General features: G+C 36.7%; 3 protein-coding genes, 1 long non-coding RNA gene and 1 pseudogene across 5 annotated transcripts; 3 read left to right on the top strand and 2 right to left on the bottom strand.

Annotated features, from left to right (window-relative positions):
* Positions 1 to 1,379: 1,379 nt before the first annotated feature.
* On the bottom strand, positions 1,380 to 5,085 carry LOC137726916 (uncharacterized). The gene is made up of 2 exons (XM_068465868.2): positions 2,119 to 5,085; positions 1,380 to 2,024 (listed from the first exon to the last, which is right to left on the bottom strand). Exons 1-2 carry the CDS (start codon positions 4,961 to 4,963, stop codon positions 1,570 to 1,572), a joined length of 3,300 nt encoding a protein of 1,099 aa, XP_068321969.2. The 5' UTR covers positions 4,964 to 5,085; the 3' UTR covers positions 1,380 to 1,569.
* Positions 5,086 to 7,546: 2,461 nt separating this feature from the next.
* Positions 7,547 to 8,872, top strand: LOC148697206 (uncharacterized; annotated as a pseudogene).
* Positions 8,873 to 10,562: 1,690 nt separating this feature from the next.
* Positions 10,563 to 13,893, top strand: LOC148697205 (uncharacterized). Of its 2 annotated transcripts, XR_015962107.1 has the most exons (4): positions 10,563 to 10,979; positions 12,488 to 12,550; positions 12,968 to 13,030; positions 13,703 to 13,893. It is a non-coding gene; the product is annotated as an uncharacterized LOC148697205 (long non-coding RNA). The 2 variants fall into 2 exon arrangements; XR_015962106.1 differs by having other exon boundaries at positions 10,564 to 10,979; positions 12,968 to 13,893.
* A 12,944-nt stretch (positions 13,894 to 26,837) lies between these two features.
* On the bottom strand, positions 26,838 to 28,057 carry LOC137727100 (Dof-type zinc finger DNA-binding family protein). The gene has a single exon (XM_068466032.2). The coding sequence runs from the start codon at positions 27,929 to 27,931 to the stop codon at positions 27,020 to 27,022; it is 912 nt and encodes a 303-aa protein (XP_068322133.2). The 5' UTR covers positions 27,932 to 28,057; the 3' UTR covers positions 26,838 to 27,019.
* Positions 28,058 to 49,785: 21,728 nt separating this feature from the next.
* On the top strand, positions 49,786 to 51,321 carry LOC137722125 (protein MKS1-like). Its single transcript, XM_068461104.2, has one exon. It carries the CDS (start codon positions 50,248 to 50,250, stop codon positions 50,905 to 50,907), a length of 660 nt encoding a protein of 219 aa, XP_068317205.1. The 5' UTR covers positions 49,786 to 50,247; the 3' UTR covers positions 50,908 to 51,321.
* Positions 51,322 to 60,948: the final 9,627 nt, after the last annotated feature.

The raw sequence follows: 60,948 nt of genomic DNA, 5'->3' as shown, positions 1-60,948 counted from the left end.
TTGAGCATGCCGGGAATGGGAAAATTTGATAAAAGGGTGGATGCCGATTGAAGCACTGTGCTGATTGATGCCCCTAGCAGTTGAAACAATAGCATGCTGATCGATGCCGACCAATAGGTGTTGCGTCCATTCCTTAGAAGTCTGGCATGGAGAATTTCTGCATATAAATCATTATTCATTTTTTTTTTGAATTACAAAAGACGTTTTGTACTAATCTAAACTAAGGAGGAGGGGGGAGGGTTTAAACCTTGGACGCAGTGGGTTGAAGAGGAAGTCCCTATTCACCGGTGCAATCAACTATTGCATCATTATTCATTCTTGATCATCTATATAGTTTTTTATGAGAAGATTTAGAAGAATGATTAGTTGATGGTTGCTTGCAGTCCTAGCCATTAGAATGTGATAATCTTAGCTACGATATAAAATCAGTGGGCCTGAGATGGTCCAGTACCACATGTCAAAGGACATGGAAACATGAAATTTCTTTTTCTTTTCTTAAATAATTGTTGTGGGGAGAGGAAAAAGCTTGAGAAGGATATATGGTGGTCCAAAATTGCTTCTTCTTCTTCTCAAAATTTCATGTTTTTATCTGGCTTTTGCTAAACAAGATTGTCACCACCATTGCTTTTTGGTCAGACCCCACACACATGACACAGTTTGAATAAGCCTTGGAATCTATGCCTACTGCTTTTGGTCCCCAAATTCTTTTTTGTATTACGTACTACAAACTTGCATTGCCATTGGAAGCAGGTTATTGTTGTGTTGTTGGGACAACGTGGTGGAGTTTTGGCTTAAATGATGAAGTATCAAAGTTATTTTTGGTTGTAAATTTTAGACGCTAAGCGTCAGTTTAATAATCTTTTCAGTTTTTAGTTTTTGCCTTTCTTGCTAGAGATAGAGAGAAAATAGATAGAACGATGGAGGAATCGAGAATGTGGAGGGAATGTGGTAGGAGGGAGGAGGAAGAACTGTACATAAAGTGGTGTACAGAATGAAAACAAAAAACTAGAGATTTTTAGTTTTTTGTTTTCATGTAGCATTCCATGTGCATTTCTTCCACATTCTTCCTACTGCCCTCTCCGATATTCTTATTCATCTCTCATTCCTTGTATTTCCTCTTTAAGTCAAATCAAAAAGTGAAAACTAAAAATTAAAAAACGAGATGGTTATCAAACGGGCTCTTAATGCGACAGAACATACAATAGTATCTTAGTTGTTACAGATAAGTGTGATTTAGAGTGAGATCAAAAGAGAACAAATAGACATTGTCACAAAAGTTGTATCTGAATTTTGAAATGTGAGGGACTTGGGATTCTGCTTACGCTGTTTCTCTTTTAATCTCTTAGCTTAGAATTGTCAAACATAGATTATGCTCCAGATTGTACTGAACTACTAGCTCGGGAGATTTTACTTTTACTTCACTACTGTGTGCACCTGAGTCGGTGAAACACCATAAACATGTCTTATTGCTACTACAAAACATTAACTATACAAATTGTACTTAAAAAAAAAAAATCTGAACAAGAAGTTAAACTCAAATCAATGAACAGGAACGATAACTTCAGGAGTTTATGGAGAACAAGAAGGTGATCCAATTAGAGGTTCAGATGACCTGGAGAAACTAGAACTGTGAACTGTAGCGTTTCGGTTTGTAGCAACTCCTTTGCCAAGAAAATCTGGTTTTTCACAATCCTCGTTCTCATGTCGAATCTCCTTGAGCATTGCTGTTACATCTTTCATAGTTGGCCTTTCCTCCGGGCAAGGATTCACACAGAGAAGAGCCACCCCAAGCACTTGAAGCATCTCTTGGGTTTGTGTCCCTGATAGCAAAATTAGCTGCTGGTCTAGAACTGATGTGAAATCTCTTTTCCTTACTCTAAGTTCCGTATTCACCCAAGTGACAATATGGGCACCTTCCGGGATCTTGTTATCCATTGGTTCCTTCCCGGTCAGGACCTCCAGGAGGACCACTCCATAGCTATACACATCGCTCTTCTCTGTGATCCTCAAACTGTATCCATATTCTGCAATAATGTGTTAACCATCATGTTCAATTAATCGACAACCTTAATAAACATATGAACGGATTATGAAAGAATCCGAGTGATTTACACTTACCTGGAGCAATGTAGCCATAAGAACCTGCAACTGTGTTGGAGGCTTTGCAGCATTCTGGAGAATTCAAAAGCTTTGCAATGCCAAAATCTGCTATAAAAGATTCATACTGTGGTCCAACCAAGATGTTGTTAGCCTTGATATCTCGATGAACTATTGGAGGTATACAATCGTGATGGAGATAAGCTAAACCCTGAGCTGCTCCCAGTACAATCTTGTACCTCGCATCCCAATCCAAGAACAGCCTCTTCTCGTGTAGCAAGCTGGCCAAACTCCCATTCGCGATGTAATCGAACAAAAGAAGTCTGGTTTTTCCATTGTTACAACACCCCAGAAGCCTCACTATGTTTTTATGCCTAATTGATCCAAGAGTATGGACTTCTGTCGTAAACAAGTCCCTCTCTGGGAGCTCGCCATTATTTACCGGCCATAACTTCTTCACTGCAATGACCTGCTTCGTTGGAGTCTCCACACGATAAACCATTCCCGAGCAACCCTTTCCCACAACGTTTGATTCTGATAGCCCAGTCACAATATCATTAACAGAAAAATTAAGCTTTTGAAATGGGGTGAAAGCCCACACCAGATCATTTTCTTGTTCACTGTGCATCCCAAATGTGATTCCACAAATTCTGACAAATAAAAATATTCCAGTGAGCATGACCATGATGGTTGCAGTCACGCTAAGAAGAACGCAAACAAGTAGATATCTGATTGATTTCTTGTCGTGCAGGTTGTCATTCAATTGGCACTGATTTCTGTTGATACACAGCTTCGGGTTACCAGCAAATGCAGTTGGTGGAATGTCTTTGAAGAAATTAGTATTGGGAAGTGGACCTGAGAAGTCATTGTGTGAGACATTTAGGGACACGAGGTTGTCAAGACTACCCAGTACTCTGAGGCTTCCTGTCAAAAAATTATGGGAGAGGTCCATATTGGCGAGTTTTGAGAGATTTGAGAAGCTTTCTGGAATGGGGCCTCTCAGAGAATTCCAACTCAGATTCAAGAGAATATCTAGCTCTTGCAAGCGTCCGATCTCATCTGGGATGGTGCCAGTGATATTGTTGCTGCTCATATCTAACAACTGCAAATCCTTGCATAGGCCCAATGATTTAGGAATGGAACCTGTGATGCGATTTCCATTGATGACCAGTTTGTTTAGGGATGTTAGCTTGCCCAACTCTTCAGGAATCGTGCCTTCTATCTGGTTCATGGAAAGGTCTAAAACATTAAGACCAGTAAGGAATTGCAAAGACGAAGGAATCATGCCTTGCAGCTGATTTCCATGCAAGTCAACCATTTCTAACTGAGTGCAGTTTCCGATATCAGGAGGAATTTCCCCAGTAAATTGATTTTCTGACAATTCAAGGAAGCTCAATCTATGCAGGAGTCGAAGTTCTGATGGAATTTGGCCTGTGAAGTTGTTTGATCCCAGCCTTAAGCGGACCAAGCCGGTGCAGCTACCGATATTCCTTGGAACTTCTCCTAAAAATTGATTTGATATCAGCAACAATTGAGTTAAGTTCTTGAGGTCAAAGAGAGAACTTGGAACTGACCCAGTGAGGAGATTGTGTGAAAGATCCAGCGCTTGAAGTTTCTCACAATTGGCCAGCTCATTTGGTATGCTTCCATGGAGCTGATTATTCCAGGCATAGAACAGAGTAAGTTCTTTTAGCTGCCCAATGACAGGTGGAATCACGCCCACAAATCTGTTGTTGTCCAATTCAAGTTGCTTTAAGTTTGAAAAGTTTCCGAATAAAGGTGGTATGTTGCCTGATATCTGATTCTCAGACAGCAGAAACTCCTCCAGTGCCACAAAATTTGCAAAAGAGAGAGGAATTTCACCACTCAGATGATTAATTGAGAAATCGATGACTATCAAATCCAAACAGTTCCCTAGTGCACTCGGAATGCTTCCACTTAGATTGTTCTTCCATAGCAGAACTCTTTTAAGCCTTTTCAACAGACCAAGCTCACCAGGAATTTGACCAGAAAGCTGGTTGTCATACAGAAACAAATTTCGTAAGGCTGAACAATTACCAATTTCAGGAGGGATGTCACCTGTGAGGTTTGCAGTATAGACCGAAAGAGTTTGAAGATTCTTTAGTTCTCCAACACTGCTTGGAATCTTCCCTGTGATTCCGGTAGCTGCAAGGCCAAGAATAGTTAGACTCTTGCACTTTGATATTTGCATTGGAATTTCTCCATGAATTCCAGGATTCCCGCCTGCACGAAAAACTTCCAGAGCTAACAACTGGCCTATTTCTGCAGGAACCTTTCCGGATAGATGGTTGTCATACACTTCAAGCTGTTGAAGCTTTGAACAGTTTCCAATTTCTATGGGAATTGCACCATGCAATGAATTTGAATTGAGTGATAACAACTGCAGGTTGGATAACTTTCCTATCTCTTGTGGAATATCTCCTGTTAGAGCATTGAAGCTGAGATCAAGGGTGATAAGCGAAGACAAGTTTCCAATCGAGCGTGGGATTTCTCCAGTGAGGTTCCCATTTGAGAGTACAAGAGTGGTGAGATAGTTGAAGGAGAGGAGCTGGATTGGGAAGCTAGTAGGAATATGGATCGAGATGATTCTGATTTTGGAAACAAACCCATTACTGGAACATCTGATATAATCCCATTTGCATGGATCCTGATCAGCAGGAGTCCATGAAGAGAAGAAGGCGGCAGAGGAAGAAGAATTGAAGGTTGAAAGCCATGAAAGGAGGGAGATACCCTCTTGGTTCAGAGCAGAGATGGAAGGAAACAGAAAGATGCTGAGAAGCAAAAGAATGATAGTGATTGAATTGCTTGGCATGATGAGGTTGGCAGCAACACTGCTATTTTTCATTCTCTCTACATGTGATCCTTCAAAGAACTAAAGAGATGTACACATACAAATCTTTTAAGTTGGTTTTCCAATTGAGCGACATAGCATAGTTGCATTGATAGAATGGGAAATATATATATATATATATATATATATATATATATATATATATATATATATCAAGTCTATTTTGAGCATGAAGGGATGTAATTGCAGTTTGTATGATTGAGGTTATGAGAGGCTCGTCCCACTTTGTAAAATTGACAAGTTTATACTGTTCGCCTTCTTTTCTGTTGGGCATAGAAATTTTTGTTTTGCCTCTCTTAACATTTGGAAATTAGTTAAAACTAATGACATAATAAATATAAATTATGTGAGGCAGAATCACTACTAGACAGTATAAAGTAAATCGTCTAATATCCATTTCATGTATTGTGTTTTAGTTCTCATTTTCGTGTTAGAAATAGAGTGGAAATATATGGGAGCGATTAAGGATATAAAAGAGTGAATGAGTGATGGTGCGAGTGATGTAGAATAAATGCGTACGGAAAGTAAAAATTAAAAATCATAAACTAAAAATTATTTCTAGTAGTTTCACTTTCAAGATTTTGTTTTCATTTATTTCTTGGTTTCTTTCACGCTCTTCACCACATTTCTTCAGCCCACATTTACCCCATACACTTCGCCCTATCTCAAGCACAATAAGTGAAAACTAAACCCGAAATGCTTATCAAACAGTTCTTTTAAGTGGCCTAAGTGATAAAATAAACAAAAGCTACTTTCTACACAGATGCATGTTCCACTGCTTAGTCATTTACTTGACATCTGATGTGGTTTGCTATTGTTCTGCTGGGTTTCAAATTTTCAGTTATACTGTTTTTCTTTGTAAGTTTCTTCAAGTGTTTGATGGATTCACTGTAAATCCCTTTTCAAATAATGATTGCTCATCTTATCAGTTAATTGTATAACAATCCATACAGTGAAAATGACTAAGCAGCCCTCCTAACCCAAAAGAGGAAAGACCCAAAAAAAAAAAATGAAAAAGATAAAAAAGAGGTGACACTTCAACTTTCTATGTGATATGAGCATGGTGAGGACTCAAGATATCATGTTGTATTGATAAAGTAGTTCATCTCTCATGTAAGTGGTTTTGTGAAGGGACAACAACATAGGTCCATGCCTCTTCAAGGAAAAAAGACTCTTTTCCTTCCTCATGCATGAACCTCCCCAACACTGCTATCCCAATGCAAAAGCATCACAGATTTGGCCTTTTCATGCAGTCAATTAATTAAAGCTTTACATGCACCTCCCTGGCTTGCTTTTGTTTTTCCTTTTTCTATTATTGTGGATGCTCAAGTAGCGGAAGTAGCGGAAGCATAAATTGCTGAATTCAATGACTAGATGTTTTTAAAAGATCTTGCGCTAATTTCTTTTAAAGAATTCAATTGCTGAATTCATTGTAGCGGAAGCCACTAGAACTCTTGAAGAAGATGGAAAGTGAACATAGTTGGGTCTAGAGGCCTACAATATAGGGAATCTCTAGTCAGTGTGCCAATGAGGAGAATTTTGGGAATATAGGAAACATACAAACAGAAAAGAATAAGGAAAATGATGTATCATTAGGGTAGGGGTCTCATAAGGATGTCTCCTCAATGTGAAATGGAAACAAGTGGATATCTGTAAGGAGATAAGTAATGTATGGATGGTGGGGGCAAGTGATCCTCCAACTACATTTGGTAGCCCACTGAGAGTGATTTTAATTTGCAAAACTAATTCAATTTGCATTTGTGGTTTTGCTTGATATATACTGCTCCCATAACACTTTCCAGCTAATTAAGATGGTGAAGAAAAGGGAATTAAAAGAGGTCAGAAATTGCTATAAAAGTATAAACTAAATTGCATGAATAGTAAATGAACAATATTGGAGACACATGCGTACCAGAAAAAAATGCAAGAAGCTCAACATACCTCATAGATAAACAAAAAGGTCAGACATGCCATCACTTCTCAACTTAAATAACATTGACACTTCTATTGATGTTGTCACAATAGCACAAGAAATAATGTGAAACTTCTAGTGAATACTATTAATTACATCTAAACTAGAAGCCCTTTGTATATCAATTTAGCGGTAATTGTTTGTATTTGGTTGGAGAAAGTCTCTAGTTCTACTGACATGGATGCAAAGACAATATATATTTGTGATGAGTTTGTTATCTAGTTGTGTCCAGCAACATTGTATGGGCATGTATTTCTTAAATTCGATGTTTTTTGGCTCATTGTAAAATATTTTTATAAATATTGTATTGTTTGTCAACAACCAATGAAAACTGTAAGTCATCATGCACCCAACGATAAAAAACAAAACACAAAGGAAAATTTGTACAGAAATGAGTGCAGGAGGACCTTGGAGTCTTGCGAAGTTCTAAGCTGGATTATTTTTGAGGTGACATAGTTATTTTGAGTGGCTTTGATGCTCAATACAGCTCCAATCTTAATTATTTTTCAATGCAAGATCAGCCCACACTCTGAGAACAGCCCACTCAGGCTATTTCATGATCAATTATTTGGGCCAGAATTTTGTTTCCATCTTAGATACTGTATATGGAATGTCAATTCCTTGCCTCATTTGCAATTGGTTTATTTCTCATCACAGTTAATGAAGATGTCTAACAGTCTTCTCTCCTTCCTCTCAAACAATTTTTTTAGATTGTAATTCATGGCCTCTCAGCCATGGTCACATTATCCTGACCTCAAAGAAGAGCTTCAACTTCAACACATTATTGGGCCTTTTCCATCAGCACTCAATGCAGCAAGTCATATCAGCAACAACCAAGTAACTAACCAATTATCATTAAGCGGAAGATCGTGGCAGCCAAAATTAATTTCAAATGTTCAGAAGAATTGCAATAAAAAGGCTAAATGGAGAGTTTTCGGAAGTGACGATGGATCGTGTGGCATAGCGTCTATTCCACTTCCACCTTCTGTGTTGTCGCCTTGTCGGTTCAAGATTTCTACAAGGCCGTCAATGCCAAGGACAGAAACATAGAGCAACTCCTAGCTCATGTCTGCCAGTATCAGGACCTTGTATTTTATGTTCCCTTTGAAGGAAAACATATTTTTAATTCCTTGCCTTTTCTCTTTTCTCTCTATTAATCATGAATTTCTTCGTGAAATTGGAAGGTGCCACTCAACTTTATTGGTTGGGGAATAGTTTAGCTATAAATTCAGTATCAACTGAAAAACTAATCAGCAATGATGTTATAGGGTTACTGAACTCGTTCGTCAAGTTTAATTGGGAAAGATAGTGCCAATACATCTCAGTATCTTACTTGTCATAAAGAAATGAATTCGGAGACAAGGACAAATTAAGTTTGAATACATGGAAAACTGGCTCATCATTTGTTTAGTAGAATTTGGAATAAGTTTGCTGATTGTAGAAGTACTTATTAATTAGTGAAATGAGGTTTTTGGGAATGACTAGGTTATCATGCCATTTCTTAGCAAAGTGATAGATGCAATGGGGGCCAATGTGACTGAAGGTGGAAACTTGACTGCCAGTGTTATTTGGCACCTCTGTGGGTTTCACAATCTTAAACATCATCTGAAACATGCTTGAATGCGAATGCAATAGGTCAAGTGTGCCGTGCCGTGTTACCTATTTAATAATTAGTCACGTTTGAGTTGGTAATCTCGGACATGATGACTTATAATCGTGTTGTATTTGTTTTAATCTAATTAATTAGATACATAAAATTGGCACCCCAAACACAATGACCTAGTTAAGTCTTGGATTTGTGTTTGATGTTTTACAGAGTGAAAAGAGAGAGATAAGTTTCATTACTGTTGCATATTCTTTAATACAAAGAAGTTGAAGGAGAGCTCCTTCTTGTGTATTACTTCCAAGACTACTTGGTTGTGGAAACATGATTTTAGTTTAAAAAAATATTGGGGGAGGGAGCGTTGGTTTTGTTTAATTTAACAATATAAAAGGAATACGATTAGATTAGGGTACCTAAACTGTGTGACTGATGACAAGAAAACGTACACATGCAGGAAAGCAACCGTCACGCCCAACTGACTTAATTAACCCACATATGCTTCAAAACAATCGCAACTTCACATATTTATATCTGTATTTTTAAATTCCAATAGACACTAAAAAAATGTTAACAGTAACCCTCTAGTCACTAACTATATTGGCAAAAATGAGCCTCTTTAGCGAGAGAAACGTGTATGACAAAGGTATACTATTAAGGTGGTGTTTCGTGCCAATAATGGGAGAACATATGGAGAGAAACTAACATATGCCCTAGCATCATTGCCATGGATGCCACCATGGCTGTGTACCCGTACCATCACTAATAAAAAAATTCCTTGCATGATGAAATTTTGCATGACGAAACACACATCGTAATGCAAAGTCACATTAAGCAACGAAATTTTGAACTTTGTCGTGCAAAGTCTTGACGATGAAACAAACATCGTCACATAAAGTTACTTTGCGCGACAAAATTTTAAACTTCGTCGAGCAAAGTCTTTACAAAAATAAAAAAATTATTTTTTTAAACCTTTGTGCGACGAAATCCAAATATTTTGTCACCTAAACCAATTTATTTTCTTTTTTTATTTAATTTTATATTATAAATTTTAAAATATAGTTATTTTCATAATTTTTTTTATTATTTTTTAAAAACTTTGCACGATGAATATCAATATTTCTCGCTTAATGTAAAACCCTTTCCCAGATTTAGTTCATAATTTTACTTTTCCCCTAAAAGTATTTGAAGTTTTCAATTCAGTCCCCTTCCTTAACCAATCCAGACCCTCCTTTTTAGATTCTCTTCTCTCTCCGTTTGCCACGTGGCATCACCCCAACTCATCTTCTATCTCTCTTTTGCCTCGGGACTCACTTAGCTCACTCTTCTCTCTCACTCTCTCTCTCTCTCCCTCTCTCGCCTATCGAACCCGCACCTATGCACACCCTTAGAAGCACCCCGGTGATGGCACAGCAGCACCCCCACCCTTATAGACCTCCCATTCCTCTCCACCGTCTTTGTGAAGCCCCAGAGTCACTACTACAAAAGTGGCTTATTGTGTCACTGGTTAGTGTTGGTTTTATATAATATACTGGTGGATAAGACATTTCCGACACTCTTTACATGGTGTTGAAATTACTATCGGGTATAATCGACATAAAATGTCTATGTCGCTTATAACTGACATAAACTATTAATGTCGCTTATAACCGACATAGCTTTTAATCTTTTTAAATGGTGGTGTCGTATAAAAAGAAAATCGTGTCGCTTTAAACCGACATAAAGTTAGTGTCGGTTAAAAAAAGAATCATGTCGCTTGTACCCGACATTAATAATTATTTTTAAATATTGTAAAACCTGGTGTCGGTTGTAGTCGAAACTAATAATTGCATTGGGGATTTGAATGTTTTATTTGGGTTTTAAAACCCACTTTTGTTAGCATCTATCAGACATTTCCCCTTTTTAATACACTATCCTTCTCCTCCCATTACTTCACGTGACTCTCTCCCTCTTACACACACATCACATAATTTTTTCTTTCCTTCTTTGGCCGGTTCCCTTACATGGGTTTCTTTCTCTCTCTCTGACACACATGCCTTATTTCTCTCACTTCCTTTTTGTTTTTTTTGTTTTTTTTTCCTAACATGTTCTTCTTCACCCCCTCTATTTTCCGTCTCTCTCTGTACCCACCCATTCAACCTTCCTTCATCCCTCTATCTCTTTCGTATTCTCTCTCTTTTTCCTCGACTTCTCCATTTCCCATCCCTCCATCTTCTTCTCTTTTGAAAATCCACAAATCAAAACACTGCAAACATCTCCTTTTAGCCTACAAATCAAAACTAGCCAAGTTTTATCCCTTCCTCCATCTCTCCACTGCACATCTCCCCCTATCCCACCGACGCACTTCTCCGTTTCCACGCACAGAGCTTCTAGTTCTGCATAATGGGTTCCACCACTGTTGATCGCGTACCCCAACTAGTTCTCGAGCTCTCGACTTGGTAAGCCTCCAACTACTCCCTCTCATTTTAGTTTCCGTTTTCTAGCTTGGTTTCGAGCTTGCATGTAATCTTAGAATCCACACCGTGGTTGAAAAATGAATGTAGGTTTTGTTCATTTCGATGTGTTTTGGATGCGAAATCAGTGAGAAAATTAGTGTGATTTGGAGATCTGTGTGCTTAGATTGGAAAATGTAGGAAAACAAAAGTGACTTTTTGAATTTTGAGGGAATAACAATTTGTTTTCCCTCCTAAACTAATTGTTTTCATTTCCCCAAAAACTTGGAGAGAGGAAGAAGTCGGTGTCCAAGTCAGTTAAAGCCGGCCTCCAATTCCCCGTTGGCCGTATCACTCGTTTCCTCGAAAAGGGACGCTACGCCCAACGTACTGGTACCGGTGCTCCTATTTACCTCACCACCGAGGTGATTTCCCAATCCACATTTCTCAAATCTAAACATATTCCGTTTCTATATATTTTTAACTTTTGGTAATTATTATTAATAATTGAGACATATATATTTTTTATTATTATTAAAAGTTTGTGGTGTCGCTTATGGATGACATTATTTTAGTTATTATATTTTTCAAATTGTTAGATGGTGTCGGTTAGGACCAACACCAGTTTATTCCATCTGCCAGTCTTTGTCAGTACTTAATTTCGCTTGTAACCGACGTGAGCCTCGATGTCACTTTTAATTGATGCTACTTGGTGGCAGATTAAGGGGACTAACCAACATCAATACCTTTTTCGTGATGCTAGCAAAGGTGTCGGTTTTCTTATTCGACATTGCATGATTTGATGTCTGATTTTTACCAAAACTCCGATAGTAATTAGGTTTTTTGTTTGTTTTTACATTGCCAGTAATAGCCTATTTTCTAGTAGTGAGTACCCAGAGAACACCAAACCCAGGTCCAACGAACCATGGTTTTCAAGACAAAACCCAGCCACCTCCGGCTGTTTCACGAAAAATCGAAGGTACCAACTTCTTCCTCTCACCCCCACTTTCATTTTGGCACCTAGATTAGAGGCTAGGGTGACGTTTTGGCAATCGACTAGAGCAGGGGAAGCTCCAACGTTCTTTCCCCGTCGAGACCAGGCCATTGGGCTGGTTCATCCCAACCCAGTCAAACCAGGCCCCTTTGGGCCGTGTATAAGACTCAGGCCTTAGGCCCGTTTACACCCAAACCTTATTGGATCCAGGCCTTTGGGCCATGGATCTGGTCCACAAACCCTAGGCCCAACCCGAACCAAACCCAAGCCCATTGACACGGTTTGACCAGGACTCGGTTGATGAGCCTGGAACTGTTGACTTTGACTCGGTCAACGGTCAGATTTGACGTTGATTTTGACCGATCAACGGTCAATGTTGACTTTTTGATTTTTTTTTTTAACTTTCGTTTGGGACCTCTTATAAGCTAATTTCGACGTCCTGGATCAGTTTTTGATGTTCGTTTTCCCAAATAAAATCGTTTGAATAGAGTTTTATTAATTGGACTCTTTATGTGCTTAGGTGCATTTATTATGGTGATTTCCATCTTCGCTAGTTGCGTGGCTCTTCAACGGTGAAGTATCTGTGAGTGGACCCTTTTTAAATTGCATGTTTTAATAGTAGAAATGCATACATGAAAAATATGATTTATTGATTACGTTTTATGAAATGTTTTATTAGATATTATGCTTACTTAGAATATTTTGGAATACCATATTTTCTATCGAACCCATGTTCTTGTAGGGTATTTGATGGATGGCGATATACTATTTAGAACATGTTTTTACACACTTCTTTATAGTATAGATGATGGATGACTTTATACTTTGAAGATGATTTTGAGATATATGTAGCTATGTTTGGAAAGATTATGTTTAATGTTTTGTCATTTGGGACCCCTCATAGGCTAATTTCGACGTCCTGGATCAATTTTTTACTTTTATTTTCCCAAATTCAATTGTTTGAATACAGTTTTATTAATTGGACCCTTTATGTGCTTAGGTGCATTTATTATGGCGATTTTCGTCTTCGTTAGTTGTGTGGCTCTTCGATGGCGAAGTATCTGTGAGTGGACCCTTTTAAATTGCATGTTTTAATAGTAGAAATGCATACATGAAAAGCATGATTTATTGATTACGTTTTATGAAACGTTTTATTAGATATTATGCTTACTTAGAATATTTTGGAATACCATATTTCTATCTAACCATGTTCTTGTAGGGTATCTGATTAATGACGATATAGTATTTAGAACATGTTTTTACACACTTCTTTATAGTATAGATGATGGATGACTTTATACTTTGAAGATTATTTTGAGATATATGTACCTATGTTTGGAAAGATTATGTTTAATGTTTTGCGTGTATCTAGTGGTCACTATTCCGCCTAGGGCGAGGATTTAGTGTTGGTTGTGGGCCAGGAGAAATAATCCTTGGCTTCAGGCTGAGGGACATGGAGCTGGTAATGGGCCGGGAGAAAATAATCTTTGGCTTCGGGTCGAGAGACATGGTGCTGGTATTGGGCCAGGAGATATTATACTGATACCATTATTTAGCACACTATATACAATATATGCTTTATGAGATATTTTATCGCATTCTAGGGTTTTCAGAAAACTTACCACTTATTATGTTATTAGTTTTCATAAAGCTTTGGGGGTTAGTATGTTGATAACTGTTTTATTATATATGTATATCAACTTGGTCCATTCATGTTTGTTTTGCGCCCCCTCAGGATTTAGATTCGAGGTTTACGATCCCAGCGTCAAGGCACTTCCGTATCGGCATCTTCGAGCCCTCTCGGTGTAGGACCCATTCATTTATTCATTCAATTTTATATTATTTCTTTTAGTGTTCTAGTTAGTTGTATGCTTTGAACACGTTCCTCATTTGCATATTAATTATATTTAAATTTCTTTTATCTTATTCATATTTTAGTTCTCATATTTTCAATAAATGGCTTTTGTCACCCTTGGGTGTTGACCAATACATGATTATTCAAATGTCCCACGGACATCAGGTTCGGTAGGGGTGGGCACGGGCCAGGCCGGGCCCAAAATTGAAGGAACCAAACCGACCTGTTTGTAAAGAATACGGGGCGGGGTGGGGCGGGTTTTGGATTTTTCAAAATGAGATTCGGACCTAACCTGGCCCTTTTGAAACGGGTCGGTTCTACGGGTCCCCACAGGCCGAAAATCTCTGACTTTGATCCCTGTTGTCACCATCCTCATCTTTTCAACCCCCATAGCTGCCATAGCCAAAGCTCAAAACTCAAGCTCCTGCATACCCACATGCAAATCGGGAAAATCCACCAAAACAATTCGCTACCCATTTGGATTCTCACCCAGCTGCCAAATCCCATTGAACTGTTTTGAAAATAACGAGCTCGGTGGATTCAGAGTCCAAACGTGACCCAAATGCTGTCTTCATGAATCTCCCTGCAAATACCAACCGTCGGTTCAAATCCCTGATCGGACTCTTCAGCCCGACTTGGAATATGGAGTTGTCACTCTTGCTAGAGTTCAAAACGGTGAAGATGGGATGGTGGGTCGGGGGACTTTGTGACTGCAATCCGAATGCCACGTGTACTTAGGTAAAGCTCGGCGAGAGGACGGGGGGCGGGTATTGATGCAGATGCGTTGATGAGTTTGACGGCGACGACTTTTTTTAGTCTTTGTAAACTTTTAAACTCAAGCTTGAGAAGACCTAGGTCGAGTGACAGAGTCGAGCTCGGGGTGGTGGAGGAGAGGACGAGGCGAAACGACGAGAGAGAGTTGAGTCTGAGTTCGAGGACTAGTGACAAAGATGAGAGTCGAGCTCGAGAAGGAGACCTTCATAGGGTAAAACTAACGATTCATATTTGAAAGTAGGTTCCTCTTCAATCTCGTCAGTCCATTACAATTACAAACGGGTTGGTCCGGGTACCCGATTTTCTATACTTCTGGAACCGGCCCGAACCTAAAATTTCAAAGCCCCACCCTGCCCCGTTTCTCTTTTTAAAAATTAGGAATTGGCCCGTACCTGCCCCAAACCTTAATTACCCGCCCTGACCAGTGGTTCCTGTACTCGTTTGCCCGCCCCTAAGGTTCGGGGCGTGTCAGATTGGTATTAGAGCATACTTAAGATCTTCTGTTACTATAGTAGTGTATCGGTCATGACATCATTTGGATGTTACGACTTCCATATTTGTTATCATTCGGCATGGTTGTGCAACCCTCATACTGCATGAATAATCACATCTTGTGGAAAAAAAAGAAATTCGTGTCGGGATAGTGCCTCATTGGTGACAAAATGGATTGTTGAACGACTTTCAACAGTGGATCGATACTCTGCAACATGCATTCCTTGGGAATTGTAGGTGGAGTCGGATCTACATCGGAATGTTGGGAAATGGAAAAATCTTAGTGGTACAAGTTGGTTAAGACCAACTTCTTAACCAACTAGAAATTTGAAATGTTGATGTTACTTTACAACATGTGTTCCCTAGGAATGGCTAGCAGAGTCATATCTCTTTGGAAACTACTCGAAACATTTGAAATACGTGTTAGAGGAAGTGAGAAAGCACTAGTTGTTACGAAGTTTAGTAAGTGGCAATTAGTGGGATTGAACTAGTGTTCTCGGAATCGTTCCAGTTGAGGAAATGTGTGTGGATCCTTAGACCAATCCTAGGCGATTGGTCTATCGTTAACCTTTTTGCTTACTCCAACCACGAGGTCAAGTTCATTAAACATCAATTGTCAGCTTCACACCAAATTCTTCGAGCGTTGACTTCATTTAGATTAAATACTTCTTTAGGAGGACGCATTGTGTTCATTCATCTTGTGGCTTAAGCACATGTAGAATTTACCTTTATCTCGAAAGGTGTGTGCTCTCATGGGTTTTTAGGTTGATCATTTGCGAGTTTTTCTTCTTTCCACCAACATTGACCTTATTTGACCAGAAATCTGCTACTAAGCAAAAATGGAGAGGTGGTTTGAGCACTACAATGACTCTCAAGAGATACTGCTTATCGGGGAAGGTGACTTCTTGTTTTCTGCTTGCTTGGCTCGAGCTTTTGGGTCTACTATTAACATGGTAGCCATTTCTCTTGAATCCTAAGGTACATCTTTCAAATGGGTTCTTTGTTGGCATCTAAATATTTTTTCTCAAGAGACTCTTTGGTAGTAGACGTTATTCTCATTAATTCCTAAAAAGGATTGCATCGTTGGAAATTGAAAATCTTCACAAAGTATCGTGAAACTGCTAAGTATCCTTAGTCTTGTACTCTAGTTTTGATGGACTTATTTTGACCCTCAAATTCTTGAGTGTTCTTTTAGCCTTCTCGACATGGTTTCTCTCTCAATCAGTGACAAATTCACAATCGATCGTTTCGATGGAGTGTGAGCCCAGTTCTTATCGATTCGGACATGAACGTTAGGAGCATAACCTTTCCACAGGTTTACCAGACTTACCAGGAAGAGGTCCATGTAAGTGTGAGGTTAAGCTGTCTTTTAGCAAAGATTGGTGAAGATTATAGTGCAGGTGATCAGCAGATTGCATCACTATCTTCACGCAGGATTGAATAATTACCACTCATTATCTTGCTACAATTAATAAACATCATATCGTACTCTAGTAGTTCTTTTCCAATGATATGTGTGCGCCTTAATGCATCTTTCCACTACTTCGCTTCAGGACCTTATTGATTGTGAGTACGTGAATGTCAAAACACTTCTAGCATAGTTGTTTAGTGTGCTCTAGAATTGTACGACAACACGGTCGAGGTAAGAATCAGACGATCTTTGTACACTCTCACATTGTGGGGCAAAATGGTATTTGGAAGATCGAAATTATGATATACGAAATTGTGCATCCTTGGAAAATTACTGCTTGGTTATTGAGATAACTAATGTGCGGTCGATATCGTAGGCGGCTGATTATTGTATCGATAACTTATTCATTAGGTTCATTAAGCAAGTGGGCAGGTAGACCCGTCTACGGCAATTGTTACAGATTTGTAATTGTTGGGGCTCGATCCAAAGACACATTTGTTCTCAGAGTATGTGGCATTTCAAATGCTCAAGCGAGACCTTCATTTTCAATTTTGGTTTTCAGAATAAGTATTTTAAATTACCTTATTATAGCTATATATTGGTTTTCAGATGTTACAAATGTTTAGTCGAGTCATTTCCACTTTCCCTGTTAATTTTAGTACGAGTTTTCAACCTATATGTTAGTACATATCTATTTTGACATCATCGTATTATATGTACATACTTTTGACCCTATGCTATTATATGTATTTGACTTTATATTTTTATAAAGTATATTTTCTACTTTTACACTGACGGGGGAAGAAGGTATGAGCCTGGAGGCACGAAAGATGGAATCATTGCAACCCGATCATGACGGTGTGGCATTTTCCATTTTGTGCAACCGCTCTGACTTGAATTCTTCGTTATGTGTGTGTGTCTATATATATATATATATTCTTCGTATTTTCGAGTATTTTAGTGTAGCAAGTTATTTTAAATTTCGGGATGAAATTTTATTTAAGGGGGGTAGATTGTAAAACCCCTCCCCAAATTTAGTTCGTAATTTTATGGTCCCTTTATCCTTAACCAATCCGGACACTCCCTTTTAGATTCTTTTCTCTTTTCGTTTACCACCTGACATTAACCCAACTCATCCCCTCATCCCCTCATCCCCTATCTCTCTCTCTTACCACAAGACTCACTCAGCTCACTTTTCTCTCTCACTCTATCCCTCTTTCCCTCTCTCGCCTATTGAACCCGCACTCATGCACACCCTTAGAAGCACCCTTGTGACGGCGCAGCACCACCATCACCCTCGTAGACCTCCCCTTCCTTTCCACCGTCTTCGTGAGGCTACGGAGTACCCAGAGAATACCAAACCCAGGTCTGGCAAACAGTGGGTTTTGAGACAAAACCCGGCCACCTCCGGCCGTTTCACGACAAATCGAAGGTACCAACTTCTTCCTCTTACCTCCATTTTCATTTTGGCACCTAGATCGGAGGCTAGGGTGACGTTTTGGCCGTCGACTGTAGTTGGGCAAGCTTTGGCATTCTTTTCCCGTCAAGACCAGGCCATTGGGCTGGCTCGTCCCAACCTAGTTAAACCAGGCCCCTTTGGGCCGTGTATAGAACTCGGGCTTTAGGCTCGTTTACACCCAAACCTTATTGGATCCAGGCCTTTGGGCCATGGATTCGGTCCACTAACCCTAGGCCCAATCGGAACCAAACCCAAGCCTATTAACCCGGTTTGACCAGGATCGGTTGATCGACTCAAACTCGTTGACTTTGACTTTGACCAGTCAATGTTGACTTTTTGACTTTTTTTGGGCTTTCGTTCGGGACCCTTCTAGGCTAATTTTGATGTCTTGGACCCGTTTTTCCAAATTCAATCATTTGAATACATTTTTATTAATTGGACCCTTTATATGCTTAGGTGCATTTATTATGGCGATTTCCGTCTTCGCTAGTTTGCATGGCTCTTCGACGGCGAAGTATCTATGAGTGGACCCCTTTTAAATTGTATTTTTTAATAGTAGAAATGCATACATGAAAAACATGATTTATTGATTACGTTTCATGAAACGTTTTATGAGATATTATGCTTATTTAGAATATTTTGGAATACCATATTTTCTATCGAACCCATGTTCTTGTAGGGTATCTGATGGATGAAAATATACTATTTAGATCATTTTTTTACACACTTCTTTATAGTATAGATGATGGATGAATCAACATTTAGAACATATTTTTTATTTAATTTTATATTTATATAGTTAAACTATTTTCTTTGCGCGACGAATCAACATTTTGTCTCCTCAACCCTGTTTATTTTAATTTATTTATATTTTAAAATATTAAAATAAAGTTATTTTCTTTTTTATTATTTATAAAAATTATTTTTTAAATTTTGCTTGGCGAACCTATATTTGGGTGGGCACCAAAAATAGGACGTGGGAAATTGTTTTTTTTTTTTTGTTTTTTTTTTTAAGACTTTCCGTGACCAATATTTCGTCGCGCAAACTCGTATCCTTCGTTGTGCAAAGTGATACGGTTTTTAAAACTAAAATAAGTCCTCCACAATTTTCTCAATGTCTTTCTCTATTCTCTTACCTCTCATCTCTTTCCCTCCCCAAATGTGACCCTTTCTCTCACACTCACTCTCACTTAATCTCTCTTCTCTCTCCTCTCAATCTCTCACTCTCACTCACTATCTCATCTCTCTCTCACATTCACTCCTCTCTCTCATTCCCATTGACTTTCATTTTTGCCAAAAGGAATTTACTCCCCAAATTTTATTTTATTTTCAATAATATGTGTTTTTAGTGTTAATTAATTGGGTTTGGTGTGGGGTGGAGTTTGGGGTAGGATTTGGGGTATTGCCAATTTCAGGGGAGATTATGCCGATGTTTTGGTATTATTTTATGTTGTTTTTTGATTATTTGACCATGTTTGTTTTGTTCGCTGGGAATCATCGAGACTTTGACGACGAAAGGTGAGGATTAGGATGTTATTAGACCATATCCCCCGCCACTACCACCAATATAGACTTGTATTAGGATTTTATTATTGTACTTTGTTAATTTATGTGTACATTTTAAATATATTATATATATTGGATAATTTGATCACTATTTTTCATATGTAATTTTATTTTGAATATATCAATTTAAATTAAAGTAATTAAAAAATAAAGTCATATAATTAACTTAAATTAAAAAAGTAAAAATTTGAAAAATCTTGCGCTACCAAATATTTTGTCGCGCAAACAATTAATATAATTAAATTAAAATAAGAGAAATAATAAAACAAAAATTCAAAAACCTTGCACGACAAAATATTTCATAGCGCAAAATATTAAATTAAATTAATTTAATTAAAAAATTAAAAAATCTTTGCGTGACGAAGATTAATTTTCGTCGCACATACCTTATTGTCACGAGTTTTGTGCGAAGAACCATGCGCAAGAAAAATTTCGTCGCGCAAGGTTTTGAGCGACAAAATTATACTTTGTGCAACAAACTTATTTTGTCGCGCAAAGTGTTTTTTGTAGTAGTGCACACAAGCCATTCTCCTCTTTCAGCACAATTATGAATGAGCATTGTCAGAGAAATTTGTAACTTGTGAATTATGGTTAACGACGAGGGAAGAAAGATTGCTCCAAGGCACGTAGACGACTATGCTATCTTTCAGCCTTTGTTCGCCTTTTGGTATACAAAGATAATATATGAATAAATCATGTTGATACAATAAAGCCTAGTTAAACATTTGTATGTTAGTCAATGTTTAGTAGTCTAGTTATTCGACATGGTTAGTTATTCGAGAAGTGAAGCAACTGTTATTAGAGATCATGAGCTTAAACTAAACTCGTGGTATAATTCGGTAACCCTTCCTAAAATTTACCCCTTTTAATTTCCAAAATCCTAGTTTCGCGTTTGGTTGAGGCTGTTGAGCCATTGAAGTTTAATGAAAATGTGACCATGGTTGCAGCTTATTGGACGACCTATAATAAGATGTGCCAAACCCATGCGTCCAATCCGATTACATCACCATCACGCAGCTCCACAAAACGTGCAAAGTAATGACTACTTTAAGACAACATCGTCATGGACTCATGGAATAGACTTGTACCAACTCCCATTAAGAATAGGAATTTCAAATTTTTGTGGTACTGAACTCATCCTGCCCTAGCCTATTGCTTACCTATAAAAATTAACAAAGACTTCCAAAACCGTTCGGAGGGTGAATATATACGATGAATAACAAAATATCTTTTCCTAAATATAATTACAAATCCTACTTCACTAGCGAAAAAAAACCTACTTCAATGTTCAATTAATAATCTTGTCAAATTCTTGATCTATAAATTATTGATTAAACGAGAGAAATTCAATGTATAATATTTGTTACCGTTTTTTGAATATCTTTCTTCACATATGATGTATACATGAACATAAAAATTGAGAGAACATGCCTATCATATATATGGTGCACGCCGATTGTAGTTATTCCTATAATATCAGATTTAATTAGTTACATGCATGTTTCGACGTAAGACTGCATGACAAAGAAAAAAGAAAAAAGAAAAAAAAGAATACAACTTATGACACAAACAGACAGGTTTAAACACAAGTAAACAGCGGGTCTAGTTGTCTTGCTGCATACAATATTAGAAAATGCCATGAATTGATGACGACCAATGATCTTCAATCCATTTCATCGAGTTGTGAATTGGGATTGCATAGCTATGGTGGGGATTCAGGACCACATCTTCATGCAATTATCGGGCCCCTTCCTTACTCTAGCTAACATGTTTCTGCATTGTAGGCCGTATATATGTGTGCGTCGTCGCTGTTTTTGCCGTACCAGCTGGCTTTCGATTATTTAAATACAAAACATACATATCAGCCTGATTAATTTGTTAACTACTGAGATTTTGATCCAACATATATTTCTAAGTATTTATGTGTAACTTAAAATATCTTTCGTCTGATTTCTAAATTCAAAGAATAAAGGACTTGTACGCTATTAATATTTTGTGTAATTCCGTATGACTTTATAATTACAGTAGAATCATTTTCTTTTTCAAAATCTAATCACCATTTTGAAAGTTGAATTGTGTGCTGTAGTGCTTAAATAAAAAATCAGTCAAGCCTAATGTTTCACCAGAAGAAATCAAAAGTTAGAAGAAAAGTAGACAGAAGGAAATTAAATTGCTTAAAATGTTATACATCATTTTCAACGAATGTTATACATATATCTTATTCAAAACTGTTTAACGAATGAAATATTGTTGTTCCATTATTTTCATTATTCAGAAATGTTATACAGAAGGAAATATCTTCGTTCCATTATTTTCAAACACAAAGATGAGGATTCAAGTAAAGACAACAAGCACAAAGATGAGAATCCAAGTGAAGGGAATTCAAGGGTCTAGATGATGATTAGTGTCACAAGATCCAAAGGAAGTTACAAGGCTGTTAGAATCTGGTACTAAGGTTATTAGATTATTTGAATATTATCCACATCTTAGCTTGTGTTACAAGCCATGTAATTAGATACATACATATAGCTAAGGTGTAAGAAGATAACTTCACTCTCAAGAAATAAAAAGAAAACTTCTCTCAACTCTCATTCTTTCTCCTTCTCTCTCTCCATCTCTCTCTCTCTCTCTCTCTCTCTCTCTCTACAATTTGGTTTCTTTGATCATCTCCATTGAAGTTGCTGCTTCAGTCTTTACATGGTATCATCGCCAAGCATCGAATGGTGCTTTCGCATCTCAATCAAAGCTTTAATTTCTCTTCTTTACCCTCTGATTTGCAAATTGTTCTGCGATAAATGACAATCGGCTTCTTCGAATCTCCACAGAGCTTCAAGAAATTGCTATTCTTTTTCTTCTACTCATTAATTGTTGGTTACTACTGATCAGTTCAAGATTGTTTAGTCTTCGATCACCAGTTTTATCTCCACCATTTCTACATCAGTTACAGTCAAGCTTGTTGATTCTAACTACTTAACCTAGAGTTTTCAGATCAGACTACTCTTTCAAAGTCATGGAATTATGGGGTTTGTAGATGGATCAAGAAAATGTCCTCCAAGGTTTGATAATGATGCTACAACTGAAGGGATGGAAAATGATGATTATCTTGTCTAGATGATGCATGATTGTGCTCTTATACAATTACTCATTGCAACTTTGTCTACAACTGCAATGTCCTGCATAATTGGAAGTCAAAGTTCTCATGAAATATGGGTTAATCCTGCTGAGAGGTTTTCAACAGTTACAAAAGCTACAATTTTTTAGATGAAAACTGAGCTCCAGAACATCAAAAACGGGTTTGAATCTGTCTTTTGTATTTGCAAAAGATTAAAGATACAAGGGATCATCTTGCAGCTGCAGGAGTTATTTTCGATGATTGATGATATAATCATTATTGCCTTGAAAGGTCTTCTTACATAATTCAATACTTTCATATATGTTATAAGAGGCAAAGAGAATGGTATTTCACTAAAAGATTTCAGATCTCAATTGTTGGCAGAAGAGACAACAATTGGTCAATACTTTGAGTCCTCAACAGCTTTTGGTTCTGCAATGGTTGTTGGTATTGAAACCAATAAAGGGAGAGCTCTAGTTCTTGATCAAGACTCATCACATTCTGTTGAGTTTGATTCTAGCTCTAGAACCAATGATCAAAACTACAAGAGTTAATGGTGGTGGATCAAAGTCTACTAGTTATAATTCTCGTGGTCAAGACAATAACAATGGCAGTCAATACAACAACTATGGTGGTCATTATCAAGGTTCTTACCACTATGGGGCTTACAAGGGTAACAACTTCAAAGGAAAAGTAAGAGGCATATCATATCTTCCACCAAATGTAAGTCTTAGAATTCTTGGTGCTCCAAGGCCATTTCAAGCTCATTGCCCAAATCATCCATCTGAGATACCAACATGCCAAATTTGTAACCAAAGAAGACATGTTGCAGTTGATTGCTTCCAGAGACATAGTACACCAGTCACAAGTTCTAATTCTCCAATTCAATGCCAAATTTGTTGGGAATTTGGTCATTCAACTATTCAATACTATTAATTTTGCTTATCAAGGAAAGTCACCACCCCTAAATCTCTCTGCAATGCATGCTAATCATCAACCATTTGCACCTATAGAACAATTCTGGGTTGTAGACATTGGTGCAACTTCACATATGACCTCTGAGCTAGCTAACTTGGAATTGGCAAGTCCATATCAAGGCAATGACACAATAACCACAACAAGTTGTGCCTGTTTTCCTCTCTTGAAATCATATAACAATTTCAAATTACAACAAAAAACAACATGTTTCTTTCTAGGTTATGCAAGAAATTACAAAGGTTTTATATGTTTAGACATTGCTCAAAATAAACTGTACATATCCAGACATATGCTATTTGATGAATTGGTTTTTCCATACAAATTTTTTTCTGGTTATGTCAAAACATCAACCTCCACAGTCACAAATTCATCACTGCATCCTTGTACATCATTACCATGCATTACATTGACTAATCAAGTTATATCACCACTTCATACTCATGCATCGTCATCAAATATCACAAATTAATAACTACAAATGCATCTACTGCCCTAGATTCATTGGTTGCATCTAGTGTTTTAGATTATTTGCATGCATCTAGTGCCTCAGATGTCTTGGAAACACATGTATCTGTTACCCCAAATTTTATTCATTCATCACCAAGTCATAGTTCAAATCAATCTCCTAGTCTTGAAATATTAGGAAACACGCCTAACAGCATCCAATCCCTGTGGATCATGATTTCCAACATGAACAACTTCATGTTGTTCTTCCAATACTAATGAATGTGCATCCTATGTTAACAAGATCCAAGAATGGTATTACCAAAAGGAAAGCTTTCTCAGCCAGTATTGGTTCTCAGTCACTTGTCTCAAAGCCAAAAACATTTAAGGCTATTTCCAAAGTATCAAAATTGCAAAATGCAATGCATGAAGAGATAAATGCACTACATTCTTAATATACATGGTCTTTTGTTTCCACTTCCAATTGATAAAAACTTGGTTAGGTGTAAATGGGTGTACATAATACAAAACAAATGGCACTATGGCAAGGTATAAAGCAAGGCTTGTAGCAAAGGGCTATAGTCCAGATGAAGGTGTAGACTATGGAGAAACATTTATTCTTGTGGTTTAGCCTACAACCATTAGACTTATTCTTGCTTTAGCATCACAGTTCAAGTGGCAACTTAGGCAATTAGATGTGAAAAATGTCTTCTTACATGGCATTTTACAAGAAGAAATGTATATGGAGCAATCTCCAGGGTTTCAAAGCTCACAACATCCATCCAATTATGTCTGCAAGCTTAAAAAATCACTTTATGGGCTTAAATAGGCTCCAAGAACATGGAATGACAGGTTTACCAGTTTTTTAGCAGCATTGGGATTCAAGTCTTCACATGTTGATCCATCTTTATTTGTTCAACACTCTCAACAAGGCATTGTAGCGTTGATGCTTTATGTTGATGATGTAATTTTAACTGGTAGCTCATCTCAGTTGATATCTTAGGTGATCAAATAACTTACTACAAAGTTTGAGATGAAGATTTAGGCAATTTGCATTATTTTTTTGGGGCGGCAAATTAGTCACACAGAAGAAGACTTATTTATTTCATAGTCCTAATATATCAGTGAGTTAGTTGATAGAGTGGATTTGCAAGATTGTAAACCATTTGCTACCTTGTGCTTACCATATCACAGACTCTTAAAAAATAATGGAAAACCATATCATAGTCCTGATCAATATAGATGTGTAGTTAGAGCACTTCAATATTTCACATTTGCAAGGCCTAACATAGCCTTCTATGTGAATTAAGCATGTCAATTCATGCATAATCCTATCGAGTCACATGTAATTGCAGGTAAAAAGAAGTATCAGATATCTCAAGGGCACATCAAATTATGGGATTCATTTTAAACCAGGACCAATACATCTTCAATCCTATAGTGATGCAAACTGGGTCGGGGATCCAAATGATAGAAGATCCACCTCATGGTTTGTAATTTTTCTAGGATCTAATCCTATTTCTTGGGCATCAAAGAAGCAGCACACTGTGTCGAGGTCATCTACAAAAGCTGAGTATCAAGCTCTTGCTATCACAATTGTTGAAATAGCTTGGATAAGATAGTTATTTTGTGATTTATACATTCCTCTTTATCAAGCACCAATGATTCACTGTGATAACATCTCAGCTATAACTCTATCAACCAATCTTATGTTTCATTCCAAGTCCAAACACATCGAGATCGACTATCACTTTGTTCATGAAAGGGTCACAAAAGGAGATCTTCAAGTGCAGCATGTTTCCTCTTCTAAAAAATTTGCTGATATACTCACAAAGGGTTTATCTGCACCCTTGTTTCAACAACACTGGCAATCTCATGCTCAGTTCACTCGAGCATGAGATTGAGGGGGGGATGTAAAAGTGTAGACAAACACAATGATGAGGATTTAAGTAAAGACAACAAGCACAAAGATGAGAATCCAAGTTAAAGGAATTCAAGGGTCTAGATGATGACAAGTGTCACAAGATCCAAGGAAGTTACAAGGTTATTAGAATCTGGTGCTGTGGTTGTTAGATTGTGAGAATATTATCCATATCTTAGCTTGTGTTACAAGCCATGTAATTAGATAAATACATATAGCTAAGGTGTAAGAAGATAACTTCACTCTCAAGAAATACAAAGAAAACTTCTCTCAACTCTCAATCTCTCTCTCTCTCTCTCTCTCTCTCTCTCTCTCTTTCTCTCTACAATTTGGTTTCTTCGATCATCTCCATTGAAGCTGCTGCTTCAATCTTTACATTATTTAAAATTGTTTAACAATATTGTTTTCAATGCAGTAAAGTATAATTGATTTTTTTTATTTTTTTGGAGTATAACAATATATTTTACACTAAGGGGAGGGAGGATTCAGGCTAAGCTACACAATGGGCAATCTAATTTGGTAACAAAATCATCATCCATAAGATTCGCACTTAATACCTCTAACTTATAAGTATAATTGATTAAGTAGGAAATTTGAATGGGTAATCTAGTATAATATATACCATCCTCACATAACCAATAGTAGTTCGTGCAAGGTCGCAGCTAACTTGTTTCTTAATGATGGTCCAAAGCTGTTTAATATAATATAAGGTTCAGGAGATTGAGGGATGACATTTTAAGGACGTATGACAATAAAACTAACCTTAGAAGCCTCTTTGAATGTGTGTGTGTGTCTATATATATATAAGCTCAGCAGAAATTAACGCTAATATCAATTGATTACTCGCTTGACAACATATTATGAAAAAAGGTTTATTGTATTATATCATAGTATTTATGTATATGCCATGATATTTATTTTCCATGGCAATGTAACCGTACTAAACTTTCCAACTATATATATTGGAACAAAAATTGTAAATGAAATGAACTTAACACAACAAATAACTAATCAAATGCTTGTAAATTTGCATCCAATATTTAAGATCGTGAGAAAACTTCAAACCCTGAAAAATCAATGGAGCTCCAATTATCGCCACATAAATTGGTCGATATCTTCATTTGATCATCGTCTGATGGTAGTGAACAGTCCAACTCTTGCAAATGCACCATCGGTTGCCATGTAAAACTAGCAGTACTGCTTGGCAAAGACGACGTCGTTGCATCATCGGACCAAAACACATCTTGCACCACTTGGTCTTCGTCTCCTAGTAAACCCTGTAACTCAAATTCATGAATGTTCATATCATCATTGTGATTAATTCCCATAAACGTTTGAACATTTTCTTCCTGTGATTGTTGATGTCCTTCAAGTAAATAATGATCAACTGCTTCAACAAGATCATCAGCCTTGGAAGAATTTTGTGAGCCATCGTGATCGTTCAATGCTGATCTTGAAATTACCAAATTGGGGTCATGATAATGATCATCAGGGGTAGTGGAGTTGTGGTTTAAGAATTTGGCAAACACAACAGCCAAATCAATATCTGATGCATTAGATCCACCTGGCTGATTATTTCCGGACGGATCATCTTCAGTACCACTTGATGAGTTGTGATGCTGAAAGTAACTTAATGAAGCGCGGTCAGTCTGTGCGAGTTTGGCCGCTTTACCACGGCGGTTCTTGCGGCAGCCGCCACCAACTGGGACGTTGCGTAAGGAGCCTCCTTTTGTCCAATATCTCCTGCACCCTTTGCAAAAGTACCTTGGCTGTGAGAGGCTGTAGTTGTTGTAATAGCAAAATTTGGTGTTGGAAGAGGCACATCGAGGGCAGTTTGGGGCAACCTCAATATGGGATTTGTTCCATGGTCTCTTCATCTCCATCATCATGAATTGCCCTTGCCCAGATGGAGGGCACTGTAGCATTTGTTTAACAGTAGGATCTGTGAACATTTTGAAAATCAATTGTGATTAAAATTTGGAATTGGGGTTGTGAGAAAATAGAGTTTGGGGGTATATAATTATAAGAGGCTTTGGAATTTGGAGGGTATGTGTTGGAGTTAGTGCAAAGGCATGTGTGCGTGTGTGTGTGGGAGTGAAATTTGTATGTGAATCTCTTACTAATTTGTAAGGTGGGGTTGGCGATGAACGTGGGCGGTTGGGGAAGCGTCACGACCAAGGAAGGGTGTGAGACTGAGATTGTGATTGTGATTGTGATTATGATTTTGGAGAGATTTTTAGGTGTATTCGGAACATTTTCATATAATTATATGTTTTTTTTTAATATAGAAGGTATTTTACCATATAATAGATTAATTTCTCTTCTCATACAATCCTAATACTAAATAAGATGGTAACATACTTTTGATTCTCCAGGTCAAATAATACACCAAAGCAGAGCTAGTGACACCAAAGAATATACCTGTGTGAGTTTGAACTTGGGGTGGAGGTTTCAATTTTTTGCTCACTTTCTGCCAGATCAACCCTTTAGGGTTACACGGTTACTATTCTATTAAAACTATTATACTTTATTTATCTTGTTTTGATAACTTAAAAGTGAGATATATTAATTATATTACTAACACATTATAACACGTAAAATAAAACAAAAATTTATCATGATTTTGCTAATGTGAAGTGAGTTAATTATTTCATGTTTACATGCATGTTACGGCATGCTCTTTACTAGGCGGATTAGTCGTGGCCCTTCTCGAACTCATGTGGCATTTCTTCGTTGGGGAGTTCATATGACAGTGATTGGGGTTGACAAGTCAAAGATTTTTTTTATTTTTTATTTTTTATTTTTTAACAAAGTCAAAGCTTCTTATTAGTTGTCACACTTTCTGTGTTTCCAAATGACCAATATGGCCGGGCCGTGTCTCTATATATATATATATATATATATTATATGGTCCCTTGGGATCAGAGAACTTGCAACTAGGGCAATGAGTTTGAGGAATAAATGCTTAAGTAGAACTTAAGAGGGTGAAGGTTATTAGAAGCATGATTAATTAATGAGGAGCAACATTACAAATATACCTAATCTTGTACTCTAGCTAATTTATTTAGTTCGTAACTTGTAAGTCTCCAATCTCCATATAAACAAAGGAATTGAAGGCAGTGGAAGAAATTGGGCTGATCACTGGCTGAGTAATTTAACAGCTAGCGAAGAAATTTTAGCTTGATAGGTCAATTTCATGACAACCTAATTAGCTTTTTGTGGACATTCCCTGACGATAAGTTAATTAATTCGAAAGGATGAGGGTCATCAATAATAGCTTTAATGAAAGGAACAGAGTTACAAGTATACCTAATTTGGCAGTGTATTTTTGTTAGTATCATATGGACCATGACATAACACAGTAATTGAATTCAATGGAGGCCATATGATTATGGTTATTACGCTATAGCGATAGATCAGTACTTCCAAATTTTTACTAAGAGTTCTCTTCTAATTTTTTTTTCATTTTTTCATAGGTTTTTTTTTATTATTATGATGACTATTATGTATGAAACTTGGACTAAGGCTTTTCACAGTGAGCCGGTTGAGTTTGATTCCAATTTTATAAGAATTAAACTCTTAGACCTTCCATAGTAGTTTGAGTGAGTGTAATCCCTATATATAGGAATCATGGGGTTTGAGTTTGATATTTATAACACTATTAATAGTTTGATATTTATAACACTATTAATAGTGATATTTATAACACTATTAATAGTTTGAATCCAAATTTCCAGCCCATTGTATGAGTATAATTCTTATATGAGTCCAATATATTGGTATCACACTAATTTTTTTCGGCATATTACAGAAGACCTTATAATAGGCAGAAAATTTTGAGTTATATGAAAATGATTCTAATTATTGAATATAATATGTTGAAACTAATGAGTTTAATTACAATATTATGGTTGTCCCCTTTAAAAAAATTACAATATTACGTATTATAACTCCCAGAGAGAGAGAGAGAGAGCACAATATAGTAGAGTACAAAATAAAGAACAATACTTGGATACTCAAAGGATGAGTAGGAACTCCTACTCAAAATTGTTCGTTACCAATTTATAGAACTTTATGTTTATAATCGGAACCGTTCATATTATAAGTCACCCTAGAAAGATCATCTATGCAAAAAATGAATTAAAACTAAAGTTGTTTAGTCATTGAACTGTATAAAAACAAATGAACGGAATTGGTAAAAGCATTATGAACCGTCTATGTATTTGCTAGAACACATTGACTAAACGATCTTAGTTTTAATTCATTTTTTTTTACAAAAATGATCTTGACAGTGTGATTGATAATATGAATGGTTTTGATTATATGCACAAAACTCTGTGATTCAAATACTAAAAATTTTGAGTAAGAGTTCCTACTCATCTTTAAGTAGCTAAGTAATTTTCCAAAATAAATATATCTCCATAATTGGTAGGCGGAACTCGTTTTTATCAAATTCACACAATTATAGAAATTGAGCCGCAAAAATTAAATTCAAATTTTCTGATTTTTATATTTGTATATCAAACTCACTGTTAAAGACCTCCTTCAACATTGTATAAATAGGGTGACCCTAAACTAAATAGTCATGAACTTTTTTTTCATTTGTATTTCTTTCCTATGAGTATGAATATAAATAATCTAAATAGTACATATGAATCTTAATTACATGCATACTTAAATGTAAGATAAAGTTGCAAGTAGTGAAATGCCTATTAAGGTCATTCTCTTTCAAAATACTACGATTTAGGTTCATAATATTCTCCATCCCCCTGTTAAATTAGTGAATAATATTCCTTGTACTTGACAGACAAATTGTAATAAAAAGTCTGAAAATTAAAGTAAAAATATTTATTAAAGAATATCTTGATTAATCATAGAATGTCAACAAATTAGTTGTCGGCATGCAAGTGCATATATGGACTACACACAGTGTACGTTGCTTCTCGGGATTAACGATGAATAAGTGCAACTATGCAAGGAAGATTTCCCTTTCATATTAATCAATCATAAGCATCTTGCTGCATGTACTTGCATTTCACATCCCAAAACCCACATGCCCCACTGTTACGTGGCACCATTTCATTCGTCTCAATTTTTTAATTTTAACGTTAATTTATACGGAGACTGGAATTGAATACTTGATCTCAACTTACGGACTGTGTTAGTCCACAGCTCACACTCCAATTATTAAATTATGTATGATTAATCTCTTTAATTTCATAATTCTTAATTAATCACAGTCAACGTATCTGTTGCTCTTTATGCCATTCATTCATGCATCTCCTTTAGTATGCTGGCTATTTGCTACCGACGTTCGAGTAAACATATTATATGAAGGGAAACTGATGATTTTTGCCAGTTAATAATGCAAGGAAAGAGAGGAATTGAATTTGGTATGTTTTTCAACTTTTTGATATAAATATATATTTACATTATGGGGTGGAGAAGTAAATTGGTTTTGAACTTATTATTCACGATATTCGAAACATAAGACCTTTCATATATGCAAGTAAAGAAAAATACTTCTAAACTGTATAACTAAGTGACATATCACTAACACTATGTTTGGATGAGGAAGATAAACTTAAAATTTAGACAAAAGTCTGAATTTATAAATTAACATGCATCAATTTCATTCTTTGGATTCATAAATATATAAATATAGAATTTTTGCGTGAAAAAAGTTGGAATTTGGGACCTCCATTTTTCAAATTTAAATATTTTGTAGTTCTCTTCTCTAAACTTCTATGTGTTAGTGTATGGTCCTATTCGACCCTCAAAATAGTGCAAATCAAGAAAAAGATCACGAGAGGCCCCATAAAAGTTAAAGCCCAAAGAAGAGTAAGAAGTCCAATGCCCTGTAGAATTAACAAGGGGGCACGTCCAAGTGCTAGAGATGACCGCTCACCAGCCTGGTCCGACTAAGTAACATAAAATACTTCCAACTGCCAAGGACACGTGGGAAGACTGACAACTATATAACATAAGACTTTAGGAGCATACCTACTTAAGCACCAATCAGGTCATGTGTCAATCACCAATCAAAGCAAAAGTCTAGGATGGGACGTAAAGGTGGTCATGCCGCTGTTCGAAGTTACATCGTTGACTAGTCAAGACATAGTAGGTCACTCGACACATATCGATCTAGAAGGACATGCAATCCCGATTGAGCAAATGTCACTTCATTGCCAAATATCTACTGATGGTTAGAAAGGTTGTCAGCATGCTAGCCGATGTGAGTGGTGCATTAAATGCTAGCAAAATAAGATTAGGTAGTTGAAGGCTTTCTGGGTTCATTGATGGCCTATATAAAGAGTTGGGAACCAGTTGTAATGGGGTTGAATTACTGAAGAGAGATGGAATAATTGTAGTCTTTCGCTGAGCACTATCTGACATATGTAGCCTTGGAAATTAATATAATCAGAGCAACACAATGGATGTAGCCCAGTTTTGAGGGGTGATCCACTCAAATCTTGAGTCCATTTCTTCTGAGTTTCAATTCCAAGCCCACCAAGGACTAATTATTCTAGTTTGTTACCCTACAAATTTTGAGCGTTAATGACACACCCTGACCGAAATCAAGGCGTGATGGCCGTCACGTGAGGGTGACGTAGCCATGTGCACAGTGCGAAAGCAATAGTAATTATAAAATTATGAATAAATAAAAACCACACTACTAGATAAGCTAGTTAAAAACCAGTGTAAGATTAAGTGTGATAAACATAATTAGAGCAAAATAACCTAAGTGCAGTCCAGAGGAACAAACACTAACTATACAACACGCAAAGGTGATCCTACATTGGTGATAATCTGTTAGGGATGCCGTGAATTCCTCGTAAGCCACCAATAAAGCACTCCAAACTAAAACCTGGAAGGGCGCAAAACAGAAAGTGTGAGTGGGCAAAAACAAAGTTTTTCAAAATCATTTCATTATCTAAAGTTCTAACCCTTTGCCGTAAAACCTGTAATATTCCCAAAAAAATAGAACATATACATATATTGAAATCATGTTCATAATGACAACATTCATAAATATGCCATGTCGACTATCTCCACATAAGATGTAAGTAACCCAGGTAATGTCAATCAATGCAAATAATATATCAGCCGAAGTCACCTAACGTGACCTGTACGGCTGAATCTAAAGCTCAAATCCACATCTCAATAATTATACCTGCACACGAGTCGGAACCACCTAAAGTGGTCTGTACGACAGGACAGGGTGTAAATAAATACGCTTAAGTGCTACGATCACGTGATGACTGTGCGAATAATCGCGGGTCACCTACGAGTCGGAACCACCTATAGTGGTCTGTATGACAGAACTGTGTACTTAACTTGGATCCAAGGTGAGCGTATGGTGCGGAAGGTGAACATCATGTGAAGGACTGTGCCCTAACTCTGGGCAGGAGCACTAACATCGGGGTGCAGGTTATGAGCTCTCAATACATCTCACATAACTACTACGTCACAACCATAAACTATAACTTACCTGGCACTTACCTGTGCGTCCGTTGCACCAAACATACATATATGCAATTACTAATGCATAAATAAATAGGCAACCACTATGCATGGCATTTTAAAACATACAAACATTCAATTTCATTTTTTAGGAAATTCACTATTATATAGGTATATACGGAAAACCAAAAGCCCACTCACTGATATGTTGAAGGGTCATAACCCTCGAGCCTTGAGTGACTACGCTCGTCCTTAGGATAGGTCTCACCTATATGCGAAACAACTATAAAAACGTCAAAATAAACACATAAGCAAAACTAGGTAATAATTTCTCATACAATGCTCAAATGGGGTGTTTGAATACACCAACGTGATCTACTCAACCTCACGAACATCCCTATATTTTTAAAATAATTTTCCAACCTCCCACGCGCAGCCACGCGTCGGCCAAGGCACGGCCAGACGCGCCGGCCATGCGTGGGCACGTGCCTGGCACACGTGTGGAAACCCTAACTGCGTTAGGGAATATTCCGTCCAAAAATAGAATATACTGTTATATATACCTGACGCCGTTAGTATATTCCGTCAAAGTTGACAGAATATTCATTTTCTTCTCTGGTGAGTCTCGCCAGTCGCCGCTGTTCGCCGCTGTCTGCAACTTGAATTCTCACCGAAAACTGGAAAAACTTCATATCTTCTTCATTTCTCAACCAAAATCCATGAACAAAACCTTACCACTTTCAAGCCATGAAATTCATGGAATCATGTCAGAGAAACCTCGATATTCCGACCAAACCTGCAACTCGCCACTCCTGGCCTTCCCGACGTCCAATTTCTTCCAAAATGCTTCTCAGAGCTTCGTGAGAGTATTCTAAAGCTTCCTATAACCTTAGAAGCTTCTAAAAACCCCATGATCACGTGTGCATGAACAGTGCACAAAATATACCAGGTTCTTGGGTTTTCGAGGGTTTCACGTCCAACCAACACCACCAATCGACTCCTAAGCTCGAAGGGAGTCCAAAAATACCAACCATGGTCACAATCCGTGCCAGAAATGGTTGGATGGAAGTTCATCTGTACGAGTTGTAAAGAAAATGGAAAGAAGTCCGAGAGAGAAGAGAGAAAGAGAGAGTCACGGGCGTGTGGTATAGGTGTGAGTGTGTGTCCTGTAGAGTCAACCACCAAAAGCAACTAAACAACACCCCAATATGGCAAATAACCACCAAAGGCAAAATCATCATTTCACACCTACGATACAAATAATTCGGAATGGGCTGTCACAGTAAATACATGAGTATAGGAGTTTAAAAGCAAATAAAATAAAAACATCAATGGTCACCACCATATATCCTTGATACCACCACCATCACCCACCTTCATAATCACAATAACTAGCGGCGCATTTCACAATATCATCATTGTCACCGTCGCTATAACATTGCCTCCGCTTGTAATTATCTTTTGCTAAATTAGATGGAATTGACTTTAAACTTATCATAACTCATTACCCCATCCTCCTCGCAGGTAGTTGAAACTAACTTCTAATTCAAGTAATAGTGTTATAACATAAAATGTATCTAACTTTTAATATATTTAATCCTTTTTATTAAGTTTTTAGTACCTACGTGTGGGAGAAGGCCATTGGCCCAAAAAACCTCCATGCATGTCAAAACCTATAGTCACTGTTCCCCAACACTACCTGCAGTAGGCATCCATAATCTTATAAGGCAAAAGGCTTTCAAGAACTTACATCATTTGACAGCATGCGCCTGCCAAATGTTCACATATATATTGCATAAGAGCACAACTTCACATCCCTCGATCTCTTAAATTTCCTCATTTAAATGTTTAACAAATGTGATTTCTAATTTGAGTTGTCCAATTTCCTAACAACCACACTCATTTCATTTTCACCGCCGTATATATATAACATGTTTTATTATAATATTTTACGTTGAATAAATATTAGATTTGACATGGTTTCATTTGCGAAGAGATTTAACGCCTACAACTTTTTTTAGCTATTAGAGAGTGAGTGATGAATCCGTCCATTTACCGGCTACAACTTTGTTTGAGGATTAGAGAGTGAAGAGCTTTCGATCTAACTGCTAGAACTTTTATCTACAAGCTGAGAAAAATCCTGAATAAAGACCCACGAATGCAACTAGAATTATTGGATCAAAAAATTTCAAAACAACAAAACTAGCCAAAAAGACAGAGTCAATTCAGATGACGTCCTCGTGATACTTTCTTGATTTCCTTTGCATATTTTAATATTTTCTCTCCACAAAAATCAATAAAGTTGAATGTCACTATTATTGCACGCAGGAAGGATTTAAGTTAAAATTGGTGTTTAATTGTCGGCAACTATCAATCTCACACGATCAGGAATTGCAATATATTAGCCAATTCTATGGGATTGAAACCTTTGATCATGAGTTAAATCACGTGGGGGTTTGGCGTCGCTTTCACGATATAGATGCGAAGTCGAGGATCAATAGCTTCCACGTCTCTACCTCTCCTTAGTTTTTACTTTGCAGATATCACAAAATCACAAATGATCACAAACCCGAATGCTTCATATCTTTCTCATTGCAAGTTGTCAAAATTATCACGATGTTCTGTTTTAATAACACAATAGCATGTGTAAACTTCTATTTATATATCTTTATATTATTAATATGAAACGCTAAGATAACGGTGTAAAGAATACCATCAAAATTCTTGTCGTAATTAACCGATCCTCCTATGAAATTAATAAGAGATCATGTTCCATTCCATGACCCGTGTGACTAGAGTTCGAGTAACCTGTGTGATGATGATTCATTATCTTCTCCATATATGAGATAGTAGCTAGACATGTATGCATGCTTAACGCAAGCCAGATAAGGTGGGACATTATGTATATGACCTGGACCAACCTGATGAAATGAGTAGTTATGTCTTTCAGTGTCACTACTTGATGGTTGCCTAAACGCATGCATGCAGTTGATGTATTCCGATTGAAATATCAATAAGCTCTTGGTGCAAAATCCTTTACAATTTTTCCGTGTTGGATTTCTACATTTTTATTATAAGAACAATGCTTGCATTCATTCCATGAGGTGCACCATCTTTGTTCACTTTCTGCTATTAACGGATTTTTACATAAATTTAATAATAGAACTGTAGATTTTCTTGATCATCATTTCAATATCATACAGAAAGCGCAAGTTTTTTAGTTGGCTAATTTTCTAAACTTTGTTTAAAACTTGTTTGCAATATTTAATCTTCAATTTCAGTTTAGTCCAAAGTTTTAGGTCTTTGGTTTGCACGAGAACATCATTAAAGCTGATTTGGTGGACTTCTTAAGGTAAAAATCATATGCATTCATTTAGCAAATCATGTTTATGTGATTGAGTTTATTCGGGGTTGTGTTGGGAGATTTTTAGGTCGAACTAAACTTGGACTTTGGATGACACACTTTGCTTCCCCTAGTCCATTTGAATACCAAGTTACGGAATCTCTTGAAAGAATTAGCGTGTCTTAAGAAGTATCTCGGTTATATTAATGGCTCGAAGATAACATGATTAGACAAATAATGAATTGCCTAAGCGAAGCGTGGCGTGGAAGCTTGAAGTTTGTCAGCTTACCATGAGAGAGAACTTTGCATGATTGCATGATGTTAAGAGGTGGATAATTTGGGTTTCCTAGGATTCTGAGAGAGCTTCTATTGACTGAGAAAGATCAAGGAAGCTGCGAGGAACCTTTAAGATTGTAGGAAGATAACCGTCTCAAGGATTCAAGACTGCTTGCACTTAGAGAGTCATTTCTCTTGCTTGGTGCAATACAACCTTGAATTCATCTCCTCCTCCTTGTCTCTAGCGTTATGTTGCCCTTTGCGTTGAGTTAAACCTCCTTTGCTATAGGTGAAGGGTTCTCTTTCCAGTGCTTCCTAGGGAATCTATAGGCTTCTCTGCTTTCTTCCTTTACATCGGTCTTCATTCCTATTTTTCCTAATCCTAGAACAACTGTGACCTTCCTTTTTGGTGTAACAAAGATAAGCATTGTTGCTTCAGTGAAGACTATGTTAGCGCTCTTCCCAGAGCGCCTATTTCCACAAACGTTAATTCTAGTAACGCGCCTCCTTACTCTCGTCCATCGTTCTCCTGCATGAGCTGGAAAGGGAAAGTTCATCTATCTCCTTATCAAATGTGGGCCATGCATTGGGTTTTCACTTGAACTTAAGGCTTTGAGTTTGGTTCTTTTCTAACCGAATTGGATGGTACTAGGAAAAAGGGGAAACTAAGTTTGTTCTCTTTCAAACTGATTTGCATGGATTGGATGATTTACTAGAACAATTAACCCTGGATGGGTTCATGTTAAAAGCTCTAAAATAATGGAGTAAAGATTTAAGCGGTTTGCCCCTCAAAATTAGGTTACATCCAATGTGGTGCTCGGAATATATTGACTTGATGATTATAAGAAGCGCTCGACTATAGTCAAAATTGTTTCTTCTCTCAACTGTTTGACCCTGTATAAGAGGCATTTACCCCCTTATATAGGCCTACAGTGAGCCCAAAAGCTTTGTGCTCCCTTACTTTACTATTCTGGTATTAAATGAGCTACCTACATGGGCTTGCATGCTGGCCATTCTTTCGTACATCTTTCGACATGTTGGCGGTGAGGTGATGGTAGCTCAGTTGAGATTACATATTCTTCTAGGCCTACATGTACCAAGCATAAACCTCGGCCTTGATTAGTCAACATGTTCCTTCTGAGCAATCGTTCGACAACCTCTACGCTCCGTCCTAGGTTTCTATCTTCATTGATGACCAACACGTGGCCTGGGTTGGTGCCTGAGTATGTATATTCTTGGAGCCTTGTGCAATAAGATGTCAGCTAGTCCATGTGCCAGTCGAAAAGTGCTTTATGTTGCTTAGTCAAACCAAATTGGAGAGACGTCGGCTATAACGATCAGAAATACTCATTTTCTAATTCTGTTGGGCCTTGGACTTATTTTCCTTCTTTAGGTCTTGATCTATCTTGGGCATTTTTCTATCTTTTTCTCGGTCTGTACTACTTGGGGGTTAAAAAAGACCTTGCATTAAGAAAGTAGACATTTATTTATATGTTATATAATAAATTAAATTAAAATTAAAAAAAAAAAAAAAAAACCGCCTAGGCATCCGCTTATACTCCTAGATGCTAGACCTCTACCCGCCGCTCGATTAGCGTTAGAGTTTTCCTTTGGCCAATAGGTGATAGTACTTTGAAATTATGGGGCTTGGAAGGTCAAGAGGAAGGTTTTCCTTTGGCCAATAGATGATAGTACTTTGGACACAATTATTAAAGGTTATACTACACCAATTAAAATTGTGAAAAAAAAAAAATGAAGTTAGAAGACGGACAAAGTGAAATATAAGTCAATACATGTGAGGTTGTTGTCCCTAAACTTAAAAGTAAGTGGTCGCTTGATGAGAGAACTTATTGTATAAGCAATAAAAAACGATTGAATTCCCCGTTCACAGTTCTGTCTGCTGGTCCATTCAATTATGTCTCAAGGTGTGAGATTTGCAAGGAGGCTTAGGATATCTTACAAGTCACTCATGAGAGAAATGACATTGTAAGAGAGTAAAAACTGCAAATGCTCACAACTTAATTTGAAAACATTAAGATGAGTGAGGAAGAATCTTACTTTGAATTTTAAGAAAAATTCAGTGTCATATAAATGGTTGTGTGAACTTGGGTGAAAAAAGGCACTTAGTACTACGGTCTGGTGGTATTCCTCTTCACTTGGAAGTGAGAAGTCTTAGGTTCGAATCTCGTGGATGGCGAATTCGATACCAAAATAGATTGCCCATTGTGTGGCTTAGCCAAACTCTACCTCCCCTTAATGTAAACTATCGATGTCTTGAAAAAAAAAAAAAACAAAAAAAAAAAAACCTTGGGTGAAAAAATTCTTGAAGTTAAAGTTGTCAAGAAAGTACTTAGCTCTTTGCCTAAAACGTTTCAACCAAAGAAAGCTACAATGGAAGAAGGTAGACTGCCATTCACTAGTATAAAAACATACTTGCGTGACAGAGCAAATTACGTTGCGCAAGGACATTTTGCGCAACATTTACAACTAAGCGTCATGCAAGCACATTTTGCGCAACGGAACTTTGCATGACAAAGCATACTTTCGTGCAAAACTGTTTAGCACAATAAAGGTGTACCGTTGTCTTGCAATGTTGGGAAAAAACGGTAAAAGTCTTGGTTTGGCGCCAGAAAATTGTGCAACGGACCAACCTCGTCTAACAAATGGCGTTTGTGCAACGTTTTGGTTTATTTGCTCGATGCAGTTGGTCCGTCGCATAAGTTTTTGGCGCCAAACCAAGACTTTTACCTCTTTTTTCCCAACATTACGAAGGTACACCTTCGTTATGCTAAATAGTTTTGCACGACAGTATGCTTCGTCGTGCAAAGTCGCACAAAGTTGACAAATTTTTCCAATTAATAAAACGAGTAGCTAGAGTTCCTGAAATCGAAATACCAATAGAGTCAATTTCAATTGACCTTGACAATACAATGCACCGGAAGAGGCAAACGAAGATGAAGACAAAGGGGAATCCAAAAATGATAGTAACGAGGATAACGAAAGTTATTATTGTAGTTCGGATGAGGATTAATATAAACTTGTAAAATTGCATGGTATAGATTTTGTGGTATTCATTAATGTAAATATTTTAAATTGAAGATCAAATTCATTCATTGTATTCATATAGGGTCAAGGAGTATAGCTGTAAAAATCATCAAAATTGGAGTTAAAAGAACCGTTAAATCGTGATTTTTCGTTTACAACCGTCGAAACGTTTTGTCTCGTTACTTGATCTTTGAATGTTTATTTTTTGCGTTTTTTGGCTTATGCGATCTTGAAGTATATACTAACAAACTAACGGTTGGATCGTTGAAACTAGTTTCGTAGAATGAGTATCTCATCAAAACAATAGATTCACTAACACTTGGAGTTTATTTATACGAGTAAATTGTAGCAATGATCCCTCAACTAAAAATATAATACCATTGGTCATTCAACTCATCAAAATGTGTAGCTATGATCCTTTTCGTTAACTTTGTCACAATTTTGTCAAAATGAGTTATATTAGAATGACCATTACTACAATTGGGTTAAAGTTGAGGGACCATTTCTCCAATTGGGTTAAAGTTGAGGGACCACTGGTAATTGATTTTTAGTTGAGAGACTATAGTTGCACATTTTGATGTGTTAAGAGACCAATGATAATGGATTTTTAGTTAAGGGACCATTACTCCAATTGAGTTAAAATTGAGAGACTATTGCTACAATTTACTCTATTTATACTTTCATTAAGTATGACACAAGATTTTGTGGTATCAACTAGTGTAAATATTTTAAATTGAAGATCGAATAATTCATTTTATTCATATAGGGTCAAGGAGTGTAGCTGTAAAAAAATCATCAAAATCAGAGTTAAAATAACCGTTAAATTGTGATTTTTTGTTTATAACCGCCGAAAAGTTTTGCCCCGTTACTTGATCTCTAAATATTTGTTTTTTGCAATTTTTGGTGTATGCGATCTCAAAGTATATACAAACAATTTTAACGGTTAGATCGTTGAAACTAGTTTTATAGAATGCGTATCCCATCAAAACAATAGATTTACTAACACTTGGAGTTTATTTACCCATTCATTAAGTATAACATAAGATTTTGAGGTATCAATATTTTAAATTAAAGATCGAATTCATTCACTGTATTCATATAGGGTCAAGGAGTGTAGCTGCAAAAAATCATCAAAATCGGAGTTAAAATAACCGTTAAATTGTGATTTTTCGTTTATAACCGTCGAAAAGTTTTGTCCCGTTACTTGAGCTTTGAATATTTGTTTTTTTTGCGATTTTTGGCATATGCGATCTTGAAGTATATACAAACAAGTTTGATGGTTAGATCATTGAAACTAATTTGCAAAATGTGTATCCCATCAAGTTGAATGATATATATATATATATATATATTTAGCTTTAAATTTATTTATTTTATATGTATAACACTTAATGTGACATCCCACATTGCCCAGGGGAGTGATCCTTAAATGTATATTCTCATCCCTACCTAGCACGAGGCCTTTTGGGAGCTCACTGGCTTCGGGTTCCGTAGGAACTCCGAAGTTAAGCGAGAAAGGGGCTAGAGCAAATCCCATGATGGCTGACCCACTGGGAAGTTGCTCGTGAGTTCCCAAAAACAAAACCGTGAGGGAATGGTAAGCCCAAAGCGGACAATATCGTGCTACGGTGGTGGAGCGGACCCGGGAAGTGATCCACCCCGGTTCGGATGTGACACTTAAGAAATTGAATGGTATGTATATTTATTAAGTAGATTTAACCAACAATGTAATTATGACATGTGAAAACAAAATGTGTAATGACAATGTGAGATGGTCCGTTATGTAAACGTTTGGTTTTTTTTTTTTTTTATGTTTTTTCATTATGCTATATATTTTTGAATTATTTTGTGTCCATGTGTCAAAATTTTATAGGTGGTTATAGCTGACAAGTAACAATGAATGATGAAATAACTAGTTTGCCATTGAATTTGATGGAATTGATCCCACAATCTAACAACATGGGGTTAATTGACTGATTTTAAATAGTTCAAGGGGTTAACTTACCTAAAAAATATTTTAGGGGGTCAAGTTCAACTGGGATGATATTTCAAGGGGTTAAACCGCAATTTACCCTTGGAAGAATCAAGAAACTTAGAGCTTGTTTGGTATCCTATTTGAAATTTTTTATTATTTCTCAAAACATTTCTTAAGAACATTTCTTGAAAACAATTTTTTAAAGACTAAAAAACTTGATTAGTTTGCAATTTAAAATTTTTAAATCTTACGCCTTAAACTAGACAAAGATATCTAGAAAATGGAGGTCACAGGAGAGGGAGAAAGAGGAGAGAGGAGGAAAGAAAGTAAGAGATGATTGAAGGAAAGAGAAAGAAGAGAGAGAATCCTATGAGATAGAGAGGAAGAGGAGTGAAAGAAAGAACCGAAGGAATGAAAAAAAGGGATTGGAGGAGAGACAAAAAAGGTAAAAAAAAAAAAAAAAGAAAGGAGGAGAGAAGAAGAAAAGAGAGAGAGAGAGAGAGAGAGATAGATTTGAAGTGAGAGATGAGGAGGAAAAGAAAAGAAATGAGTGATTTCAGTTTAAAAACTCTAAAAACTCAATTTTTGTGCTTTTAGAGAATATATTATGTTTTTGAGTTAGTCTTGAGTCCAGTTTTTGAAAATAATCCTATCAAATAAGTTTTTAAGGCCTAAAACTTGAAAATTGTTTTTGAGTTTAAAAAGTTGGATTCAAGTAGAGTACCAAACATGATCTTAAACACCTTGAAAATTGCAGATTTAAATGGTGCTTTTCAAACCTACGAAATGGAACTTCTTGTTGTTAAGAAAAAAAAAAGCTTGCCCTTAAAAGCTGTAAAAGATGAAAAAGAGGGAGTTGATGATGAGTTGTTACGCTCATCAGTCAAAATTTTCAAAAAAAAAAAAAAAATGGACTCAAAAGATTAAGGGATTAAAACTAGGCTCACGTTTAGGTTCATATCAACCCAAATATAACGAATCCGATTCTGAGAAAGCTTCAAAGTTTACAAAGCTGTGTAAAAGGTGTTAGGAGTATTTGGGATATGGACATAAGGCAAAGGCTTTTGCAAACACGCTTGAAAGGCGTTGCAATTACTTATTCAAATGAAGAGTTGGAAGATCAAGAATGCTGAAGAGGTCATAGCCAATTATAAGTTGTTTCTAGATTCTGAATAAATAAGAAAACATAGCTCTGATTTGAAGGAAAAGATGAAAAATCTAGAAGATGAAAAAGTCAGGACTGAAATGAGGCTTCAATCCCAATTGTCTGAACTAGAACAAGACAATGATGAACTGATCAAAAGATTAAAAATCCAAAGAATCAATATGTTAAATCAGAACAAGTTGTTTGATCACTGAATAAAAAATTAGTAACAAGAAATTGAATGAAGTAAAGAAAGTTGGGAAGAAGAAGATTAATCATTTGAGAGCTAGAGAATTTGAAAATCAAGTACGCACTTGAAAAAGAGAAATGTGCAAAGCTCAAGAGTTGTGAATATGGATTTGGAAAGGATGGTTTGGAAGATTATATAGGTCAATTCTGATAGTGTGACAATGTCACATTATTTCAGTCTACAAGTTCTCAATTAATGTGCCCTATATTACATGTAGAAGCAAAGTAATGTGATCTTTAATTTCATTTTAGGGTAGTAATTTTCAAACTCAGTTAATGTGCCCTATATCAAAGTACGCTTAATAAATGAACAAACAAATCATGAAATTACATATATTATTTCATTAAGGAAAACAAATAAATAAGATTGTCGAGACGATTACAAATTAAGGACTACATTTTGACTGAATCTTCTCAGACTAAATTATAAGTTATATTTATAGAGGTCTAAACCTATGAAACCCTAACACATAAAGTATCAAAAATACTCGATCACTACAATATCTGTGCAGCTACTTAATTAATCCTGTTGTCACTGGTCATGCATGTCACTACCTATACGCCCAGGAGTCAGGACTTGTAGTTGTCCAAAGTTTGCATAAGTTGCATATATAGGAACTAAATACTTTCAGTTTACCTTCTAATTTTGGCATGCGACTACACTTTAGAATCAGAAAGGGGTTTGCTTAAGCAACTTGAATAATCACCTAGAGATTCTGATCTGTTGACATTTAAGTACAGTCTATTATATATATATATACTACAGGAATTTGGGCAACTTTAGTAAAGAGGAGCCTTTAGTTGTCATATATAGGATCTAAGGCCATCTCCAACAAATTCGGCCAAAGAGCCATGGGGTCGAAATAGTCTGAAATGACACAAAAATCGTCTCCGACCGAAGGTTAGGCCAAAGGACTCGTGGGCCCCACAGGGCCAAAAAAAAGAGAAAAGGGCCAACCGACTGGCCTAACCCAGCCAACCAACCAACCCCGGGCCGGTCCAGCCGTTTGAATTCAATGGCTACTTGCTGATGTCAGATAGCCGTTATATATATACTTTTTATTTTTTAATTTTTTTAATTTTTTTAATTTTTTTAATTTTTTTAATTTTTTTTATTACAAATTAAAAAAAAATTAAAATTTCTAATTTTTTTTTCCTCATATAACTACATAAGCCATTAAACAACATAAACAACATTAAATAACATTAAGTAACATTAAACAACATAAATAAAAAACATTTAATAACATGAAACTTAAACAACATTTTTAAAAACATTTAATAACATAAAACTTAAACGCCTACTCCATGCTTCTTTTGGCCCAAATATCTGCAAAGCTACTCACACATCGACACGTGGCACTCGAAATCTGAGACGTAAAATGATTGAGATTCCTTATCGACAAGAAATTTGCAAAGTTGCTCGCATATCGACACATGGTGCTCGAAATATGAGACGTAAAATTATTGAGATTCCATCTCGAAAAATTATTGACAATCCATAACGTAAATTATTGAGGTAGTTTAATGTAAGTAACCATATTAATTCAATTAAAATAATAAATTATATTTGGCCCTATGATCCTTTGGCCCCCTCGGTTGGAGATGATTTTTTGTCACAAGACTATGTTTGGCCTATGGCCCTCTAGCCCCTCGGTTGAAGATGGTAAGAAAAAATTCATTAAAATATTAATTTCTTAGAGGGTTATAGGGCCAAAGAGAACCCTCCGACCCTTTTTCAGTTGGAAATAGCCTAAAAGACATTCCACTGTCGGATTCAGAATTTTCTTTCTTCATTGCGTCATGATGGAAAGCTCTGAGTTGGTTCTTTTTATTCGTTGTGGGAGTCTTGCTCAAAGTTACCGGGTTCACTTGTCACGACTCACGTCGGTACGTGAAACAAGTATAGGATAGCTAGCTCATGTCACATGTGGACAGCTAGCCAGATTTTGTACTATCGCACACAATAATTTATCCAAGGGTGGCCAAGCTTTGGATATACACATCAAATTTCGATTTTTCCTGAAAACTCACATAAATACAAAAATGGAAATCCAATGAAACACCCTCCTCCAGAGGGTATTGAACAGCACCGGGGCAAAATTTTAAGGGTTTTGAAGAAAGGCACGTTGAATTATACTAACATCAGAATAATTTCATTGAGGTAAGGAAAGCAACACAAACCTGCCATTCATGGCCTTCATCAAAATTTAAAATGTGTAGGCTAGCTACACTTGTGTTTGATTTCAGTAGCAATGGCTTGTCCTTACGGACAACAAAAATAACTCACCAGTGATTCCGAAGAGCTGCCATTTTCGACGCATGCTTCTGCATTGGAACGTCACTCATCAGAGTCTCAAGAAGTGGCCCACCCCTTAAACAAGGACAAGCTTGAAATGAGGGTCATTTCTTGGTCATCTTCTATACAACTTGTCTTTTATATATTTTTACATTTTCTATGTACAAGTTATCTTTGACATCTTCTTTAACAATGACAATAAAATGTTTGGACGATTCGAAAAAGCTAATGAAAATCATATATTTTTACATTTTCTATACAAGTTATATTTTACTTCGATCGTTTTGCCACTCAACACTACTAAGTGATATCGAAATTTTTGCATTGGCAAATCTTGTGTCGGTGGAGCTAATCGTGTGTGGTATTGGGCTTTGTTTTCTTATACGTTGTTTGGGCTTTGTGTGTTTGGGTTAGGTTTTGTATTCCAACTTCTTGTGTTGTGCTTTGAAGGCCCATAAGGGGGTGGTTTGTAATTTAGGAGCTAAATTTCACGTTTGCCAACTTCTCACCTCCCATAGTCTTCTTATGACGCTTTTGCCTCAGTCGCGGTCAATTCAGCCTCAGTCCACACACGTGACCAAGCCTTGAACTTTTCCTTAGATCAGTTTATGGCAAAGCATTTGGCAGACTATTTTTCCAATTCGGTTCGAGAATTTCTAGATTCTCTTCAAATCACACTGGGACTCATATTTATTAACGCGAAGTTGGACTTTGTTTACTCGTTCAACTGATGCTCAACCAGGTTAAACACTTACCTCCCTTATTTTTCTTCCCTTTCTCTTTGACTGGTTCTTGGAAATGTTTGCTTGTATGGAAACAATATTATTACGGATCAAATATAATCACTACATAATGAATAATACTTAAGTACTCACTAGTGAGTCATTTCTATACTCACTATTAAGTACATTTTATACTTAGTTTTTTATTTGGTCCAAATAAAAGATATCAAATGTTCTTTGTTTTTCAAAGCTCAAGAAAAATTAAATAATGTGTCCATTGTTTTTTAAAATAATAAACATGTGTTACAATATCGTTAGGCAAATTAAAAGATAAAAATTTACTAGTAAATACTTTAAGTATTATCCCTACCTAATACCCACAATGTTAACAAAGCTGACATTTGAAATCTCGGAAGACATGTTCATCATTTGATTTGAGAAGAAAACTACGTTGTGTAGACCCAATAAATGGAGAAATTTTTCAATGTGCTTGCAACACGGCTCAATACACCAAATGTTATAGTACAAGTGACTCGAATTTTTATTTTTTTATTCAAGTAACCAACCACTTGCATAATGATATTGATACTTAATGGGGCCGTGTTTCTGATACACTAAAAAGTCTTTCTAATAAATATGAGAAAAATAATAAAAGACGAAATCTGGAAAGTTTTTTTGTTTTTTGTTTTTTGTTTTTGTTTTTAAAGCAAATTAAGGAAAAAACTTCATAACAAAAATCCACAAATACAAATCAGTATCAATACCTAAGATTTGAATACAAGGATAAATGTTTTTAGCAACTTGAGTTACAGGTTTTTGGAATAATTTTTTTGGATGATAGAAACTATATAAGATGCGAATACTAACATTATAACATCTTAATTTGTCTAATGTTTTGAAAAGCCACGCCGGGAATTCACGAGTCCAACTATGATACCCCTAAAGTACAAGTCTCCCAACAATACTGGTGCAAAAAGATCGATCGATCCTTCACTTATCGATCGTTCACGGGCGAGTCGCTCTCTTGCGACGCTTCCCGAATTTTCAACACAAAAGAGGCCACCGCGCATGTGTGCTGCCGTATTACAATGCCGCGGAGTATAAGAACATGTAACTGACATGAGCTGTTTAGCCTACTGAAATAGGCCTCTCTTCATGCGGCATGAAATAAGATTGGCGAGGAGTCGAACTCCACGACAAAATGCATCCTCTTTTCTAATAAACTAACAATAAAATAAAATAAATAAATCACTTGAAACTTCACACAAACTTTGGACGAAATTTTCTTTGATCATTTGATATTATTGGAATAGGGTAATACTAAGGAGACTAACTTTGTAGACTAAATTTCGTAAATTAAATGATATGAAAATTGATGATGAACTATTACTTAAGCATTGATAAATGTGCTCATTCCTATAGGTTATCCATAATTTAATTTGCGAATTTTATCCCTCTAACGTTACCTTTAGAATATATATGCTGGTCACAAAAGTTTAGGCCGTTTGATTACGTCAATAATAATACTGACCCTAACAAGTCCGGATTATATCATCTGCAAGAGAGCATGCAAGCAGAAATAGCAACAAATAGGTTATGCCTGCCCCTAGGTCACCGAAGAAAAGACATCCCTTTTAACTGGGGACACGCAGAAAGCACTGTACTTCGGGAAGAAGCCTTCAAATCCGACCAGACCTAGAAATTTTTTGACATAACGTAACTTCATTTGTGTTGACCATGACCAAGTGTGTATAGAGTTAATTAATCGACATTCATAAGTCTAAGATGGGAAAAAAATAATAAATGTAGGGTATCAACATGAGGCTGAATTACGATGTGCAGCACAATTGTCAAATGTTTTTCCCTAATGCAAGACAAATTTAGGATCAAATCATTAATTTTGAATTTGGTGCCACATATAATGTACTAGAGTGTAGTAGAATGCACGTTATATATGAGTTTATATTGCTATGACTTGAGTCACACTGGCATGCTACTTGATTAGTCAATTGAGGGCAGGCAGTCTCATCAGACGCACGGCAACACACGATCCCTTTTATTTACTTGTTAGTTACCAACTTACCATATAAGTCATTGACCTAGATTGCCTGGGGGTCCGGCATCAAAGGGCCTTTCAATTTTCATTTTATTAGTACACATATACGAAAAAACAAAAAAAACGTAATTAATTTAATGCTAGGTTATACAGAAGTAAGTTTTTAAATCTCAATATTTTTTTACCTTACTCTAGTATGGTGTAAAGGCCCGAATGAACTATACATTGATAGAACAATTTTAAAAAATGGTTAAACATAACTTGCGCCTCTCTCTTTCCCAAACCTAGCATGCAAACAACATTCTATTTTTTTTTTCCTTGTTCATTCGCTCCTTCTCGATCTCCCTTCTAACGTTTTTTAAGTTCTTTCCTAGTTTTTATTTTTTTATTTTTATTGAACAAACAATATTATCTACACTAAGAGGATAGGAGGGTGGGTTAAACCTCATAATGGGCCAACAATAATGTGGTTCAAATTTATCTTTAATGATAATCGAACCTAAAACCTCTCAAGTTTTTCTTGGTTTTAGTTCTTGCAGAAGATAAGAAACTAAAAAAGAGGTATCAATGAAAATTGTTGACAAACTACTTGCAGAAAGATTAAATGGATTGTCAATTTTGTGCATTGAGAATCCATGGTCATCGAACTCGCACCAGGGTGCATAGGCATGATTTTTTTTGCTTTAGTACTGTAAAGTGACATGCAACTAAAAGTGCTTTCAAATCCCCTAAATAAAGTGCTTCTGATCATGTTTGACAAAAACAAAAGAAACACTTCAAGGTTTTCTAAAAGAAGCACTGGCCATGTTTGGCAGAAAATAAAAACACTTCAAATATTTTCCAAAGAAGCAGTTGCATTTTTGTTAAATTTTAAAAGGGTTTTTTTTTACCATGTTTGACAAAAACAAAAAAACACTTTAAGGTTTTCTAAAAGAAGCTGGCCATGTTTGGCAGAAAATAAAAACACTTCAAATACTTTTTCCAAAAACACAGTTGCATTTTTATTAAATTTTTAAAGTGCTTCTAATAAAAGCGTTGTTGCTTACAACACTTTTTGGTAGAAGTTCTACTAACTTTTCATATGGTAGTATTTCTTGTTCTAAAGTCCAAAGTTGGAAGAAACATTTCAAATTCGAATTCCTCCTTCCGAATTATCTAAAAAAATTATAAAAATAGGTTTCCTAAAAGAAAATAACAAGAATGAATGAAATTGTTTTATTTAATCATCCAACACTATAGAATATATAAGCTAATTACATGAGCACATATACAACGTCACTACCTCTCAGTCTGACGCGCCACACCCAGATCCCTTCCAAGTCCCACATTAGGACAAGTTCAATTCAGGACAAGTTCAATTCAAACACCACCCCACCACGAAACCGGCCCTTGTAAATCCCTCTCCACTCTTCCTAAGCTATAAGCTTATTGCTATTTGCTAGTAGCCATACTAATTTCATGATTGTTGGATTATTTAATTAAATCCCCTTCGAATCATTGACTTGCTCTCTCCTTTAAATATTTCATCTCACCATTCTTCCTCTTTATATCTATCCCTGCCCTTTGAGTTCTGACTATTAATACAGAACATGATAGATAAGTACTACTTAAGATTCCGCAAAAATCACCAAAAACCCAGAAGAGTTCAGCTCTTGTGTTCTTAGTATCGTTCCATCGATCTTCACCTTCCTCGGCATGGATTATTCAACAGGAAAATCTCCAAGAAGAGAGCTTCAACTCCAAGGTCCGCGTCCAACGCCTCTCAGGATACACAAAGACTCTCACAAGATCAAGAAACCTCCGGTTGTACCACAACCATCACAACAACCAAACCAGCAGCAGCAGCCCCATCACTACCAGCAGCCACGTCAGCCGGTCATAATCTACACGGTGTCCCCGAAGGTCATCCACACAAACCCTAGCGAGTTCATGGACCTTGTCCAACGCCTCACCGGCTTACCACGATCAAATTCTTCAACTACATCTTCTTCACCGCCTAGTAATAACAATATTAATCCTCTGAATCACGATAACTATAATAACCCTCCAGCTCATGATGATCAAGGGATGAAGAAAAACAGTACTGCTCAAGATGTTGTGGAAGAAATGGAAATAATGGATGACGGTGGTGTGAAAAAGGGTTTGTTTCCGGGGATCTTGTCACCTGGGCCCGCTTCGCTCACTCCAATTCCGTCAAACTTCTTCTCTCCGCCGGCAGATAGCTTCTTTCATGATTTGAGCCCCGTGCTCTATGGCAACAGGAACTTCATAGAAGGTAGCTTCATGCCTAGTCCTTCAAACTTCTTTTCCCCTTCTACATCCATAGACTTATTCAACAATTTTCCATATTTATAGTTTTTTTTTTATTTTCTGTTATCAAATTATTTTACTTCAAAGAAAGAATGGGAACCTATTGTAGAAGAATTATTCAGAGATGTGGATTTCTCTTGGTTTCTTGAGGTTCTCCTCTTTTTTATTTTTTTTTTTTTTAATTTTTTTTTTTTTTTTTCCGGTGAGATAGGGAGTTGAATTTCATTGATGAATCTAATAGAGTATTAAGGGACTGAGCTGGAATTTTGATTTTCTTTTTGGTGGGAAGGCAGGTGGGAAAGTTAATGAATATAATAGGTAGATTAATACTGTGGACCATAAGAGGGAGAGTGCCTAGCTCTCATATATCTTATGACCCATCCTTTTGTTTTATATACCATGTCTTGTCATGTTCCTTTGGAATGTAATTTGCAGCACATATACAGTTGACCTCTCTCATTGCTCTTTTCAGTTTGTTTTCTATTTGCCGTTGAACTAACTTATACGAATGTACTTTCACATCCCTCTACTTGCAACACATACATAGTTATCACAAATTTAATGTATAATTATACATGTATATATGATTCTTTTGTATACAGAAAAGCATAATTTAGGTAGAGAGAATTGAACATATAATATATTTCAGGTGTAAATTGTAAATGTTTTTATCCACTTAAGCTAAAAACACCTTACAAATGTACATGTATTAGTTTTTTATGAAACTTGATAAGAAAATGACAAGGAAGTTCCGTTTTTCTTGGTAAGTATAGCTACTATACATATGCATTGTTAGGTGTCAACAATTGGGTTGCAATTGATAACTCATTATATTTACGCTATGTTTGATCAAAGAATTTCTAAGTTCTAAAAGATTGAGGTCAAATTAGTAACTAATGAATTACAGAATGTTAGAATAAGGGGTTAAAAATGCACTCCATGAGCATTAATTGCAAAGGCATGTATGAAGGATTCATAAATGCCTCACTCAAACTAGCGGTTTGCAAATCCCCCTCTCATGCCTTTATAATGCTCATGAACTGCATTTCTAACCCTTCAAACATTTTGCAGTTCATTATTAACTAACTTAACCTCAGTCCTTTGGCTTTGAGACACCTAAACATAGTGTTAAGGTATGTTGAGTATAGAGGTGAATGAGTTTTCCTTTTGACGGGATTAGAATCAAATAACACATGGAGGAAACTTATCTCTTCTGATCCTTCAATTTTGAGAGGATTATAATGAATAAGGTTTCTTAGCGAGTAATTCATCTTCTAACTTCAAGTTGTAGGATCAAGTTAGAGGATTATGTGAACAGAATTACATACCAAGGCCGAGTGATCGGAGTGCTACATTAGCCTACCTTCCCTCCCTCTTCTAAACACCAATACCTACCGAATTATATTAGAAAAAGAAGAAAAAAAAAAGGAGAAGGGAGACATGTAGCTCAAACCCCGTGTGCGAGAAAAAAACACAAGAAAGGTCACAACAAGTAACAACCTATAGGAGACATGTAGCTCAAACCCCGTGTGCGAGAAAAAAACACAAGAAAGGTCGCAACAAGTAACAACCTATATGAAATACAAGAAAGGTCTTTCAACATATACAAAAACAAATTAACTCATCAATTACGAATATAAAAAGGTAAGGACTTAAAGCTGAGCCTTGGTAGAAGCCTATGACTATGAAAAGCTTTTAGTTTGCCCTTCATGAGTTTTTATTGCAATCCTGCAAAGAATTTCTCTTGGGTTCCTATCATATGCTTTTTTCAAATCTATAAAGTCTATGTGCAAATCCTTTTGCATATCTCTATATTGTCCATTAATCAGCATAAGAGATAGATTGCTTCCATAGTTGAACCCCTTGACATAAACCCGAATCGATTGTTTGAGACCTGTGTATCTTGCCTCAATCTATGCTCAATTACTCTCTCCCAAAGCTTCATTGCATGACTCATTAACTTAATTAATACCCCTATAGTTATGTCACCTTATTCTTGTATGTAGGCACCAAAGTGCTTTTTTGCCACTCATTTGGCATCTTCTTCATTTTCAAAATATTTTTAAAAAGGTTTATGAACCATGTTATACATGTCACTCCCAAGATTTTCCACACTTTGGTCTGTATACTGTTAGGACCCACTACTTTTCTATGCTTCATCTTTTTTCAAAGCTACAAGCTTCTTCTTAATTGATTTGGTGGTAGAAGGAGTAATTTCTTCACTCTTCCAAGTTACTCAAATTACCCAAATAAGTACTCCTTTCGTGTCTGTCATTGAAAAGATTATGAAAATAAACTTTCCATCAATCTTTAACCGCGTTCTCCGTAACTAAAACATTTTCATTCTCATCCTTGGTGCACATTACTTGGTTCAAGTCCAGTTTATAGATATCCAACTCTCTTTCTTTGGTATTTAATTGCTTATACATATTTTCATAAACCGTTAGCTTCGTTTCTCTCACGATTTTCTATGCCTCCTTCTTCGTTATTTTATAGCTTTCACAATTTTCTCTCCTTGTAAAGGCTTTACAATATTCCTTCTTAGCCTTAACCAATTTTCTTGTACCTCCTCTTTCGACCACCAAGATTCCTTTGATGTGGGTACAAAATCCTTGGACTCTACTAATTCCCCTTTTGCAACTCAATCCTTGGACTCTACTAATTCCCCTTTTGCAACTCTTCAAATACAGCTAGCCATGGAATCCTACATTTGGGTAGCGTTCCCCTCTGTATCCCAAATGCATTGGGTGAATATTTTCTCTTTGAAAGCAGTGGCGGATCCAGGAAAAATATTTCGGGGGGTCACAAATAAAAGTTTACAAAAATTTCTTACACATATAATAACTTAAAGATTAAACTATAGTTCCATCATTCATAACTTATAGAAAAATTAACAATACAAGTTATAATAGTCCCTGATGCATTTTCATTTTTTAAAAGCGTTGCATTATAGTTTCATTGTCAATGGAAGAAAAAATATTGCTCTCCATATAAACCACCATGCTATCACTCAAACATTGATTTCCCATTCGGTTACTCAATGGAGTTTTCACAATATTCATAACGGAAAAAGCTCTCTCCACTAAAGCAATAGCAACTGGTAGAACCAAAGCAAATGTAATTAGCAAATACACATGATTATATACTCTATTCCTCCTCGTGTCTACCATTTTTTTGCAAGGCAACCAATTCCTTTCAATTGAGAAAATTCACTACTCAAACGCATATCAAGAATATAATGCCCAAGTTGAACTTCAAGTGCCAAGAGTTGACAAGTAGTAAATTCGTTTGAATAAAATTGTGCAAAACATATTAACTTTTGTTCATCAAAAGCTGATAATGAATCATCCGGGCTCAAATTGGTCAAACAAAGAAGCAACTTTGTAATTACCTCATCAAAACGACTATTTAATTCCATAAGTTGCTTATCAATGATAGCAACAAAAAGCTCCATATGATAATGATGAAAGTTTGTGATTCTTTAAGCTTCACGCCGTGAACTTCCTCGAGTAATATATCCATCATCCATACGTTTATTTTTTTGGCTCTGGGTGTTTATTTTGATTTTTTATTAAGCAAAGGGTCCAAAACTATGTTGTTTTGATAAAATAACATTTATTAAAAACAAATAATAAGAAAAGCCACTCTTACAGTTGGAGGGCATGTATGAAGCTAACTCCAATCTTCAAAGGGGCCCTACCCAAGTTATTCATGGACATTCACCGAAATTCGCGAGGAGGGGGGTGGTAAGCACTCAAGTTATCTATGGACATTCACCGATGTTGTTTAGGGGGGTCATTTGACCCCCCTGCACCTCAATGCATTTGCCTCTGTTTGAAAGTGATTTTTTTTTCTCCTTTTAGATTCCACCATCTAGTTCTTGGACATTTCAAGATCTTGTTCTTTCTTCTATGTCATTGTTATGTACATCCATCACCAACATGTCATGTTGGTTAGCCAGGCTCTCTCTGGTATAACTTTGTAATCCTAACAAGTTATTGTGATCCCCAAGAAAGGTCTTTCAACATTACCTAAAATATTGTGAGTTATATTCCAATCCAACGTTAAACAAACAAGGCTTAAACTATCATTTAAATTTTTTATTTATCAACAGTTATGATTCAATCTTGGACCTATGCCAATATTGCAAAGAAAAATATCATTATGTTGTGGCCCATATTTAACTGATAGGGGAAGAAGGCCAGCGGCAGAGAGAGGAAATACAGAGAGGGAGAGAAGAAATCTTTTATCCCCAAGGATTTACACAATCACACTTAAACTAGAAGTTTACAACGCACCCCCTTGAGTGTGTAAATACTCAAGTAGATTCGGCATCATGCAGAAGTTGAGGAAGATGACTTGTCGGCACTGATTCTGGAAACACACTATTCTCAAATAAGGTATGAACTTGCATAAGGAACTAAGTCTCACAAAAAACCCTTTCGCTATGGCAAAAACCTGAGTAGGGACAAAATCCATAGTCTAAGGAAAAATGCGTGAGAAATGCAAAGTCAAATGAAACGTCAACTGGATGTCATCAAGGATATAATCAACCCAAGGTGGGTGCCTCGTTAAAACCTAGTTAGGTAGCAAAAAACCAGTAGGAAAAATGCTCTTAATATTAGGGAAAAAAGTACATTATGATCAAGCAAGTATACTTCAAGATACTCCCCCTGAGTTTGACATAATTCCAAAGAGAACTAGCAATGTTACAACTCAGAAAGTTTATGCATACCAATTCCTTGAACAAGCTTCGGTATGGTGAAGAGGTTGGCCATATTGTCTTGCGAACAAATTTGCATGATTGCAATCTTCTAATGCTCTTGTTATTGATGTGAGAAGAAGAACTTCAGCGTAATGTGCTTAGTGTTGTCTCCTTTGATGCAACCTTTCTTGAGTTGTTCGATGTATACTACGTTATCTTCATAGATCGTCGTCAGGACATCAACTATGAGGTAAAGATTGCAGAATGTTTCGAATATGGCCCACAACTGCTCTTAACCAAAAGCATTCCCGAGTTGCTTCATGTAAGGCGAGAATTTCAGCATGGTTAAATGAAGTGGGAACTAAGGTCTGTTTAGTTGACCTCCAAGAGATTTGCGATACCTCCAATGGTAAAAACATAACCCGTTTAAGAATGTGCCTTGTGTGGATCAAATAAGTATCCTGTGTCGACATAACCAACAAGGCGAGAATCGACTCAAGATAAAGGGGGCGGCATCACTCGAGGACCCGTAGGGATAGAACAAGCTTAGATTCGTAGTACCCTTAAGGTAACAGAAGATGTCTTTAACACCAGTACAGTGTCTGCGTGTTGGTGCATTACTGTATCTTGCCAAAAGATTAACAGCGAAGAAGATGTCAGGTCTGGTGTATTGAGCTAAGTATATTAAAGTGCCTATCGCACTTCGCACTTCGGGCTCCAAAATCTCTTCATCATTCTCATTCGGGCGAAAGGGATCTTGTTTTGCATCTAGCGATCGAACGACCATAGGTGTACTTGAAGGCTTCGATTTATCCTCATTAAAGCGGTACAACACCTTCTGGTGTAGTTTGATTGATGAACTAAGATTTCATCTGAACGGTGCTCTATCTCGTGACTGAGACAATATTGAGTCTTTCCTAGATTCTTCATCTCAAATTCCAACTTCAGGTGTGCAGCAGTTCTCGCGAACTCTTTAGGAGTTCCGATCAGATTCATGTCATCGACATATACTGCAACAATCGCAAAACTAGAATGTAACTTCTTAATGAACACACAAAGGCATAGTTCATTTTCATATATTCCTCACTAGTCAAATACTCACTCAAACGGTTATACCACATTCTTCCAGATTGCTTTAAACCATAGAGTGAACGCCTCAGCCAAATTAAGAGCGTGTTCCGGGGTTGGAAATATTTGATCTAGTCAATGTAAGTCTTTTAGGAACTTTCATATAAATTTTCGTATCAAGATCCCCATAAAGATACGCAGTTGCTACGTCCATCAGATGTATACTAAGTTTTTCAGAAACTACCAAACTGATAAGGTAGCGAAAAGTAATCACATTCATAATGGGTCAATAAGTTTCGTCATAGTTAATCCCGGGGCATTGTGAGAAGCCTTACGCAACAAGACAAGCTTTGTAACGCACAATTTCGTTCTTCTCATTACGCTTCTAAACGAAAACCCACTTGTAGCCAACATGCTTCACATGTGGAGGAGTATGAGCTACAAGTCCAAACACCTTACGTTTCGCAAGCAAATCGAGTTCAACTTGGATTGCTTATTTCCAGTTTAACCAATCGGTACTACATCGATATTCATCAACGAAACAGTGTTCAATGTCATCGCTTAACATGATCTCAATAGGTACTACATATGCTAATGCGTCATCGAAGATCATCTCATTTCCACACCAAACATCATCTAAGCTAGCATAATAAATTGAAATCTCACGATTCTCGGAAGATAGATTCATCTCTTCAAGGACGTTTCCGTAATTTAATATCCTTATGAGTTGGATAGAATGAGTAAGCGACGGTCGGATTCACGGTAGGCTCTTCAGGTGCCTGTGCCATGAGTTTCCTATTTTAGGGGAGTGAATCCTTTGAACCAAGTAGTCTGCCACGCTTGTGTGTATGGGCAGATGATTGGCTAGCCACTAATGTACGTGGATCGGCCAAAGTGGCGTCCTGGACCTCCAGGAAGGAGGTCCGTTGCACATTTGGTAAATTTATCTTTGCAGGCACATTCGAACTGGAAAATGTGATCTTGTCATTCGCATTAGATCGATGAAAGCATCTGGTATGCTTTGAGCTATACTTTGGAGATCTAATGTGTTACACTTCAGTTTCAGACTAAGCGGTGTGGGGATCTAAATGAGACAAAGTAGGAGTCATCCACGATAATTCACGTTGTTCTTCAGGAACGTTGATGTTCTTATCTTTCCCTAACGACGAGAAGATTGTCTCATAGAGTGACAATCCGCGAAACGAGCGATAAACAAACCGTCTGTCAAAGGTTCTAAGTAATGAATGATCGAATGAGAATCATATCGGACATAGATTCTTATCATTCACTGAGGCTCCCTTTTTATACGTAAGGGCGGTGAAATCAGCACATAGACAACACAATAAAAAAAGTGCAAATGCGATATGTCGGGTTTATATCCGGTAACCAACTGAAGGGTGCTATATGGTTGGTTTGACAACAGGCCTCAGACGGACCAACATGGCTATGTGCAATATTGCATGGCCCCAAGCAACGATCGGGAGCTTGATACGTATGACCAACGATCAAGTAATCATTTGTAAGCACTTAATGAATGCCTCTGCCAAGCCGTTTTAGGTTTGAACATAAGGTACAAGATGTTCAACTTCAATCCCAACCGACATGCAATAGTCATCAAAAGTTTTAAATATGAATTCTCCAGCATTATCCAATCGAATATATTTGATCGGATAATCAAAGTGGTGAGCCCTGAACTTGATAACTGAAGCCAACAGTTTGGAGAATGCAACATTCCTTGTGGACAACAAGCACACATGTAACCAATGTGTGGAAGTGTCAAATAAAATCATAAAATGTCTAAATGGTCCGTATGGAGGGTGAGTCGATCCACAAATGTCCCTTTGAATCCTTTGTAGAAAAAATAGAAGGATTTGAACGAATCTTGTTATAAGAAGGCTTAATAATAAGCTTTCCCATGGAGCAGGTTTAGCATGTGATTCCTTGAATTGAACCTAAACTTCGGGTTAGTGGATGCCTGTGTGATGATTTGAGGATATGGCACATCGTTGTTCGTCCAGGGTGTCCCAAACGATCATGCCAAAGTGTGATTTCGTGCGCAGTCCCAAAGGTAGAGCCAGCCACATAGTGGCTTTCTATAAGGTATATGGTCGTAGTATACAAACTACTCGGGATACGCTTCATCTTCTCTAGAATACACTTCTGGCCATATTCGTAGGAAGTTATGCATAGAAATTCACCTTCATTTTCTACATAGGTTTTGGTGTAGTAATTATTATCTCTAATGTCCTTGAAACTCAACAACATTCTTTCGGAACGTGGAGAATAAAATGCCTCATCAATGGTCAAAATTGTACCATTGGACAACATTATACGTGCCTTACCATATCCTTCGACAAGGTTGGATGGGTCTGAGAGGGTTGTCAGAGGTGCATTCTTAGTTATGGAGTTAGTGAAATAGATGTGGTCACGCAAAATGATGTGCGTGGTTGCACTATTTGACAACTAACTTCCCCACTAGTCATACCTAGAATGAAAATTAATTTGATTTGGTCACATGCATAAAAGTTTTTAAAACAAATATCTATTCAAAATAATTTAAGTATTCACGATGGTAATTAATTAAAACTTAATATCCAAAAAAACAAATCACCAACAAATAATCCAAACATAAAGGAAAATTGTTCAAAATTTAACCAAAAAACAAGGGGGGTTCGGCCACCAGGTGGAATTTGGCCCCATTGTCTAAATTTCAGCTAAAAAAATAGTTTATGTCTAAGATTCTAATCTTCCATAAGGGTAATGGCCTTTTGAAAGTCAGAAACCTGTATCTTAGTACTTTCTGGTTCATCTACTTGCATAAAGTTTAATTCAAACTTCTTATGACGAGAATGATACTCAGTTACAACCTTCTAGGGAGCTCGGCAAACATGGGACCAATGGTTCTTTGAACCATAGTGAGAGCACATGTCCACATCTATAGTTTCAGGTGCTTTGCCCTTATTCTTGAAGTTTAGGGGCTTGGGAGCGAAGTTAGGGCACTTATGGGCTCTATTTCCTCCCTTAAATGGGCCTTGGCTCTGTTGACCATGACGGGGTGGCTTATGGTTGCCCCTACCACGCCTATTTTGGCGTTTTTTATGCTATAATGTGCTTTAGGCACAACAGTCGCCCTAATAGGTAAAGCTTGATTATTCTTCATCAACAACTGATTCTGCTTTTCAGCAAGAAGTACAACAGAGATCAAATCCAAAAACTTAGTGAACTTTTGAGCCCTATATTGTTGCTACAGGACAATATTAATGGCAGAAAAGGTTGAATATGTATTATCCAGAAGATCTTCTTCGGTTAAGGTCTCATTACAGAACTTGAAAGGTGATCCGATTCGACAAACTTCAGAATTATATTCATTCACAGACTTAAAGTCTGGAAGCACAAATGCTGCCAATCATGTCTTACTTCAGGCACGAAAATGTCATTTTGGTGATCAAAACAATCAGCCAAAGAGATCCAGAGTGCTCGTGGATCCTCCTCAGCAAGGTACTCGGTTTGTAGGGCATTATAAATGTCTTTGAATGAAGATCATGGCAGTGGTTTTCTCAGCTTCGCCAACCGGGTTGTCCGTCTCATCTTCAATGGAAGGAAGCAAATTCTTTGTAGTGAGGTGGAGCTTCACATCTTGGACCCACTTGAGGTAGTTCCTTCCAGAGATTTCCAAAGCAGTAAAGTCGAGTTCGTTTAAATTCGATATGTTCCTATCACAAAATGGATGGACAAGATGTGATTAGTGTAATGGAGAAAAAATCAATCCATTCACATATGAGTAGAACATTCAGGTTATAATAGACATGTATTGGTTGAAATTTGCATGAAAAAACTTCGGGTTTTCATGGGTGATGTTTTTAAGGAAAATTTCAGATGTTCAAACAAGGCATGTTTATAGAAACTTCAGGTTTCGAAATAAATATGAACTTTAGGTTCATATGTTCCTGCAGACAAACATAACTATATATACAGAAATGTGCAACAAGAAAATATGCAAATAGAACTTCAAGTCTATAATTGAATTAATTATTAAACTTCGGGCCAAATTTAAAGTGTGGGTGAAAATATTATAAAACCCAAATTGTCTAAAAAACATAAACAATTAAACTGGGGGCTCAAAATAATGGGCCAAAGCCCACGGGTGTGCTTATCAAATTTGTATTGTGTGGCCCATACCCAAAAATTAGACTAAGGTGGACACAGGCTAATCATGCCCTAAATAAAATTGTTGGGCTACAAGCCTAGTAGCAGCAAACAGGTTGCAAGAAGGCCGGGCCCAAAACATAAGCCCAAACTGGGTGCTGATCAGG

The sequence above is a fragment of the Pyrus communis genome, chromosome 5 (assembly GCF_041283825.1).
Source record: "Pyrus communis isolate YQ-2024b chromosome 5, ASM4128382v1, whole genome shotgun sequence".
Lineage (NCBI taxonomy): Eukaryota > Viridiplantae > Streptophyta > Magnoliopsida > Rosales > Rosaceae > Pyrus > Pyrus communis.
Note: the sequence above shows the minus strand (reverse complement) of the source record. Positions and strands in the feature narration are given on the sequence as shown.

Excerpts from the sequence above, each read along its gene's own strand:
- LOC137726916 (XM_068465868.2), bottom strand. The coding sequence starts at position 4,963 with ATGAAAAATAGCAGTGTTGCTGCCAACCTCATCATGCCAAGCAATTCA. Across the intron at positions 2,025-2,118 it reads TTATGGCTACATTGCTCCAG|AATATGGATACAGTTTGAGG; the intron begins GTAAGTGTAAAT and ends ACATTATTGCAG.
- LOC137727100 (XM_068466032.2), bottom strand. The coding sequence starts at position 27,931 with ATGTTCACAGATCCTACTGTTAAACAAATGCTACAGTGCCCTCCATCT.
- LOC137722125 (XM_068461104.2), top strand. The coding sequence starts at position 50,248 with ATGGATTATTCAACAGGAAAATCTCCAAGAAGAGAGCTTCAACTCCAA.